The sequence below is a fragment of the Tiliqua scincoides genome, chromosome 2, assembly GCF_035046505.1.
Source record: "Tiliqua scincoides isolate rTilSci1 chromosome 2, rTilSci1.hap2, whole genome shotgun sequence".
NCBI lineage: Eukaryota > Metazoa > Chordata > Lepidosauria > Squamata > Scincidae > Tiliqua > Tiliqua scincoides.
Window position 1 is genome coordinate 250,624,311 of NC_089822.1, and position 71,146 is coordinate 250,695,456.

At 46.3% G+C, this 71,146-nt stretch overlaps 2 protein-coding genes and 1 pseudogene across 3 annotated transcripts; all 3 read right to left on the reverse strand.

Annotated features, from left to right (window-relative positions):
* Positions 1–1,861: 1,861 nt before the first annotated feature.
* On the reverse strand, positions 1,862–14,210 carry LOC136639035 (zinc finger protein ZFP2-like). The gene is made up of 4 exons (XM_066613063.1): positions 14,052–14,210; positions 13,558–13,743; positions 4,182–4,308; positions 1,862–3,033 (listed from the first exon to the last, which is right to left on the reverse strand). Exons 1-4 carry the CDS (start codon positions 14,208–14,210, stop codon positions 1,862–1,864), a joined length of 1,644 nt encoding a protein of 547 aa, XP_066469160.1.
* Positions 14,211–15,421: 1,211 nt separating this feature from the next.
* Positions 15,422–35,860, reverse strand: TRIM39 (tripartite motif containing 39). 2 transcript variants are annotated; one of them, XM_066617040.1, is made up of 9 exons: positions 35,671–35,860; positions 34,021–34,202; positions 32,584–32,668; positions 28,324–28,745; positions 27,326–27,421; positions 25,857–26,087; positions 22,322–22,344; positions 20,539–20,654; positions 15,422–18,477 (listed from the first exon to the last, which is right to left on the reverse strand). In XM_066617040.1, the coding sequence occupies exons 4-9, from the start codon at positions 28,738–28,740 to the stop codon at positions 17,930–17,932; spliced, it is 1,431 nt and encodes a 476-aa protein (XP_066473137.1). In that variant the 5' UTR covers positions 28,741–28,745; positions 32,584–32,668; positions 34,021–34,202; positions 35,671–35,860; the 3' UTR covers positions 15,422–17,929. The 2 variants fall into 2 exon arrangements, with proteins under 2 accessions (XP_066473137.1, XP_066473135.1); XM_066617038.1 differs by having other exon boundaries at positions 34,006–34,202.
* LOC136642508 (5S ribosomal RNA) lies at positions 25,091–25,211 on the reverse strand (annotated as a pseudogene).
* Positions 35,861–71,146: the final 35,286 nt, after the last annotated feature.

A 71,146-nucleotide genomic window follows, 5' to 3' on the forward strand; every position in this document is an offset into this window, starting at 1 on the left:
AAAAATGCTTTGTAATGCGAATGCAGTCATTCGCCTTTCTTAATTTAGTTATAATTAAATTATATAATTTAGTTATAATTAAATTATTTAATTTAGTTATTTATAATTAAATAATTTCATTTAATTAATTAAGATTAATAAAATAGAATAAATTTAAATTTTTAATTTAATTATATAGCCCCAGAGCTCTGCTACAGAGCTCTCAATACAGCAATTATGTTCCCTGATAAGCAAAGATATTCTCTCTAGGCTTCTGGATAGCTTAATAGCTAAACACAGCACTCAATGACCACTAAGAGCATGAAAAGAAGCGGATGGGTATTGCATAGCCTCACCCCTCCAGCTGCATAACACCATACTGCAGAACATAGCTTGATCACTCCAGAGTTTGGTTTTGATTTCAAGGTGTTGCCCCCACTGCCCTGTTTCTGTTTTAAGGTTATGAAATTAATCCCTTGGTCAGATTCGAGACCCCTCTCTCCCCCTCTCTTAAACCCCTAGTCCCCCCTTCCATTTCCTTTTTGTGTTGGTTTTTTAGCTTCTAGTTGTGAGCTGATGTGGAAGGCTGATGTGTAGGAACGCTTGCCTTGGGCATCTGATGATCTCTTGGCCCTGACCAGTCTCCTCCATGAGCAGAAGTAAATGTGCACAGGAACATCCTGGCAAGTACTAAAAATGGCAGTGTTCTGTGCTAAACAATAAAATACCTAGCAGAGGTGGGAGTTTTAGTTATTTTTTTTAATCCACTCCTGGAGGCTCAAGACAATTCCATACTTAATTCTGATGGGATGAAGAGCTATTTCAAGCACAGGGCTAGTTGTGAGCTATTCACCAGAACAGAATGTTCTCCTTCCTTTCAAAGAAGCCAAAAACATTAGCAGTACCAGGATTGTGCTGCTGTCAGGAATGCAAGGGCTGTCTTGTTCTTAGGGGAAGGAACAGCAGCCTCCTTGGGGGGGGGGGAGAAAGGGAGCCTCTGCAGGGCTCCCCAAGCTGTGGAGAACATCAAAATAACAATCATGACCCATTTCCTGTTTCGTTCTACTGGTTTCTCACAACCCGCAATCTGGAGGTGAGGGGAACTCAGCTCCCGTCGCCTCCGGAGGGTCTTCTGAGTTGCGCTTGGCCTTTGCCAGGCTCAGAATGACAATTACATGCCAAAAAATGCTACTTCTGGTTTTTGGCTGTAAACCAGAAGTGACGTTTTTATGCCTTTAAAAGGCATTAGAAGGGCCGGGGAAAAGACATAAAAATGTCATTTCCCGTTTTCGGCCGGAAATACGGTTTTTCAGCCTGTAATCATCGTTCTGAGCCTAGGAGAGGCCATAGGTGGATACGTGCGGCCTCTGGTTTTTTAGCGTCTAGCACACTAGGGCTCAGCACACTCTCCAGAGGTGAGGGAAGCGGAGTTCCCCTCTGGTGGGGGCATGTATGAGGGGCACCACGGACCCTATTTGCAGATACGTGAAACCACTGATACGGAATCCATGGATACTGGGATTATAGTAATCCCAGTAGTATAGCCCACTCTATTATAGTAATGGGTGCTGAACCCCAACTTGGACCATGACTGAGCAAAGCCTACTCAACAGACTCTAGAAAATAATAACAGGGCTATTTGACACATTTTATTTTTTGAAAAACAAGGACAAGCAAGATACTTCATCTACATTTCAAACAAACACTGCAGAAAAAATGCAGGACGTTTTCAAACATCAATGATTAGATGCAAACAAGAGACTCAACTTTTGTTGACTGACTGAGCAGAAATCCAATTTTAACACGTATAAGGTTTCTCTCCTGAGTGGGTTCTCTGGTGGCTAAGAAGACTACCGCTATGAATGAAGGTCATTCCACACTCCTAGCACTCCCCTGTGTGGGTTCTCAGATGGATCTTAAGTACACTACTCTGACTGAAGTTCATTCCACACTCCTGGCAATTAAAGGGTTTCTCCACTGTGTGGGTTCTGTGATGTCTTATAAGACTTCCACTCTGAATGAAGGTCATTCTACACTCCTGGCACTTAAAGGGTTTCTCCCCTGTGTGGGTTCTCTGGTGGCGCTTAAGTACATGACTCCATCTGAAGGTCATTCCACACACCTGGCACATATAGGGTTTCTCCCCTGTGTGGGTTCTCTGGTGGCTAATAAGATTACCACTCTGAATGAAGGTCATTCCACACTCCTGGCACATATAGGGTTTCTCCCCTGTGTGGGTTCTCTGGTGGCTAATAAGATTACCACTCTGACTGAAGGTCATTCCACATTTCTGGCACATATAGGGTTTCTCCCCTGTGTGGGTTCTCTGGTGGCGCTTAAGTACGTGACTCTGATTGAAGGTCATTCCACACTCCAGGCACTTATAGGGTTTTGCCCCTGTGTGGGTTCTCTGGTGGCTAATAAGATTACCACTCTGACTGAAGGTCATTCCACACTCCTGGCACATATAGGGTTTCTCCCCTGTGTGGGTTCTCTGGTGGCTAATAAGATTACCACTCTGACTGAAGGTCATTCCACATTCCTGGCACATATAGGGTTTCTCCCCTGTGTGGGTTCTCTGGTGGCGCTTAAGTATGTGACTCTGATTGAAGGTCATTCCACACTCCAGGCACTTATAGGGTTTTGCCCCTGTGTGGATTCTCTGGTGGCTAATAAGATTATCTCTCCGAATGAAGGTCATTCCACACTCCTGGCACATATAGGGTTTCTCCCCTGTGTGGGTTCTCTGGTGGCTAATAAGATTATCTCTCCGACTGAAGGTCATTCCACACTCCTGGCACGTATAGGGTTTCTCCCCTGTGTGGGTTTGCTGGTGGCTAGTAAGATTACTACTCTGAATGAAGGTCATTCCACACTCCTGGCACTTACAAGGTTTCTCCCTTGTGTGGATTCTCTGATGGATCTTAAGAACACGACTCTGACTGAAGGGCCCTCTGCACTCTTGGCACTTGTAAGACTTCTCTGCTATGTGGGCTCTTTGCTGTGAAGACAGATTCTGCTCCTTCTTTTTTCCAATCTGTTCCCAAACTGATGCTGTTGAAATAAGAAAGGAAAAGCAGTAAGAGACCAAAGGAAGAAACTGCAGCTAGTTGGGGAAGTGTGATGTCCAGGACCTCAGAGCCCTGGAGTCAGGGCAGAGCGGAGTGTCTAAGGGGATCTATAATGCTTGGCCACACGCTTACTAGTTCCCCCTCCTAGCTGGGATTAGGATCCAGACCAGGCAGCAGATGGCTATGAAAACAGAGCCCTCAGCCTTGCATCCTGCCACTACCACCTCATTACTGGTATTAACTGAACCCCTTATCCTGGGGTCTCCCATACAGGCATGTGCCCTGCCCCTTTCCATCCCAAAACCCACCCCCTTCATGCTCCTGTCACCCAGGAAACCAGGAATCCTGCCTTGAGTGAAGCATAACTAATCTCATGACCCACTTGTGGTTCATCTACTGAAAACAGAGTTTGTTCTAAATGTCAGTACTGGTTGATGGGCTGAGGGCATGGGAGGGGTGTAATTGCTCTGACAATTAAAAGTGTGGCCTTCCTCTAGGCCTCTGGGTCCTGAGGCCCAAAGTCATGCTCCTGGCCTGGGTTTTATCAGACAACATTTGACCTGAAGAATCAGTCACCATCTCCTGCAAATACTTCTCAGAGCCTTCCCCAAACTACAATTCCAGGATCCTATAAAGAGAGCTCTCCCAGCAGTACACTGATATAAGACTGCAGTGACATTATTTTCCTCTTTCTGTGGTCTGTACTCCAACCTCTCCCTCAAGGAAAGACATTTTTCATCCCTACATGAGGAAGTTCCAAATTACCCAGATAAATCTGTCCCCCGCTGCTCTCCCATCTGAGCTCTCAATGCCACTTCACTATTGGCGCAGGAATACTTAGGCGGTTTAGGGCCCAGACACAGGGAAAAGCTCCTTCCAAGATACGCCTACTTCCTCCAAAGGGCAGCCAAGTATTTCCAGCTCATTTATATCACCATGCCTTCAGGTTGGGACTCCCCGCCTCATCAAGAGACCCAGATCTGGGCTGCCCAAAAGGAAAGGATATAGGGCCATCAGTCATAGCAGTAGCTATGCCCAGGTCACGCAGCCTGGCTGCCAACTCCTCTTGGCAACAACCAATGGAGCAGAGGTTCCTACCTGAGGCATCTGTCAATTACAGATCCTCCTTACCTACAAAGATCATATTTTCATACGTTTCCATCATGACAGCTTCATACTCGAGCCTTTGGCGTGGACTCAGCAGAGCCCACTCGTCACTGCTGAAATACACAGCTATCTCTGTGAAGGAAATTGGACCCTGAAAGAAAAAGGAGAAATGGCCTATTAGCAACATTGGACCTGCCTAGGTCATGACTGCCATCCAAAGGGAGAATGTATTCCAGTTTCCAAGAAAGGACAAAACATTTCCAAATTTGAAAACACATTTTCAAACACAGTCCCTTTCAACTCTGAATTCCCATGCCAGGTTCAATGAAGATTCTAATGTTCCTGAAAGAGAGGTTCCTTTCCTTCGACTCCAGCTTTCAAACTGACACCACAATCCTATTCGCACAAGCCCAGAGGTGAGCCCCAGCGCTTCCAACAGAGTGTATTCCCAGAGTATATTCCCAGTGTATTCCCCGAACTAAGAACTTGTGCATTGTATAGCTGCTTTCCAACATTCTAATCCCCATCGCTTTTCCCACTTTCAAAAACTTGATGTCATTTTCTGTTGCTCTGGCTGTGGCAGATACTTTTCCAGGTGGGTATCCACCAACTCAAACCCCTGCACAATGTTGCCAGTAGTGGTTTTAAAAACTCATGTCATATGTGCACACAAGAGGGAAAGCAATAGTGTGCAGGGATCTTGTGCTGAAGATAATGGCAAGTCTATGTACTTTAGCAAGAATTACAGTGTACCCCCAGGTATACTGAGAGTGCTTAAGAATCAAAATGCCTTTCTTGGCTTGATTCTGGGCCGCTCCCTCCTTCTTCAGGAGGAGATTTATTTTTATTTTTTAAAGGAAAAGAAGCTGGTGGAGCTGCTGGCTTCTTGCTCTTAAAAATGATTTTAAAATGATAAAAAGGGGGTGGGAGGAGCACAGCTGGTGCCACCCCTCCAAAGGACATTTGCCCCCCTTGCCCCCATTTGGTACACCACTGACTCAAATCCCGCTTGCCTGGCCTTCAAGTCCCTCTGTAAATCCCCCTTACCTGGCCTGCATCAGCAGCAGCCATTTCTGTCCTCAGACAGGGTTTAGTTGGCTTTGATTCTGCTTCTCTGCTGCCTGTCAGGAAGAGAAAAGAGACCTGTATGAGTTTCCTAACCTTGTGTACCTGCTTCATGTATATGCTTTAATTCCTTTCCACAGTGTGATGACTGCAGAGGGTGGTTGGGCAGATTCACAAGGGAAAGCCATGGCTTTTGGTCCTGATGGCTAGAAGCTAACTATCTTCAGATGTAGGCTGCGTTCGAGATGCATTCATTTTTGTTTTCAATGCTAGAAGTGCTAAAGATTTGGTTTTCCCCTCCTTCAAGCACACCAGGCTTCCCTTGGTTTTTCATCTTCTAGCACGCTTGCCAAGCTGGCTATTTTGCTTTCATGCTTGAGGCTAGAGAGCACAGCAGCCTCCATGCCTTTGAGTTCCATGACGGGAAGCCATTTTCTCATCTGCAAATAGAATGGCGATGGAAGCCTGTTAGTAGCTTCACTTCGGGCTGTTTTCTAACTGGTCAACGAGGGCAGCCGGAGCCTTGGCTGGGAGGAGGAGAGCAGTTTTGCCTCCCTGCACTGACACTGGGGGGTCCAGGAATCCCCTGGTATTTGGCTCAGAAGAACAGATGGTTCAATGGGCAGGCGAGGCGAGGCAGGGGGGCTGCAGTCCGTGGGGAGTCAGAACCCCCAGGGGCTGCAGGAGGTCCTGAGCCAGGCGCTGGGGCGGCCAGTCCAGCCAGGCCCCTTCCCAGCTGCAGGAGAGTCCAGGAGGCCCTTCTTTGCAGGGCTCCCAGTGCAGCCACAGAGCCTCCTCCGCCTCTCCCTCTCTCCCCCAGGCAGGAACTGCCACTTGCAGGCCTCGCGGGGCCTCCACACACCTGCTCCCAGGTGGCCCTCACCGGGCTCAGGCCTCCCACTCCCTCCTTCACCAGCCTGTGCAAGGCCTCCCCCTCCAGGGCCTGAGCCCAGAGCACAGCAGGGCCTGCTGGGAAATGGAGTTCTGGCCCCAACAGACCCACCAACCTCACTCTCTCTCTCTCTCTCTCTCTCTCTCTCTCTCTCTCTCTCCTGCACAGACTATCATTCATTCTCCCTGCTCAGCCCATCTGTTCCAAGCCCTTTTCCTTCTCTGGCAAGGGGATCCCGGAGTTTCCTGCAGGCACCAGATTCCTTTCCAGTTTCATCTCTATTTACAGAGGATTTCCCAGGAGAGGCTGGAGAGGTTCTATTCCAGGAAGCCTTTGCTCAGTCCTGGTCCCTTCAGCCCTGTCCTTCCCCTGAGAAGTCTTGGGAGAGGTTCCCAGGAGTGGCAAAGGAGGGGGGGGGGAACATGACCAAGGCTCCCCCCATCCCATATATGGGCCACCTGAGCACTGGGAGAGCAGCAGCTGTTATTTGTCCTCCCCACCCCTCTGGGGGCCTGATGGGCTTTCCTCCTGGGCGTGGGTGCATCAGCACAGCCCTGCTCCATTGGCGTCTGCTGGCAACAAAGACCTTCACCTGTGACTCACTGCCTGCCTGCCTTCTCTCAGTGCAGAACCCAGTAGGCACATGAAGAAAGGATGATCTTGGCCTTTGTTGCAGTGACCCCAGAGCAGGTGGCTGGCCTCCCTCTTCCCTCCAGGTCTCTTTCCCCACAGACCCTGTAAAAGGCTGTCCTGGCTTGCGGATGCAAATGTCACCCCACGTTGGTGCATCCACATTGCCACCTGGGGAGCTGTGTAGAATTGGGCTGTTGGATACATCTGCTTGAGAGATTTACAGGTGCAGCCTATTTATCCACGGAATTTTTTATCTGAGAATTTGTCTGGATGCAAATGGGATGGGGGTACTGAAAGTCACACACACCTTTGTCCTGCGCTGGCATCTCGATCCCTTTCCAGGCAGCCCAAAACACTGCAAAAAGGCTCCGCCTTGACCAGGTAGGGAAATAGCCTTGGCTGAGGTTCCCCTTGCAAGGAACAGTAACATTCCTGGAGCCCCTGAGCCAGCATAGAGGCTGAAGAGGGGAAGGGGGGGGGGAGAAAACCTCTGTAGCCAGAACACGTGCAGCAAGGTGGAGCTCGCTCTTTCCCTCTTGCTTGCTTGCTTGTGCTCTCTCTCACTCACTCACTCACTCACACACAGGGGCAGGTGTGGTAGCAACAGAGGGGATTGCTTTAAAAAACCCAGGAAGTGTTTGCTGAATTTCCCCCCCCCCCCTGAGATGCTGCAGGCTCTCCTGCTCCAGTAAGCAAAGCATGTGATTTAGCCTACAATCCTCCTCAGACTTTCCTGGGAGTAAGCCCCATTGACTACAATGGGGCTTACTTCTGAGTAGAAACACATAGGGCTGGACTCTTAAAAGCTCAGTGGGACAGCTGGCAATGGGGAGGGCTGAGTACGGAGCAGAGGGGATTGATAACATCTGCCTTAGTTTCCTTCCATCCGGAAGTGTCAGGCTGCAGTGTATTTGCATAACTCTATGGAATGTAGCACAACACTTTTTTTTGTTAATCAATCCATTCACGGAATGGAACTAACGCGGATAAATAGGCTGCACCTGTATAACATTTTATACAGGTTAGCAGTCACTGCTTGTTCCAAAAATCCTAGCAATTGTAATCTTGGGAAGATGATTTGAGAGTTATGTTAGAGATTCTGAGCTTCTCCACCCTTGAAATAGCCCTGGAACCAAAGATTTCCCAAAAAGAGGGAATTATTATTTCACATTTTTGGTGCAGATTGGCCACCTTTTCCATTTCTGGCCCCACAATTTAGGAATGTTTGCTGCAGCCACACATCTGGTGGAAAGGACGTGGGGCACCAGGGGGAAACCTGCTTGATTCTGGCTTTGCAAGATGTTTGGTGACATGGTTGACCCTTACATTCTCCAAGGCCTACTTTCCCCTGTGCTTAATAATATTCTCATCCATAGGAGAAGGGTCCCGCAAGAGCAAACCAAGGACCCATCTACAGTAGTTCAGCATCGTGCTTCCCACTGTGGCCAGCAAGTTGCCTTTGCATTATGCTCCAGTCTCAGAAATGTAGCATAGACAGCTCATGTGGATGACCTACATTGATGCTTTAATGGAGGAGACCAGAAGCTCAGAGCAATGACCAGCTTTTCTTTCCGTGCCGACTAATGAGGCCTCAGCCATGTTGGGAAGTCTTTCCAGAACTTTCACCTACTGTTCAGCATTAATGCAGGGACAGGTGGATCAGGTCTGAATCCTCTGTGTCAGAGACCTTGACAGAGGAAGTGATTTGAGCACCATGATTGAGAGTGTGAGCTGAAGACTGAACTCGCTTAAGATCTGGGAACAAACTATGGCAGGAATAAAGAAGATTTTTTTTGTGTGCAGCTGTTCTTGTTTATTCCCCCCCCCCCCATCGTAATATGGACTTCAGGTTACAAGACTGGAAACTTTACTGTCTATACATGTGTGTAGGCATGTCGCTTGAGAGGGCAGCAAGCAAACAAGACGATTCACAGGCACGGCATTGACTGTTGTGGAAACCAGTCACGAGGAATCCACACGGCTGGCATCACTCTAGGAAACCTTGTTGCACATCTCACTATCTGTGCAGCACTTCAGCTGTGCAGTATAGTCGCCAACATTGTGGCTTGTGCCACAGTTTGTAGTACCAGGTCTGGTGCATCCTTCCATACGGTACATCTGAGTTCCTTCTGCAAGGGGGGGGGGAGACAAGAGATGTAGACATTTACTGTTAACATGGGTTGTTTTTGCAGGTGCAGATGACCTATGCTGGGGCTGTCAGTCATGGAGGCAACTCTAGCAAGACAACACAAACACATTTTGTTTCTAATCTGTGTTTACTGAACCCTCCCTTGTATTTGAAATTCTTGTTTCCTAAAACAGCTGCCCAATAGTAAACACGAAGGAAGGGATGGGGGGGGGGAGAGCATTTGGAGGGGAGCCTCCAAGGGTGGCACAACTCAAAATGCTGCCTGATGCCAGCTTGGGTCCTGCACTGCCACTGTACAAAAGAAAAAAAAAATTCTTACCACTCTCCTGAAACATGGAAGTGTGGGAACAGAAGACCTGCACTTCCGGGTTTCAAGGCAGCATGTGAGGAGTGCAGTAAGTTCCGAAATGATCTGCTTCGCTTTTGAATGAGTGCACGGCAAAATCTGCTTTACACTCACTCTAGTACCAAGCCAATCATTCTTGTATTGAGAGAGGGCGGTGGTGATGGTTGGAGGAAGGTAGCTGCAGACTTGGGGTGAAAAGCCCCCCCAAACCACTGCCCTCTTGAACCCCTCGCAATTTGCCGCCGATGCAGCCACTTCTTGTGGTTGCACAGATTGGCCAGCCCTGGGAGGATGGGTGGGGAGGGGGTGAGGTGTTCTGTTTGTCTTGTGCCCAATTATTCTTCCCCACAAATAGGCTGCCCCAGAATGGCTGCCCAGGTTGTCCAGTCTCTAAGAATCAGCTTCAGGCTCCAGCTGACTACTGAAAGCAATTCTGGAGATTTTTACAGGGTCTCTGTTAACTTCCAGCTTGGGGGCAAAAAAAATCCAGAAGAGATTCAATAGGAGTTGGCATCTGTACCCCCCAGACTTGTCCCCCCCTCCCCACATCAAGGCTGCCACCAGTTTCAGAACACATAAGAGAGAAAAGCAAAACCCAACCTGGAGTCATTTGCAACAGTACAATAAAGACAGGATTGCCTCTTGAGTGCTTTCACAATGCTTTTTTCTCACTGCAGGACTAGAGGGAAAAAGGCTTCAGGGCAGGATAGATGTGTGAGTGCCATTCAAGCAGCACTGAATCCACACATCTTCTTTGTGGATTCCACAAAGAAGATGTGTGGATTCACAAATCCACACATCTTCTTCCTTTCAGGTGGCCTTCGGGATTGCTTGATTTTATCATCTGATGCTCTCATTTGGCTTTTCACCTGCTGTAATTTACAAACTGGATCTGCATAAGCAGAAGATTGAAGAAGAGCTGTCAGATGGTGGTAGACTGGGATGTGCCACCACACTGCAAGTGGGAAATGATGCTTTTGAATATTCTGCTATTTAAAAATTTGTTTAAATCTCCCTGTAAGTAGAAAACTAGCACAGCAGGAAGATAGGTTTACTACAACCCTTCTCACTGGTGTACTAGTTTTCTACTTTCAGGGACATTCATATAGTAGAACAGGGGTCTCCAAACCCTGGCCCGGGGGCCAGATGCAGCCCACAGCAAGCCTCTATCCGGCCCGCGGCCAACCTCTTGTCCCCTGAAAGCCTCTGGCCCACTCAACTGAACACAACCATAACTGTGCTCTGATTGTGTTTGGAGGGTGTTCTGAGGGTCAGAAAGGTTACATGAATGAGCCCATTCATTCATTTAGTCACTCATCTAGGTTCTATCTCTAATTTATTTATTTAAATTTTATATTTAAATTTTTTTCTGGTCCTCAACACCATGCCAGATGTTTGATGCGGCCCCGTGGCCAAAATGTTTGGACCCCTGTAGTAGAAGAACATTATGGTAGCTCCTCTCTACGATCTGAAATAGTGCAGTCCATTCTACTACCCTTGCTTTCTATCTTATCATTCTCCCACAATGCCAGCTCCCAACCAATGGGAACTGAGCAAGAAGGATGTCAGCACAACAGCAAAAAACTGGCTGCCTCATCATCACTTACGATAGGAGAAAAGGATGGTGAGGCACGACTGTCCTCTGTCAAGATCAGCGGTACACGTCTGTTCTCCCGTGATGCATCCAGAGTTAGAGAAGTTCATAAGGCAGGAATTGCAGCGGACAGTCTCTGAAGCAGGACAAAATATGAGTGAGGCTGATTCAGAACACCTCCCACCTGGATTTAATTTGGGACTTGGGTTCACCTGCTGAAATTGATGGACAGGAGTTTTAGGGTAGGCTATAAAGAACTTCTGCCCACAGTCTATAAAAAACTTAAAAAGAAATCACCACCACAAGATGTGGTGATGACCTTTTGCTCAGATGGCTTAAAAAAGAATTGGAGAAATTATTCTAAGCCAGTGTTTCCCAGGCTGTGGGTAGGGACCCTCCAGAGGGTGATGACCTGATTGTTGGTGGGTCATGAAACTGAAACCAACAAGCTGATAGCTGAGGAAGAAAGGAAATATATTGAGCCCTATGGAAAGTGAAACTGAGCTGCACGTACGTGTTTACTCATGAGTAGGCAAACATGCCTCTGCAACCATACAGGCCGAGAGGAACCCAACACCAGCTGAATGGTCCCAATCCAATGAATGTCGGTCCCAAAAAACACTTGAGAAGAAAGTCCTCCCCCTCCAAGCTGACAAGGAAAATGCATTGAACTCTGTGGAAAGTGAAACTGAGCCAGAGGTGCACATTGACATGTGAGTAGGCAACAGTGCCTCAGCCCTTATCGAAGGCCAGGCAAAGGGGAACACAAGGCCACCAGAATGGTCCAATCCAATGAATGTGGAGTTCAACAAATGCACCAGAAGGGGGCCTCCCCCCACCCCTCTTAGTAAAAAATATAAAAAACAGAAGCTTGAGTGGCTGGTAAAGTGAAACTTTTTTTTGTTTAGTCTCATAAAGCTAGGTGGATCCCAACTGCTGTTTTAAAAAGTGGGTCCTGGTACTTAAACATTTGGGCACCACTGATCTAAGCTACTCAACACACAGAGAACCTCCTTGTTAGATAGCTATAATTTTGAATATGGAGGTTCTCCCAGTGCAAGGTACTGGGGATAAGCACTGAGAAAGGGGCTGTAGCTTGATTTGGAATTCTGTACCAGATGGTCATATCAATTTCCATACTGCTGAGTGAGACCATCTAGTTTAGGATTGTCTACACAGGTTGGCAGCTGCTCTCTAGCACGTCAGCCGGGAGATCTTACCAGCCTTATCCAGAGAGGTGAGGAACTGAACTGAAAAGTTTCCTGCATGGAAAATGTCTGTCCTGTGAATGAGTGAGTCTTGAAACTTGTGCTCAGATCTGACATGGCAGTATCTGGAAAGCAATTTTCTAAACTGAAATTGTGGCCCCCAAATTGACAGTGAAATGTTTGGAAGCCCCAGCAGGCAGGTCACAGGACTCAAAAGCCTTGGGCATTTGCTTTGGCACGGGAGAGACGCGATATAATCAATTTTTTTCAAATAAATAAAATAAATTGAAGGGCTTCATGTTGGGCATCAATGCCTTGTAGGCACACAGTCTATAAAATTGTGAGGATACACAATCGTGAGGATGAATGGCAAAAACAGATATGACAAAGCCCCATAAAATGGGCCGTTTGGATTTGTTTTGAAAGGACTTACCAGCCAGAGTGCAAGGAGAGCAGATCAAGCAGAACAGAGCGCAAAAGGCAAAAAGCAGAGCCTGAGCCATATCCCCAGTTGCCAATTCCTGCTCTGCTGAAATGTGCCCACAAATGCAACTGGACAAAGTCAGCAGTGGAAGACAGACTTTTGCAAAAGCACAGCCTGTAGGTGTGGGTGGATCAAAGGAGAGACTGATCAAATGAGAGGCCGATCATTGGCAAAGTTGGGAAGTACATAAGAACATAAGAACAGCCCCACTGGATCAGGCCATAGGCCCATCTAGTCCAGCTTCCTGTATCTCACAGCGGCCCACCAAAAGTAGACGCATTCTTCTAGAAACGGATACCTTGCTTGCATCCTCTGGGCACAGCAGTAGCCAGATCATCCTGGTTCCCATGATAGCCATGTTTTTCTGCATCAGGCAAACCAACTTCTGCAGTCAGTGTACATGTCATGCAGCCTTATGCATACATAAGAGCTCTGCTGGATCAGGCCAAAGGCCCATCTAGTCCAGCTTCTTGTATCTCATGGTGGCCCTGCATGTGCTTCAGGGAGCACAAAAGGCAGCAAGACACACATGCGCTGGGTTTGTTGGAAGAGTGTTGTGTAGTTTTATAAGGGAGCAGATGCAGGAATGACTGCAGTGAGTGGGCAGAGAGGTGGGTGGCAGGCACTCCCTGCTAATCTGTTCCATTAAGTGGCGGCCTCAGGTGGTCTCACAGAGGGGCCTGCCTGTAACTGGGGCAGGTTAAAAAGAAATATCTTGCTGGTTCTGAAATAACTGCCTGGCCTAACAGTATATTTCTGAGCACAATCCAGCATGCTGCTGGAAGACCTGAGAAGGCTTTGACTTGTGATGTCCATCCCTGGGGCGGGGCCCGGGGGCGGAGCCTCAGATGTGATGTCAGCAGCGATGGAGACCCTGCTGGGAGGGCGATGCACACCAGGAACAGTCAAGAATGGTCTGCAAGCCCCATTTAATGGCGTTAGCGCCTTTGCAGTCATTGAGGCGCCTGTTTGCAGCACGGGACCCCTGGCCTGTTAGCAGCCACGAAGTCCAAGCTGCCAGGCACCCACTTGCTTCCCGAGTTCCTGTGACTTCACAAGTCTCTGCCGATTAAGTTCAACACCACCGGTGCCGGGTGGTCCCTGCTCCTCGTGGGTCTGGTGCGGGGAATGGAGGTAACCGGGCCCGCTGCGATGCTGGCCCCAGGTCTGTGCCCCTGTGCGCAAGGCACTCTGGAAGCCCTTCTCCTGGGGTTGCTGTAGGTTCCCCCAGCTATTGGGAGTCAGTTTGGATGCCCTTCTGGTGTCCCCGGGAGATGGTAGGGTGAAGGCTCTTTCCCCTCTCCTGTTGGCTTCAGAAGGGGTGGAGGCCCCCCTCTCTGTCCCCGCAATGCTGGGGCTGGCGAGATGCCAAGCCCGCCCAGAGGGTTCCCCCGCTATTAGCCAGGGGCTGGGCTGCTCCCTGGCTCGTCCTTGGGTCCCCTCCTGCCTGGCCAGGGAGCTTCGGGAGGCGCCACCTCCCTCCTTGCCAGCGGGGCTCCTTATGAGCCCGGCATCTGTCCCGCCACGACGCGCCTCTGCCCGCTGTCCCGGGCCTCCCCGCCCTGCCGGTTGCTCCAGCTGCAGCCTGCCCCCGTGGGCTCCGGGTCCCTCCTCCTCCCAGCCATGTCATCCCTGGCCGTTCTCGCGGCGGGAGGGGTCCCGGGGCGACAGTACTGAATCATCTTCCCACTTTGAACGGGGGTGCACAGCTTGGCAGTTCCCCTGGACTCCCAGGTCTCTCTGGAGAACCAGGTGGCAGCAGTGGCGAGAAGCGCGTTCACCCAGCTTAGGCTGGGGCGCTCACTGCGACCATACTTGAGCTGCCTGGGCCGGGTTATGGTGAACCATATGGGGCTCCCTGGGGCATTTGGTGGGCCACTGTGATACACAGGAAGCTGGACTAGATGGGCCTATGGCCTGATCCAGTGGGGCCGTTCTTATGTTCTTAACCATGCTTTATTTCAAGGCCGAACTCCTGCAATGCACTGTGTGGGGCTACCCTCAAACAGTTTGGAAACTTTATCAGTGCAGAATGCGGCAGCTCAGGTCATTACAGGGGGCGTGGCAATATGACTCAACTGGACTACTGCTTCAGCAGCTACGCTAGCTACCCCTTCACTTCCGCCCCCAAATCAAGGTGCTATTTCTAAGCTTTAAGGCCCTCCATGATGTGGGTCCAAGCTATCACATACAGGTTCTTGAAGGGAGTCCAAGTGAATGGCGGATGGTGCCCACGGCACTGCTTTTTTTCAGTTATCCTTTGCCCTTTCCATGGGATACCGTTCTTCAGATGCACTACTAGAAGAACAGAACATTGTGTCATGATCTTCAGAAGTAGACTAATCCCCAGCAGCAGAAAATTTCATTCCATTTCTCTCCATTTTCCCTGCCCTACTTCAATGTTTCTTACACCATTGTCAAAGAGTTCTACTACTTTCTCTGTGGCTGGTTTCTTACTTCTGATGCAATAAGAAATTCACTTTTTTGCATAAATGAATCTCATTTACTGTTCTATCTTTCACACCATGCTTTTCAGATTCCTTCTTGACCTGCTTTATTGTAGGTTTATATTTGGTTTATCTGTGCTCTTGTTTTTTTCATGTAGGTAAGATCTTCTTAGCTTCCTGAACTGCAATGGCTTCCTTTTGGGGCCTTAACACACTTCATTTGGACCCTCCTTATCCATCATCGGCTTATTTTTAACTAATTCCCTCTCACTTGAGAAATTGGCCTTCCCAGAATCAAATATGGCAGTTGACCTGGGCAATATTTAACCTCACCTGTGCCCACCCAATTTTGACAAAACTACTTAGCACTCACCTTTCTCTTTGCCAAAAACACAGTAAGAAAGCCACACATAACTCGTTGTCAAATAAAACAGGATGCTTTATTAACATCTTTAGAAGTCAAGTCTTATATTAAGCTCTGGGTTGCTGATACACCACCTAGGCTCAAGAATTCATTGTATCCTAAACAGAGCTTTCTCAACTGTACACAAAAATGAAGTTAAAAGAACAACTGCAAACATTAGAGGGCAAAAACAAGCTAAACCAGAGTGGCCCGTTTAATTGTCATTTCTCTGGTAGCTGGTTCCCCCCAGGACAACTCAATTCTGATGAGAGGCAGCAAGATATCACTGAGAGGGTCTTGTTTAAGTCAACCACCAAACTGGGGCTGAACTGGAAATTGTTCTCCCTGGAGTGATTAAAAAGACCTGACAGTTTTTTTCCTGCCATGCCTACAGGGAATTAACATTCTAGTTCTCCAATTTTTAATCTATTTTGCATTAAAGTGAATTCTATTCACATTATCTACAGTAACAATTTCTGAAGACCAAACTTGCCTTCAGTGACTGAAAGAGTTTCAACCAAAGAGTGGGCATGTGTATGTGCTTCTACCCTCTCAAAAGGGTAAGTTAAGTTAAGTGGCAAAATCTCTGTTCCGTATTTCCCAAAAAACTGACCATAACTATTAGGATCTAACCCATATGTGCACAAAACCTCTCAAATGTAACAGTTTCCCTCAGCCTCTAGAAAGAAGATGCATAGTATAGATCCACTCTGAGGCATTGCTAATTGGAAGCAGTGGCAATTCAGCTAAAGGAAGAGCCTGTCTAACTACCATTTGTGGATTTTAAAACCCTGAAATAAAACTTAAGTAGTGAGCATTCTGACCATCTGAAATGGTTCTGTACTCATGCAGTAATCAGTTTCAATTTTATGATCATTTCTGCATCGATAACCACAGCCTAATTCATGTAACTTTTGAAAAACTAGCTTAGTCTACCTGTAAACAAGAGGAGTTTTTCTGCGGTCAGTTTATCTCACTGTTAAGACCCTGTCTTTCCCTTCAGTGAGTTTCATTTTGGTTCCATTTTAACTGAAGAGGTGTGCAACTTGCCTCTTAACCAGTACCATCTGGTATCAGTAGGTTGCACCAAACTGCCATAGAAAAATATTTTCAGGAAGAGATGTATGGCAGGAGATTAAATTTCGCAACCTGGCTCATGCCTTTTGCAGGTTTGTCTCATCCATCTACAGTGGCTTCTCTCCCTAGCTGGTAGCTTTAGCACCTTTTCGAAAACAGGAATGCCTTGCTGAAGATAATCCCAGCTAAACAGAGATTGTGTAGAGGCAGTGACAACATAATGACTGTAAGTAACCAATCACACTGGCCCTTATCCAGTGCCCCATTTTGCTGGGTCCCCAAACAACTGCAAAAAGGACAGAACATTTTGCAACGACCAAACTTCATGTGAAATCCTTCCAACTCACAGCCCCACACAAAACCCATATTCTCCTATTTTGGATCAGTTATCCCTGCTCAGTTAACCACTTTCTTTAGACATCCCTTCTATGTCCACAGAAAGAGGTTATGGGTGCCTTTTCCATTCAAATAAGCTTCTGGAAGACATTCATACCCTGCCTTGAGATCAACACACTCAACTGCCCAGCATGAGCTGCCTATTCTCTGCAGTTTTTCCTGATTGGAAGTCGCCCATGGATGTGAGTTAAAGCAAATCGTATCCAACTTTCATCAAAAATGTGATTGGGAAAGGAGAGAAATTATTCTCACTGTCTACACATGCAAGAATAAGTAATTCCTTCTAACCCAACATTTCCTGGCTTGGGGTTATGACCCCCCAGGGCAGCTGTTCCCAACCTTCATTTGGGATGCTACCCCCTTATGGGTGGTAGTGACCTGACTGGGGACCCGTAGGTGCTATTAGTATGGCACCTTCGGGTTCCACTGCTACCCCCACCACCAAATGGACATAAGTAAAAAAGAGGTTTTACATTTACATGCATGTGGCGATGGAAACCCAGAAGTGCCATTTAAGGGGGTAGCATCCCAAATGTGGGTTAGGAACCACTGTTCTAAACCCTTCACACAGAAAGATCACTTTCACTCACTCCCTACGTAGCTGACACCCTTCCACATTCAACAGAGCACAGAACTGCCACACTTAATTCATACACGTCTCTGACCAGTTTCCCCCCCAACAGTGCAGCTTTTTACCTTTCTAACATCAAACTACATTTAGGCATCATTTGACCATCATCAATGGTTTGGGACTGCAGAAAGGAAAAAGTTGTTCATTCAGGCTTCAAAGTTCCTTCTTTGCTTCAACGCAAATCTCTCCTTTCCTTTCTTCCTTCATGCCATTCCTATACTAAAATTCAAGGCTTCAGACAAGATCTTTCATGTTTTGTTGCTGTTAAAAAGAACCTCTGCATGTTTTCTTAAGGGCAAACTTTTTTCTGGTTGGAAACAACTTTGGATTGGAGCCCAGGTGATTATTCTCCCCCCATTCCTTCTCCCTTTGAGAAGCCAAATTATTAGAATACCCCATGTGCCCTGGGGTCTAATCCTATTGAGGGGATGGAATTTATTCATACAGTCACTCCCAGTCCGTGGGAGGTCGAATGATGAGGGGGGCAGCATTCTTGCGCCCGGCACGGATCCCTGGGTAGAAGAAAGGCCAAAGCTTCTCAGTGAAAGTGTCAGTGTAAGTGTAGATGTGGGAGCGGTCTGTGACATTGTAGAAGGACAGCTTGCCAGCATCATAGTCCAGGAAGATACCCACTCGCTTGGGTTTGATGGTGACATTCAGTGGGGTAAAAGGGGTGGTGGTGGCTGCATACTTGTCCCCATTGAACAATCTCACTCGCCAATAGCCAGTCTCAGGCAAGGAAGTAGTCTCTCCATTCCGGCTGACTGAGTCATTGCAGACTCCCAGGGCCCAGTGGGTCTTTTCACCCACTTCCACCTCCCAGTAGTGGCGGCCTGAGGTGAAGCCTTTTGTTGCCAAGACACAAGGGTAAACGGTGAAGCGCTTTGGGGTCTCAGGCAGATCTCGCAGGCGCTGCTCCACAAACTTGACACTCTTGCGGTCCTCGGAGAGCACAAGGTTGGGATGGGCGGTCTCAGGGTCAAGACTCAAATCTCCTGCAGTGCAAATAAGAGAAATTTGTTCAGGCTCTGTATCATGTCTTCCCTTCATACAGCAGCACTTCCTCTAGTCGGTACAGAATCTCTCTCTCCCCCTATACCCCTGTGACTATCCCTCATATTCAGATGCCTGCACTGGCTCACTGATGCTCTGTCTCTCACCATGAAAGTTCTAGCAATTTCTTTTGAAGTCCAGCACGTCTACTGCAGGTGCCAACTTCTTAGCTGTGACTATGCACGTGCAAAAAAAGCCACCACAGCAGAACCATACCAGCTCTAATCAAGGTGGTCTTGGACAAGATATTTTCAGAATCCTCTGCCTCTCTCAGACAGGAGAGATTTCAGGAGTGCAGAGAAAAAAGAGATGGTGGGATAGGACCAGGAACTGAGATTATTCGGCCAACTTACTCTGTAGGCAAGGTGCTGGTTCTAACACATTACCTACAGAGGGCCTCCATCACTACCCTCCTCCTCTCTGTCCTATGGGTCCCTGAACATCACACTTTTTATGCAGGAATGGAGGTTATAACCATTGACTGGTTTTGTACTGTTCAATGATTCCCATATAGACCAGCCAACCCTGGACAAACCCTTACACTAAAAGAGATTTAAGCTCTATTGGTTTCCCATGTCTGCGTACAGTGTGGTTCTAGATTTCCTTCTTCATATCTTAATACCTGTTATTGGCCAATAATTTCAAATTAATGAGCTAGAGTGGTATAGCATTAGCATGCTGGACTTGAACCAGGAAGATTTGGGTTCAAACCTCCGCTTAGCCATGAGTTCACTGGGTGACCTTAAGCCAGCACTTCCCAAATGTACTTGGCCAGCAAAGTCGTTCTCCAGCGCTCAAACCCAGAAGTGAATGGTAATGATGAGTTTCACATCATTTGATGATGTACCCACACACTTACATCCGGGTTTGGCAATCAAAAGCAAGTATAAAAATAGTGGCAAGGAGCGCAGCCAGGTTTTTTTCAAGCATGCAATAGCACTGAGCCTACATTTAGGCTCATGCCATGGTCTTGCTGCTGGGCGGTGAGCCTCCCACAACGTCCCAAGGAGTGCTTTGCGACACCCCAGGGTTTTCCGACGGACAAATTGGGAACCACTGCCTTAAGCAAATCACTACCTCTCAATCCTAACCTACCTTACAAGATTGTTAAGATAAAAGGGGGGGGGGAGCCATGTACATTGGCCTGTTTGGAGGGGGGGTAGCACACAAATGTGACATTAAATGGTCATGGTTAAAGTTCAGTACAAAGCATAAAACTGTCAATCATAGTGCTGCTGTAATTGGAGAAATTGCTGGTGGGATGCTGAAGAACTATCCACAAAGGGCATGAGCTGCACATTATGCGACACATGTGACTAGGCTCTCTGAATTACGCAGAAGGCAAATTCCTATGTTAACTGGCTCAGTAAGTACCCAGAGGAATAGCCATCTCTTATAATATCCTTTGTTACCGTGTTCCTCTCTGACTGACATTAGATACTATTTATAAGGAAGAAGATTCTTCTTGGCTTGAATGGGACGAGGACTGATTAAAACATGGCTTTGGAATCCTTACCCTGTCTTGATGGACCTACACAGATAAAAGAGAAATCAATGTTTTACTACGCTTTATCTATGCAAAATAAGTACTAGTAGGAATGGTGCAGCAATCTTGTTGCAGATACCTGCAATTTCACAGCAGACCATTCAACTTGGAACAGCACAGGTGGTAATTGGGTCACTCCATGTCAAGTAGTTTAGGGCTCCCCGTGCGACCATCACGGATTTTAATAAAATTTTGTGTGTAGAGTCCCACATGTGTCAAACGAACTTTGGTAAAGTTTTAGGTTTGCCGGTAGAATACTTGTGGAGATATAGCCATTTGTTTGACCCCATACTGCGACTATGTTCAGTACAATTGTGAGATTTTGACAACTTTGAGAGATCTCCCTTGCTATTTTTTTAAACAATTTTTTTATCCACATCTTCCACCAGTGAACCTAAAACTTTACCAAAGATCCTCCCTTGCAAAAAATGCTGTCCCACACAGTGCATTTACTCACCAGTCAGTCTCTTGATGATTTTACGCAGGACAAAGTACTGCCTGGGGAAGTTGGAGAAATTCTTTTCCAGTTCAATAGAGATCAGATTTGGCTTTTTGGCCTGTACCTCTTCACATCTGCAAGGACAGGAGCAGAGCAAGTCAAGTCAATCAGTTATCTATGAATGATGAGGATGGACAGAGCAATATCACTCCCGGCTGCATTCTTTAAAACAATCACCTAGGGATAGCTTATATGGCCAATCAGAGTTGTATTTACAGTTCTAAGAGGGGGAGAGCAGAAAACAGGAGTTAAACAAAATTTTAGAGAGAATTTTAGAAAGAATTGATATTTTAGAGAAAATTGATATTTAGCTGGAGTATGTGGAAAGAGGGTTCTTGGAGACTTACAGCTGTCAAAAGACCTTGACAACTGACACTGTGTATAAGTGTAGGCTAGTGTAAGAGCAATTTTTGATGAAAAAAATCACAGGCTGTAAGGAGCATAGTACTGTGAGGGGAGGAATGAAGTCTTCCCAGTGCCCAGTGGAGTTGATAACACTTAACTAGTACTGATAGCTTCATGTGCATGAAGAAGCCCTAGGTAAGAAGTGAAAGGGAAAACTGTGTTAAAAGCTCTTTGGATTGATAGCTGTCTAGCTCACTTCAATTGTCAAGTAGTAAACATCTGCACTGAAGTTATCTAGTCCCAATAGCAGCTGCAATAACATCGTATAAAGTTGAAATAATCAGCAACCATACAAGTCACTGGTCCTCTTTTTTAGGGAGAAACTCTGTGTCTTATACTTACTAAAGCTGACCTTCTGTGGGCTCTTTAGGAAGGGTTATACTCTCAAACACAGCTAATCTCCATGGCAATCATGCTGCGAACTCTCAAAAAGTACCACCAAAGGCACATGCAGTCTCAACAATGTTATGCTACCACAACACTTGTATTTTGGAGTAACACACTCATTTAACTCCCTTAGTAAAGATAAGCTGTCACAGATGAGTCCCCCAACCATCTTTTCACTTCAAGGTTGATATAAGCTCAGATCTCACACATCTGACAGTATATAGGCAATGCCTGATGAAAGCACAGAAGTCTAATGAGGGAAGAAGGTAAAATTTTGAGAGCATCCCAGCTTCAGTGCCCTAGCTCTTTAACCACTACTTGAACCAATGAAGAACCAAATCAATATGGCTAGATTAAAGTGGTTCGCACATAGTACACTTGTCCTTTACCAGCTTCAGGGCTATCACTTTAATTCTGAGCTCAATTCAAGGTGCTCTTTAAAGCCCTAAATGGTCTGGGCCCAGAAAATCTCAAGAGTTGCCTTCCCCAATATTAGATTGCCTGAGAACTCCATTCTAAGTTCTCATTTAGATAACCCTGCTGAAGGCAAGACTGGTTGGTACTTAGAGTCTCTCAGCAGCAGCATCCAAGATTTGAAGCAGCCTCCCAAGAGGGGAATGGCTGGCCTCTTTATAGCTCGACTTAGCACAGGCAGTAAAAGACCACTTTCAAGTAACTTTTTTTGGATTTGTATTTTTAAATCACTGCTGTCTAGATTTTGATAACGGCCTAAAATCTGTTCCAGTTTTATAATGAAGTGATTTTTAGATATATTTATTTGTATGCGGATTATATTGATTTTAACTTTTGTATGGGGTTTATTTTTACTTTTGTAAATTCACCCTTAACATGCTGTAGAGCAGCAGGATATATAATTAAACCTTCAGAAAGTCACAATAAATAGCAGCCTGACTGCTGGTATGAGCACAAAGAGAGATTCAATCCTTACCTTTCAAGTGTGTTCTTCACATCCTGAATAAGAAAGAGAAGAAACAAAACTGATCAAAATCATGCAGGAACCCAACCAGTGACTAAAAACTGCCCCCGCCCCAGATAATGATGCAGGCAAATGTAGGAAGATCCCAGTTGAACAGCACAAAAAAACATCACTCAACTGCTGGACATTTTGTCCAAACCAATTCATCTTTTGACATGTCACTGTACCATGTGGGTATATGAGCTCTAGTCAGCCATACAAATTCTGCATGTGATGGTGATGATGTACCCACACTCTATGTGCCCAATATCAGCACATCAGATTTCATGCTCACATAGGAACCTGAACTGCTATCCAATGCCCCCAAGCCCTAACCATAGGATATGTTCTGATCACATCAGTAGGACCTATGGACATTGGGCTCTAGGTGCATAAGTCCTTATGGAAAAATCAAGCCCAAAGTGCAAACACCAGATGGGTGAACTAGAGGGAGTGGGATGGGCCTGAAACAGAACTGCATGTAGGATCCCCCCCCCTTTATTTGCAAATGATAAAAACAGTACAAGAGTAAAAAAGCAACAAATGTGGAAAAAAAAATGAAATACATGGAAAAAATATAGGGATAAAAGAGGGGAAAAAATGTATATTTGCACTACATATTCAGTTTACATACAATAACCATGCTCAACCATAGAATAGATATGAATAGAATAGTCCCTTTTAGGTCGCTTTAGATCCTTTCAAGGAGAAAGGCAGGATAAAAATACTGTAAAAAAATAAATAAAATATTAATAAAGCTATACATAAACTTCCAAAAAGGGTATCTAAAAATATCCATACACCATTGTTGCCATAGATTCAAATATTAATAAAGTTAAAAGTTTCTCAATCCGCTGAAAAATAGCGGGAGAACATTTTTCTTTCCAAAATTTCAACGTAAGTCTTTTAGCTAGAGTAAAGGCCTCTTCAGCCTAGAAAAAAAGACGCCTGAGGGGGGACATGACTGAGACATACAAAATTATGCATGGGAAGGATAAAATGGATAGAGAAATGCTTTTTACACTCTCACATAACACCAGAAACAGGGGACATCCACTAAAATTGAGTGTTGGGAGGGTTAGGACAGACAAAAGAAAATATTTCTTTACTCAGCGTGTGGTCGGTCTGTGGAACTCCCTGCTGCAGGATGTGGTGACGGCATCTGCCCTGGATGCCTTTAAAAGGGGACTGGACACGTTTCTGGAGAAAAAATCCATTATGGGTTGCAAGTCATGATGTGTATGTGCAACCTCCTGATTTTAGAAATGGGTTATGTCAGAATGCCAGATGCAAGGGAGGGCACCAGGATGAGTCTCTTGTTATCTGGTGTGCTCCCTGGGGCATTTGGTGGGCCGCTGTGAGATACAGGAAGCTGGACTAGATGAGCCTATGGTCTGATCCAGTGGGGCTGTTCTTATGTTCTTATAGAATACATTTCTGTTGTCCTGAAGATAAGTTCCCACAAAGCAGACAAATTCAAAAGAACTGAGATATCCACAAACAATGGTTGCTGTAATACATGCTTAACGCAGCTAGGCTTTGATGGATGAGAAGTAATGGGGTAAAGTTCCATAGTCACTGGAAACCTTCATAATCATGAGAGGCAGAAATTAGTTTTAGTTAAAATACAGGTCCAACCTTGTTATACACTGATTTTTTTATACATGGATTTGACTCAACACAAAAGGTCACTGCAAATGAGAAAGAATGTGCTGATCCCTGGAGAAGGGGAAAAATGCAGCCCTTTAAAATCACAGTTTAAAAAACTGCTTTTTACTTCTGTAGAGAGACAGTCATGCAAGTGATTACAGGTATAACCTAATTATCCACAGTTTTTTCTATCTCAAGACAATGGGAAGCATCCTTTAAATTAAAGGAAAACAGTCCTTTAACAATAGGCTCCTTAATGTGAGAGAGGGTAGCCAGCTGACAATCCATAAATCATTCTCTCTCTACAGACACTCACTCAAAGAAAGGATGACCTCTCCCTTCCCCCTGAGCACATTAAAGAAAGATACCCTTTGCTCTGGGTGAAGGGAGGGGCTCACTCAGATGGCCTTTCTAAGTGCCTGGGAGAGAGACTGAAGGACTGTCTGCTTAATTACTCTGTCTTAACATCACAAAGGTCAGCCCAGAGCAGAGGGACTTTGTTTTTTAAATTGATTTGCTTTAGTGGTTTTGGAAAGGAACCCTGGAATAATGACTCAACCTACAGTGCAATTCTCAAATCACTGCCAGCTTCAGATGTTTATCAAGGACAAAAACCAAATTCCACCATCCATGGTGTAGCTGCCATTACACTGTAAAACAATCTGCCCTGTTGCAAGGTCTCTTGTAAGTCAATATCAAAACTCCCAGAAAGCCTGCTCCCATACAGGTCTGGATTCCAGAGGTCTGATTGTACTTTGAGAAATCTGATGTGCCCTCTAAGAATTCAAAATAATTAAACTGGCTCTGCTGTAAGCCCTTTAAGTTAATAATCAGGGAAGCTTTCTGTGTATTCAATTCCATCACTTCTTTTTAAGATGATAAAAAAGATCTTTTGAGATGATGATCCCCAAAATAGGATTTCCAAGTATCATTTGTTCAGAAGAACAAAGATAGAAAGAGCACCTGCCAAGAGAGTGGGGAGGGGGGAGATGGAATTTGTGAAGGAAAGGAAGGGTTGGGTCGTAGGGGGAGGGGCACTGTGAGGGATTTTAGATTGGTTGGCAACCTTCAGTCTCGAAAGACTATGGCATAAGCCTACAGCACCCGGAATTCCCAGGCGGTCTCCCATCCAAGTACTAACCAGGCCTGACCCTGCTTAGCTTCCAAGATCAGATGAGATCCGGTATGTGCAGGGTAACAGTTTGCTGTACTGTGAGGGATGCCTTACTTTTATTTTGCCTTACTTTTATTCTGACTTCCAGTGATCCAGCTGAACCTATACAACAGGGAAAGGCTCAGGCAAGATCTTGTGGTGGGAGCTTTTCTTTTGGGCTGGAGAAATCTGGTTTGTTCTGCACGGTCCACTATGATGCCAAGGGACAGTGGGGAACAGGATTGATGTTGCACACCCAGGAAGCAGGAAAGGGATTAGAAGAGCAAAGAGACATTCTAGGAAAGGAGAACTTTGTATGGTGGAAAAGCAGTTGGGAAAAAGCAGTTAAAAGGGCAGTTGGAAAAAGAATGTTGGAGAGAGAGACCATTTCTTTAAGGCAAACTGCTGGTCAGATGCTTTGATAGGATCTGAAGTGCATCACAAGCATTCCCTGAAGACTATCTAGAAAGCACCACTGAGGAGCAAACCTCCTGGAGAATACACTTTAATATCTTTAACGCTTTGCAAACTTGGCTCACTGTTATAAAGCTTCTAATAAAATTCTTTAAAAGCAATTCTATTGTGTCATTGTTAATTGATGGGGGCCAAGCGATAACCTGACAAATCCAGTTGTGGCCACAGTCACATTACCAAGCATCCCTTTTGCATTACAGCACCCTAAAGAGAAACTGGTGCAAACCTCACCTTGAGCATCTCTATGCCTGATTGCAGACCCTTCTCCTCAATCTCTGTGATGAGGCTATGGAGGAAAACCCGCTGTTCAGAGAGCTCAGCCACATTATCCTTCAGTTTCTGCAGAATCTCCTTTTCCTCGTTTTCCAACCGATGCAACAGCACTTGTTGTTCCTCCTCCAAGAACTGATGCAACTCCTCAAACTCACTTATGACGAGCTGGCGTCGATTCTCAACTTTCCGCTGCAGTAAGATAGAAGAATAGAGCTGGATGTTACTAGAGGCCAGCCAAATGACATGGATTAGCAAGATGTCCAGGATCAACAGAAAGGAGTAACTTCACACAATGTCTAACTGTGGGGTCACAGTCATGTTACACAAATTTATGGTGGCCTGGTGTGGGACTAGGGGCGCAATCCTAACCCACTTTCCAGCACCAACATAAGGGCAATGAAGCTCTGAGGTAAAGGAAACAAACATCCCCTTACTTTGAGGAGGCCTCCATGAGTGCCAAACAACTGCAGGATGCAGCACATGTCCCATTGGCTCAGCTATGCCGGTGTTGAAAAGTTGATTAGGATTTAGGCCTTAGAGTCACGAAACAACAAAAATGGGAGAAAAGTCAAAGAGAGGCTTTTTATTGTCTCATGAGACGGAACAGGGCATAATCAATGACAAATCGCCCTAATTGAAAAGAACTCTCTCCCTAAAGAGAGAGTTTTGAAGGTCAGGTAGGCTGACCAAGAAAAAACCCAACCTACCGTGCCTAGAGGCAAGGTCAGTCTGGGGAAATCGAGGGAGCCCCTCCCATCAGGAAGACTTTGTAACCTGACCTGCCTGCCTGAGAGGGAGGAGCTTCCCAGATGTCAAGGACTGTCCCTGCCATGGGAGAATGTGCTTAGATAGGAGCGGGAGCAAAAAGATACTGAGGAGCAGGAGCAAAAACAGAAGAAAAGGGGATATTAGTTTAACACAGGCCCAATTCAGACTATACCTTGATTGGGAATGAAGTTCAGTTACTTCCATTGTCTCTTTTTCTGCACCCATAACATGTTCAACTGAACTGAAAACTAGTTTGCCAAGATATCCAAATACGGGAACTGAGGTCTGAGGACTTTCTATAACTTCTGATATTAAACCACAGGTGGATATCCAGATTTATACAGAGTAAGTCACAGTTGCCAGATCTGGTGGTCATGGAAAATTGTGGTTTAACAAATCAGAAAGGTTTCCATTCACCTGCATGTGTGAGGGGAAGAGAAAGTGCTTGAACTTATTGTTCATTCCCAATTGAATAAACTATAGTTTCTTGTAACATCTGAATCCCGTCTGTATCCCTATCTAGTTTTCATTGCATGATTGACTGTCTTGTAACTCAAAATGTCTAGGATTGGATAAGTCCAAATATCAATCAATATATACATCACCAAGACAGCACCACTCCAAGTAAACAGACAAAATAGAATACATGCAACACACACCTTGAGTTCCCCAGGTTTCTTCTCCTCCTGAGATTTGAAGCGGACAATGTCCTGCAGCTTTCGTTCTAGTGGCCCCAGGAACTTCTGCAGTTTATCCTTCATGAAAGAGATGGCAAAATTGAGAGGTGACACAGCTGAGGAGGAGTTAGGAACATGAAGCCTCCTTGGCACATGTTGCTGCAACCCAGAAATCTTGCCCTTTCCACCATGAAGTCTAGCTTCAAAGCATAATTCAAACATCTGAGAACACCAGTCTCGGGGCCATATCCCACCATACATTTTTAACTCACAGGAGAGCACTGTGGCAAGCCTCTCCAGCGTAGAAAAGCTCGGAGAAAATATTAGACGTGCCATAGTCTATTAGTTATTTTGCTATTCAGTGTTCCTCCTTTCCTTAAAAGGCAATTATGTCCCCCTCAAGCCTTTAAACTACATTCCAGTCACATGAAATATCAAACATTATTTTGAAAATTTTCCACACCTTCATCTCTGACTATGCTGACTCTTCCCAGTCATAACAGTGCAAGTTAGAATGCAATCCTAACCAACTTTCTAGCACTGACCTAGCTGCAGTGCAGCCCCAAGGCAAGGTAACAAAACTGCCCTTACCTTGAGGAGGCCTCCTTGACTGCTTCCCCACTGCAGGATGCAGTGCAAGCCACAATGGCACAGCTATGTCAGTGCTGAAAAGTTGGTTAGGATTGCACCCTTAAACTGTTATTGAGGCAACAGATAAGGGCAGGACTTAGGGCCCAATCCTATCCAACTTTCCAGCAACTGCAATGCATTCATAAGGTAAGGGAGCAAAACATCTCCTTATCTTGAGCCCTCCATGACTTCCCCACCACTGCAGAACCCAGCACATGCCCCATTGCCATGGACGCATCAGCGCTGGAAAGCTGGATAGGACAGGGCCCTTAGTGCTTAAAATGGACAGATCTATCATCATGCTTGTTCCCCAATTAAAGTTTTAAAGCTTGATCCCAGCCCCACTCTACCTTATACTCCTGAGAAGCATCATCCAGAGAGACGACTGTGTGAGAGCGATGTTCATGGGAGATCTCACACGCCAAGCAAACTGCTGCTTGGTCCTCCTTGCAGAAAAGACGGAGCACTTCATTGTGCTTTTCACATAAGTTCTCATCCCGCACCTTGCGCTTGTTGGTGACCTGCAGTTGCTTAGCGATCTCAACCATGTTTCCCAGTTGTCGGTTGGGCTTCAAGGAGCGGTGGCGGAAAGTCTTTCGACAGACAGGACAGGGGAAGTCCCGGTTTAGTTCCTCCCACCATCGGGTGATGCAGATACGGCAGAAGTTGTGACCACAATCAATTATCACAGGGTCTTTCAGGTACTCCAGACAAACAGAGCAGCTGGCTTCCACCTGGAGATTCTCCAGAGGATTTGTGGTAGCCATGGTTCCTGAAAAGCAGAGGGAAAACACTATCATCAGAGACAGGTTTTAAAAAAATTATTATTGTACATATCTTACTGGGAAATTGTTTGCTAAACATGACTCTAGCACAAGTTTCCTCAGGGAGTTAGCACAGTAGAGTATCTCATGCTCTCTGGATCTGGAACTCAGAAACAGTTTCTCCCTCCCTCTCAATACCAGATGTGGGTACAAGGGAAAATTCTTGCTTTCATGCCTGTTTGGAAGCACCTGCCTGACTGGGCACTATTAGAAAACAGAAGGCAGTACAAGATGGACCTTTGGCCTGGCCCAGTAGAATTATTACATTCTTAATTCCTTGTTCATATAGCAAGGGATTGTTGAACTATCACATAACTTCTGAATCTGACAGTGTGCTCCAGGCCCATAGCCAGGATTCTAGAGTGGGGGGGCACTACGTTTTCAGGGGGTGCCATTATGTTGGGTATCTATACTGGTGTGCAAAATGAAGGGATAAGTACGGAGAAACATCAAAGACCTGAAACTCGACCAAATTTCATGAAGAGAAAATATTTGGGTGTGTGTGTTTGAAAGACACATTCATTATCTGTAAACCAATGTAACAATCATTTGCATGGAATAAATGCTTCTCTGAATGCAATGTAAAATGTATTTATCTACATAGAAATAACATGCAACATATTCTTTCATTTTCCACACCAACACAATACACAGGCTTGCATCCCTGCAAAAATAAAAAGGGGCAGCAGGGGCAAAAGCCCCAGGCACTGAGGCCAGGCAGCCTGGAGGGGCGCTGGTTGCACTACCGCCCCCCCTCCCCCGTGCGTGTAAAGAGGCATCTGCGAGGTTTTTTTCCAAAGGGCGGAAGGGAAGGGTTGGGAAGGGCGGGCTGCTTGCCTCCGCCCCGAGCTCACTGCCTTCCTCTCCTGCAGCTCCGTTGCCACCCCCACCTGCTCCACGTTTTCTTTTCCTTTTTAATTTTGCCAGCTCTGCTAGGCTGAGGTCCCTGTTTTTTCCTTAACTCCTGACTGAGCTTATAACCTCTGTGGCTATTTTCTGGGTGGGTAAACCTGGGCTCCCGCCTGGACTTCAAATCCAGGTCTACCTGCTGTGTAGACTTGGGGTCCTGTTTGTGCTTATCGCCTCTATGGACATTTGCTAGGTGGGTAGACCTGGGCTCCCACCTGGACTTGGAGCCCAGGTCTACCTGCTGGGTATACTTGGGTTCCCAGTTGAGCTTATAGCCTCTGTGGCTATTTACTGGGCATGTGGAGCTGGGCTCCCACTTGGAGTCCAGGTCTACCTGCTTGTGTAGACCTGGGCTCCCGATTGAGCTTACAGCCTACATAAGAACATACAGAGAGCCCCACTGGATCAGGCCAAAGGCCTATCCAGTCCAGCTTCCTGTATCTCAGTGCCCAATCAAATGCTTCAGGGAGCACAAAAGATAGCAAGACAAAACCTGCATCCTGGTGCCCTCCCCTGCATCTGGCATTCTGAGGTCGTCTACTTCAAAAATCAGGAGCTTGCACATACCTATCATGAGTGATTTGTAACCCATGATGGACTTTTCCTCCAGAAATTTGTCCAATCCCCTTTTAAAGGCATCTAGGTAAGATGCCATCACTATGGCACAGAGTTCACAGGCTAATTACACACCAAGTAAAGAAATATTTTATTTTATCTGTCCTAACTCTCAACACTCAATTGTAGTGGATGTCCCCTGGTTCTGGTGATAGGGAAAAGAATCTCTCTATCCACTCCATCCATCCTCTACATAATTTTGTATGTCTCAATCATGTCCTCCCTCAGGCCTCTGTGACTATTTGCTGGACATGGAGCCCAGGTCTAGACTTCACTCGGCACCAGCTCTGCCCAGTGGGTGTTTCCAGATACCCAATTTTGCTCTCCATTCTGGGGGATGCCCTTCCCTGCTGGCAGGACAGTTGGGGGGGGGTATGCAACCATGGCCTCCCCCAGATCCACCCCTGCTTAGAACCTTTTCCACACTTAAGTTCTTCGTTCTGTTTAGCTCAAATGGTTTCCATACTTTCTCCACCAGAAAAAGGGTCTCCCCAGTCCCCAAGCAGCAGCCATTAATTTTAAAAATATATATGAAAAGGCAAAAACCCTGCACCTCAACAGCAATACCTTGTAGTAATTAGCATGTTCCACAGTAGAAGAAATAGCACCCTCGCCATCCCCCTTGCCAATACAAGTATAAATCTCTCCCTACCTTTCTTATAGCTTCTCTTGACCAGCTCAGCTCACCATGTGCTCTGGATAGGGGCAGGATGACCAGAGGTCATAACTTCTGATATGTGTAGATCTTGGGCTCAGCCAACTGCTATAACTTGGCCTGGTGGGATCCTAGCCTCTGCTTTTCATGAGCCAATAGACAGTTTGTCTGAATTTGTCTGAGCCAATAGTTACAAAGTTTTGTCTGAGCCAATAGGCTTACTGCTACTGAGCAAAGCGGACTATGTATGATCTTATTAACAAGCTCTTAAGGGTTGGGAGGGGCTGAGGCAGAAGATTGTAGTGCCAAGTGCAAAGAACTTGTGTGCAAAAAAGGCTGCAGTACCATTGGAGGAAAGCTAGAAGACTACCTGCAAAGTAGTGCTGTGTGCAGAGTCACTGGGCTGCACAAGCACAGAGAGCTCAGAGACCACCAGGGAAGAATGGCTGTGAGAAGCTTTGGAGAGTGAGCTCTACAGAGAGAGACCTCTAGGGAAGAGAAGCTGCAAGGAGCGAGCTGGGAGAGACCAAGCTACTGAGAGGAGCTGAAGACAGAGCTCTGTGGGAGAGCTAAGGAGAGAGCTGCTGGAAGGAGCCCTGAGAGAGCCTCTTGCTGGAGCTGAGAACCAGAGGGGAACCTCTGTCAAGCCCTTGGTCTTAATAAAGTCTTAAACTTAGCTTGGTGTCAGTGGTCTCTTTCGATCCTGTACAACACTTCCCAGGAGCCCTCCAGGACCCTGTTTTACTCACTCTACACACGTGCACTCTCTCTTTCTCCCTTCCATCCCTGCCAGAAGTACCAAGCCCTCTTTCCTCCTGGCACAAAAAAAGTTACAAAGGGCTTCAAATCATCCCCAGCTGACACCAGACTACACAGAAAGCAGACAGGGTAGGAAAAAATTCCGGGGGGGGGGGGGTAAACTGCTGGCTGGGGGGGGAGAAACCCCTCCTGTCCCCCCAGCTATGGCCCTGGTGTTCTCTGATCCCTGCTCTGATCAGTCATGCCATTGAATCCTATCCAACTTTCCAGCACTTGATGCCATGCCAATGGGGAGTGCACTGCATCCTATGGAGGAGGGGCAGTCACGGAGGTCTCCTCAAGGTAAGGCAACATTTGTAACCTTAGCTCAGGGTTGTATGGCAGTTGTATAGGTGCTGGAAAGCTGGATAGGACTGGGGCCTAATGGCCCCTACAGTTTCACCCCATACTTACCAGGATGAACACCACAACAAGGGGAGGATCACACATGCCCCCACCCTCAGCCAGAGCATGGGGCTGCTGCAGGGAGCTCTCTTCTCCCTGCCTGAAAAGAACTCTGTTCCAACTGTCAGCTGCCTATGAACAGAAAAAGCATGTGGAAGCACTGGCCAGAGGACCCAAAGACTACTGGGTTGTTTTCTAGTGGTAGTGTAAGCCCCTTCCCCCGCTCAATTTGATCATAAGGCTGTGCATAAATCTACACATAAAAAAATATGTTGAGAGCCTCCTTGAAAACCACCCCTTGCAAGAGGAGGAAGGTGGGATACAAACATGAATAAATCATGCTCCAAAGGAATAATGAGGAGTGAATGGGTCAAGGCACCACTTTCTGAAGGAGATGTACTCACTTTTATGGGCTGGTCCTCCAAGAGGTCCTCCACTTTAAAATCACAGGCTTAACAGGGCATCTTGTAGGATTTTGACAGCCAGCAGCTGAGAAGAACAGTAGATGTGAATAAACATTTTTTTCATGGAATAAACATTTATTGTGGAATAAACATTCCAATAAAAATGGAATGACATTTTTATTTTAAACAAGATCTTGAATATCTATTAAAGAGATAATGTATCAACAACTGAGTTTAAGTCCACAGGCATTAAGAGATAACAGATTTTAACAATGGGTCAAGGCAACCTTTAATTAATGCAGGTTTCTCTGACCTTTGCCCCAAGGGAAGGAGGGGTAGGAACAAAAGGGGTGTTAATGGTCTATCAACCAGAATCCCCTCAGCTAGGCTTCACCCCTCCTTCACTGGGCTTGCCACAGTCCCACAGTAGGGAACACAAAGCAGTCTTCAGGTAGCCTACCCCTCTTATCACAGCTCCTGAGTGCCTTATGAAGCACTGGGCTTCAAAGTTCAACAGTAAGATCTGGTTAACATTTCAAGTCCGAGTGAGAGAAGTTTTTCCAGAATTTATTCATAAATTATATTTTTCATCCCATCCTCTCCTTCAAAAAAACATAGGGCAGTGTGCAACAAATATTTTGTCTCTCCCCCTTCAGCATTTTAACTGGGCAAGAGGCACTTTTTCAAGTAGTTCTCTTCTACACAGCAGGGATACAGTAACTATCCCTTTTCGACCTTTTGGAGAGTGCTCCAGGTGGCAGAGAGGTTTCTTGGGGTGGGGGGAGGTGTTCTGGGGCAGAGCAGGGAGTAGAGCGAGAGGGGGTGGGACCAGAGAAGCTCTGCTCCACCCCATGTTGGGTCTTCCCCATGTTGTGTCTTGAACCCCATGTTGGGTCTTCCAGTCCAACATGGGAACTCTCAATAGCCAGTGCACACTTGAGTAGTTCCAATACAGGGACGAATGTCCCCTTCCCCTGAGGAGACACTGACGGCCATTTTGGAGACAAGGAGACGCTGGTGGCCATTTTCCCAGGGGAGATACCAGCAGCCATTTTGGTGCCGCTACTCTGGGCACTGGGCAGCTCAGGATTGACTTTGCCTGTAAACTGCTTTGTGAGCCTTTTGTTGAAAAAACGGTATATAAATACTAATAATAATATTCCCACACGAGTTTCTAAGGTAGGTTAGGTTGAGATAGTGACTGGGCCAAAATGAGCTAAGCGGCAGCATGGTTGCCACATCTCAAAGCAAGGCTATTCCACTAACTGCAAAGGTTAATTCCCACAACCCCAAACACTCCATGAGGATAGGGGATAGCATAGTTCTCTTTGAGATTTACAAGCTCATTCTGTTAAAATGATTTAGAAGCATTCCTACAAGCCTGTCAGAGACCACCATAGTGGGCAAACAGCACCTACATACCCCTTGTAAAGTCACCTGAAGCTGTTAAGTCCGTATGTTTCTTCTTTGGCCATGGTTTCAGTTAGTGAAAACTTTTCTCTATGGGGCTGGTGAGAGTTGGCCCAGTAGGTGATGACTGTTTGGTCCCTTTCAGCTCTCACAACAAGGTGTCTAATGAGACAGTTCCTTTCCTGTGCACTTTGGCATTCAAACTTGCCCTTGTCATGCCAGAAGAAAAAGTATCATTAGAGAATGACAACACTTCAGATTTATACAGCATACAACAAACTTAACATATATTCATCAGTCCTCACAACAGTCCTGTAAGTAAGTTAGTATTATTATCCCCATACTTCAGAAAATGCTGGTTTATCTAAAGTAGTGGTGGGCAACATTTTTACAGCATGTGCCACCTTTAAGCTTTCTGTATTTTGGGTGTGCCATTCAAGTCATCCTTTCTCCTAATTGGCCTACATTAGGCTACAATTTTTGAATGAATTAATGGGGAATGGCTCTCTCCCCCCTCCCCCAAACTGCAGTGATTCAAAGATTCAAAGTGTTGTTGTTGTTTTTTTTGGGGGGGGGGGAGCTCCCAATTTGCAAACTGCAAAACTCTTTAAAGTTAAAGGGGACTTTGTCAGCCCAACCAGTCACTGAGCAGTGAGGTGAGGCAACACACACACCCCTTCCCCCAACTACACAAACAGTAAGAGGTGAAGGGAATAATCTGAACTGCTATTTAAAGTCTGTGCAGCACTTCTAATCAATAAACCAGATTCTAAGGCCTCTCACTAAATTCACAGCTGGAAGGAAATGTGAATACATCCTTGAGGAGGGACTTTGAATAAGAACATAAGAAGAGCCTTGCTGCATCAGGCCAAAGGCCCATCTAGTCCGGCTTCCTATATCTGTAGCCCACCAGATGCCTCAGGAAGCACACAAGACAACAAGAGACCTGCATCCTGGTGCCATCCCCTGCATCTTGCATTCTGAGGTAGCCTACTTCTAAAACCTGGAGGTTGCACATACCCATCATGGCTTGTAACCTGTGATGGGTATTTCCTCCAGAAATTTGTCAGGTTTCCTTTTAAAGGCATCTAGACCAGATGCCATCACCACATCCTGAGGCAAGGAGTTTCACAAACTAATGATATGCTGGGTAAAGAAATTTCCTTTTGTCTACTCTCCCAACATTCAATTTTAGTGGCTGCCCCCTGGTTCTGGTGTTGGGAGGTAGCCACATCCTGTGGCAAGGAGTTCCACAGTCCAATTTCATGCTCGGTAAAAAAATTTCCTTTTCTCTGTCCCAACTCTCCCAACACTCAACTATAGTGGCTGCCCCCTGGCTCTGGTGTTGTGCAAGAGGGAAAAAGGACATCCCTCCATCCATGCAGACTTCCTAATTCGCCCACTTCAGGGGTGCACCACATCAGCTCCAGCAAGTGAGGGGGGACCCAAGACAGACCCGAAAGGCCCACAACCTTAAACCTGGGGGTGGGGGGGGGGCCTGGAGGAGCCCAGAGAGTGACTGCAGCAGGCCTGCACCAGAAGAAGCTGCTCCAGAGCAGAGGCTGCCCAGAGGAACCCCTGCGGGGCTTCACAGCTCGAGCCCCTGAGGAGCTGCTGGGGCCCAGGGAGGCTCTTTTCTGTGTGTGGAGGGGACAGCAAAGCAGGCTGGAGATGTACCTGGAGGCCTCTGCAGGAAGACTGTTGGGAGCAGCCCAGGAGGGGGGTCACAGCAGGACCTTCAGGGCCCCCCTCAACTGCCTCAGACCCAGCCACGCGAGCAGCGCCAGGCTCCACCTCCCCCCTCGCCCGTCCTGACCCTCCCCTGGCTTCTGGGGGGCCCTCCAGGTCCAGTCACCACGGCAACCAAGAACTCCCCTGCTCCTTCCCCAACCACCCTCCTGCTGTCAACGCCGCAACAGGAAGCGGCTGTGGCGTCCCCGGAAACGGTCCGCTTCAAGCACGTCCCCGGCACGCAGCGTTCTACACAGTCCTTTGCCCTCACCGGAAGCGTCCGTGCTTTTCCCCCGACCGTGCTGCACGCGAGACCGAGCCTTTTGATTCCTTAAAGGTGTTTTTGTCAACCTCTGTTCTGCTGGGCTGCAGGCTTGACTGCGCCTATTGGAAGCTTGCTGAGGCCGCAATCCTTTCCACACTTTCCTGGGAGTAAGCCCCATTGGCTGTAATGGGACTTACTTCCAAGTAGGCATGCAGAGAGTTAGCTCTGAGGCTGCAATGCTATCCACACTTTCCTGGGAGTAAGCCCCATTGGCTGTAATGTTACCAAAAGGACTGTTTAGGAGAATTATTCCACTGCCCTTATTGGAACATTAGGATCGTAGGCTGGATAACAAGACGGAGTAATGCACAGAAATTCTCTTTTGCTTAAAGAGGACACTGAAAGATAACTTTCAATAAAAGATTATGGTTCATTACAAAAGAACAAAAATAAACATAATGCACAAGAATAAATATATTTCTTGGTCCTAATGCTTGAATCCAGTGTACCTAGCAACTGCCCAGTGTACCCTGCACATGCCCAATCTCATCTGATCTCTGAAGCTAAGCAGGGTCAGGCCTGGTTAGTACTTGGATGGGAGACTGCCTGGGAATAGCAGGTGTTGTAGGTTGAAGGTTGCCAACCATTATTAGCTTTCATGGTGGCTGCCTGGGTATTTTGTGCATCTGAGGAAATCAGAAAAAGGAAGGGGGTTGTAGGGGAGGATTTTAGGGGTCCCTGCTATGCCAATCCCAGCTGCTTACTAAAGATGGGGATAGAAGGGAAAGAGTTCCAGGCGCAAGATAGTTACCTGTCTTGTCGAGCAGTTGGAGGGGGTAGTCCTGTGGAGAAGACCCTCTGACAGATCAGATGTGTTGGGCCTTGGAGCGAGAGCAAGAGAGTGCAAGAACTCTCTTATAAGGGTTGGGAGCTAGTGCCAAGTGCTGAACTGGAAGGTACTGGTTGCTCAGCTAAATGCTGGGTCCTTGGAGTAATGCTTTCATATTTGAATGGGGATCAGAATTTACATATCACTTATCAGCATAATTCAATCAAGGGTTGATGGCTTCTAGAAAGGGGAAATTAAAGACTGTGTGGAAAACATACAGGTACAATACAATGAATCAGAAACAATTTTAACACAAAAATCATGGAAGGCAGTTCAAGTTTGCATACTGTACTGTAGTGATTGGATTAAAACACAAGACTTCCTCCCATAATGTGTGACTGGAGGGGGAGGAGGGGGAAGGTTGTGTAAGCTAAAAATGAGTTTGTGGCTTGACCACAGTCCTGGAAATGTGGCCTGTATGTTGGGAGAACAGTTTAGCTTGCATATTATAGTCCATAATAGCATAACTAGAGAGAGAGAGAGAGAGAGAGAGAGAGAAAATCACAGCTAAAAGGCAAAAAGGGGGCTCTTCACATAACAGTAATGGGTCTTACCTCTGAGTAGACATGCAGAGAATTGGGCTCTGAGGCTGCAATCCTGTCCACACTGTCCTGGGAGTAAGCCCCATTGACTGTAATGGGTCTTACTTCTGAGTATACATGCAGAGGATTGGGCTCATATTGTATGTCTCATAAATTGGTTGAATTAAACAGTATAAGTTTCACGTGTTTTTTTAATGCATGTGGATTCAATCTGGTGAAACCTTACATGGTGTGCATTCAATTTTAGATCTGGGTTTTGGTCCTAATGCATGGGCATTGGTCACCCTGGGGGATGACCCTAGGGAAGAGCCCACTCCTATGTATGTATGTATACTCAGAAGTAAACCCTATTATAGTCAATGGGGCTTACTCTCCAGTAAATGTGGATAGGATTGCAGGCTTGGAGGTGTAACTAGAATCCACATGATAGCACAATTCAGCATGAAATTGGTAGCATGAAAGTTCCAACCAGACAAGGGAAAGGTGAAGGGGCACAGCCCCCTTGTAAGGAATACTGCAAAAGGACCTTTGGGAGCCCTCTCCCAGACAATTTGAACTGCGAGGGATTACACAGCACAGGAGTTATCAAACTTGGCCAGAAATGTAAGGCAACGCCCTAAGTGCTTGGATGCTCTTTATGAGCAAGGGTGTGATAACATTTACCTTAGCATAAATGTATTAAGAGCTCAGGGAGCTTTATCTAGGGATGTGTTAATTAACACATGACCAAGGGTGTGATAACATTTACCTTAATGTAACTGAATTAAGAGCCACTAAGTGCTTGGATGTGAGGCAATGCCCTAAGTGCTTGGATGCTCCTTATGAGCAAGGGTGTGATAACATTTACCTTAATGTAAATGAATTAAGAGCAATGGGAGCTTTATCTAGGGATGTGTTAATTAACACATTGGCCTAATCAATACTGCCCATCTGACCTATGCTATTCTGCAGGGCAAGCTTGATCAAGCATCTGAATTGATGCAAGTTACTGGAACAGGGTGTGCAACAAACAAAAGGAGATCCTGGAGGAACCAATCCAGGCAGTAACCTTCTCTAATTATGGCCCTCACTTCCGAATTGGAAGTACTAGAAACAATAGACAAAACTGGGAGAGAAATGGGAACCAGCATGTATGCACTGCTGAAACAGAGACGCCTGCGTTGGCTTGGTCATGTCCTGAGAATGGATGATGGCCGGATCCCAAAGGATCTCCTCTATGGAGAACTCGTGCAAGGAAAGCACCCTGCAGGTGGACCACAGCTGCGATACAAGTACATCTGCAAGAGGGATCTGAAGGCCTTAACATAAGAACATAAGAACAGCCCCACTGGATCAGGCCATAGGCCCATCTAGTCCAGCTTCCTGTATCTCACAGCTGCCCACCAAATGCCCCAGGGAGCACACCAGATAACAAGAGACCTCATCCTGGTGCCTTCCCTTGCATCTGGCATTCTGACATAACCCATTTCTAAAATCAGGAGGTTGCACATACACATCATGGCTTGTACCCCATAATGGATTTTTCCTCCAGAAACTTGTCCAATCCCCTTTTAAAGGCATCTAGGCTAGCTGCCAGCATCACATCCTGTGGCAAGGAGTTCCACAGACCAACCACATGCTGAGTAAAGAAATATTTTCTTTTGTCTGTCCTGACCTGCCCAACACTCAATTTTAGTGGATGTCCCCTGGTTCTGGTATTATGTGAGAGTGTAAAGAGCATCTCCCTATCCACTCTGCCCATCCCCTGCATAATTTTGTATGTCTCAATCATGTCCCCCCTCAGGCGTCTCTTTTTTAGGCTGAAGAGGCCCAAACGCCGTAGCCTTTCCTCATAAGGAAGATGCCCCAGCCCCGTAATCATCTTAGTAGCTCTCTTTTGCACCTTTTCCATTTCCACTATGTCTTTTTTGAGATGCGGCGACCAGAACTGGACACAATACTCCAGGTGTGGCCTTACCATAGATTTGTACAACGGCATTATAATACTAGCCGTTTTGTTCTCAATACCCTTCCTAATGATCCCAAGCATAGAATTGGCCTTCTTCACTGCCGCCGCACATTGGGTCGATACTTTCATCGACCTGTCCACCACCACCCCAAGATCTCTCTCCTGATCTGTCACAGGCAGCTCAGAACCCATCAGCCTATAGGAGTGGACCTCAACAAGTGGGAAACCCTGGCCTCTGAGCGGCCTGCTTGGAGGCAGGCTGTGCAGCATGGCCTTTCCCAGTTTGAAGAGACACTTGGCCAACAGTCTGAGGCTAAGGCAAAGAAGGAAGGCCCTTAGCCAGGGAGACAGACCAGGGACAGACTGCACTTGCTCCCAGTGTGGAAGGGATTGTCACTCCTGAATTGGCCACACTAGACGCTGTTCCAGAACCACCTTTCAGAGCGCGATACCATAGTCTTTCGAGACTGAAGGTTGCCAACTAACTAACTATTTGGTGATGCACTGATGTTTTTAGTATCTTTAGTATCTGGTAAATATCATTTACCTTAGTGTAAATGAATTGAGAGCACTGGGAGCTTTATCTAGGGATGTGTTACTTCATGGGTACCTACAGGAAGCTAATGGCCAGCCAGGTTCATTGTTTATGTGGGTCTGCATGGCTGTGCGAGCTAGATACCCCAAGCCCCTAGTTTGGGAGGAAGATTTGCCAGGGTGGCAAACAATTAGGGAAGCCATGGAGCACTTGCCCATGTTGGCCACCCAGACTGGTATCTATGTGCCTGGGTTTCAGGGGCCAGATGATAGGCTTTTCACAGCAGGAATGAGATCTAGGCTGGTAAAAAAAGCCCCAGCACACATGAAGGGTGCTGTGGTGGCTATCTTGGGGCCTGATCAGGGGCAGCCTGTGGGGGCTGTGGCCCTCCTGCTTGGGCAACTGGAGGATATGCCCAGAAGCCTAAAACTTCTGGATAAACCCAGAAGCCTAAAACACAGAATGTTAAGGAAGGGTACCCCCAGGACAAAAGACAGAGTGCCTGCAGGAAAGACCCTGGATAAGAACTCCCTGCATGCATCTGGACAGAGGGTTCCCAAGTGGAAGTTCTGGGCAGACCTGATAGATAGAGGTGTGCCCAGGGAAAAAATAGATGGTATCCCTACTCCAGTGTTGTATAAACTCTGGGAAGAGGGGAAAGGGAAGAGGAATGTCCAATTCCTAGGGGTGGTATGGCCTGGGCCTGTGAGGCTTATTCTGGAAAGGGTGTTAAATCTTCTTTGAAGCAGAAGGCTCAGAGGATAATTGGGTTGATGGGATTCTGGAGATTCTATAATATAACTAGGAAAAAGGCAAAGTTTGAATGGGGAGAACAGCAGCAAGCTGCTTTGACTGCTCCTAAGGCTGCAGTGCCACTGGGCCCATGTGCAAAAGGACTTCCCTTTGAGCTGCAAGTGTCTGCTAATCAGGAAGTGGCCATGTGGAGCTTGTGGCAGAAGGGACAAATGGGGAAGAAGGTGCAATTGGATTTATGAAACTACCCATGGCAGCAAAGGGATACAGGTGCTGGGAGGTATTACAGGCCCAGATTACCAAGGAGAACTGAAGGTTATTCTCTACACTGGGAGCAAGGACAATTTCACATGTCAGGCTGGGCAGCGGATTGTGAAAAATACAGTATGGCAGCTGTCCAGGGAGTGGATGGCTCAGGGAAGCCCACTGTTAGAGGAGATCAGGGGTTTGGCTCTACAGATCAGGAGATGTGTAGTGGCCAGAAGGTTTGGGTTGTGTATCCCCATCAGCCAGATTGAGCTGGGGAGATCATCAGTTGGGGACCAGGAGCCACATACTGGGTAGCAGTAACAGGGAGGGACTCTCCTGTGTGCCTTGACAAAGGGAAACTAAAGTGAAGGGAATGAAATTACACAGGTGATGCTCCACTTGTGAGTTTTTTGCACGTCTGAAGGGAAACCATCTTCTGGAAGGAAAAGAATGGTGTTGGACCAAAACAAGAGGAATCTCTGGAACACCAAGGGTTGGATTGTAATGGAAAATCAGAAGATCATCAGGTGGATGATGTGGTGTTGACAGCAATTCCCATGTTTTGACAGCTGGTTGACAGCTCTAGAAAGGGCAGGGATGGCTCCACAGCTGTAATCAATCAAGGCCAATGGAGACCCTGATGGACACCTGAGTTTCATTTGACCTTGATGGGACTTTGAATGGTCATGGGCTAATGAGGTAGCTCACAGCTGAGCTGCATCTTGGACTTAACAGGACATACAGGAATAAAAGGCAGCTTCAGAAGACCAATGGTACCCCTGACCCAGACCCACATGAGAAGGGGACTTCCTGGACTATGCTGGAGGACACAGAAGAGAGGACTGCCAGGACCCTGCTGAAGGAGACACTCTGCTGGAGAGGACACAGAGGATGGATGGACTCTGGTGCTTTGGGAGATTGAGCTGGAGTGGACTTGGACTGGAGGCTTTGAACCTTTACCCACTAAGTTAAGTGGAGTTTTGAGGAGGGAAAGCCTCTGGACAAGAGGACTTGCAGGGAATAAGTGTTTGTAGCAATAAAGCTGGTTAATTACTATAGATAAGGAGTTTTGTGTTCTTTCCTTTGTATACCACAGCTGTTGTTTCTAGAGATAAGGCTGTGTTAATTAGCCAAAAAAGTGGGCATTAGAAGGGAGTTGGAATAAGTGGATGGGACAAATTGTTGTAGTGGGCAAGACAATAGCAACTGAATTATACAAAACTACTTCTTTTCAAGAACAGTGTGGGTGAGGAGAGAATACTGTATCTGTTTAAAAGGTGGGGAGGTTCAGAGGGAGCAGAACATTTGGGTACATGAGATAAGAAAATGGAATGTTGCAACATCAACAACCAGCTGGCCATAGAAGGGGAGGGGGTATATTGTGTTTCTACCACTAGAGAACTGGAAGTGGTTTGGTAGAGCATTTTTGTCCATGAGATGCACACTCATCCTATTCTACATGAGGGGGTTTCTCTTGGGATGCAGTGTCCCAGAGCAAAGACTGAAATGGAAGCAAGGGCCCTTGGGCAGTCCTAGAAATGCCAGGGAAACATCAGGCGTTAATATTCCACCTAGGGTTCCAATATCTAAAGGTCAGCTTTTATCTCATCATGTATCAACCATGTTCTTGATCCTTCTCCAAAAGGGTAGGTTGATCTCTGGAGAGCAGGTGTGTTTATGGGCATAAAAACTTATAATTAATAAGTAAACCAGCTGTTCTTTTAATGTGGAAGATGGGTTAGAAAGCAATTAGAGGAAGTATCTGTCATGGTGGCCACTGTCAGGATATATTCCAGTGGTTCTCACACTTTTGGCACTGGGACCTTCTTTTTAGAATGAGAATCTGTTGGGACTCACCAGAAGTGATGTCATGACCAGAAGTGACATCATCAAGCAGGGAAAAATTTTTAACAATCCTAGGCTGTAATCCTACCCACACTTACCCAGGAGTAAAAAGCATAAACATAGTAGCCTATTCAAAGTACAGATCTGTCACATTTCCCCAAATGCAGTCACATACCATGGGAGCATCAAGTCTAATGTATTAAAAATAAAATATTGAAATGAATGGGGACCCACCTGAAATTGGCTTGTGACCCACCTAGTGGGTCCTGACCCACAGTTTGAGAAACACTGGTCTATTCATTAACTAGCATTATGCTATATTATGATGTGTGATAGAGAAGAATTTCTGGGAATCCAAGAGGATGAAATTGAGCTCAGAAAGACATGCAAATTCACTATGTAAAAGCTAATCTCCAGCTTTCCACCATACCCTAGTAAATAAGGAACAGCATCAGTGATGGAGCAGTGTAGATAAGAGCAGGTTTGGTTAGGGTCAAGAGGAAGGTAGGTACAAAAGTTTTACAGCCAATCCTATGCATGTCTACTTGGAACTACATCCCATTGTATTCAATGGGGCTTACTCCCAGGAAAGTGTGGCTAGGACTGGAACCTTGGAGTCCAAGCCTATGCATGTCTACTCAGAAGTAAATCCCATTAGAGTCAGTGGAGCTTACTTCCAGGTAAGTGTGGATAGGAGTGCAGCTGCTGCAGTTTCCACTTTCTCCCTTATAAATGAATGGCTGCAAAATTTATGGTGGAGGCAAAACTTACCTTCCACTCCCAGCACGGGCCTCATTGAGAGGGATCCCACAGAAATAGGTGCACTGGGAAGGCAGATGCATGACACACATGTGCAGAGAGATCCAGCACAGACCAGAGGCCAGTTGAACAATTCACTTCAGGCCATGGTGCTCTGCCAGGAAGTAAGATGGTGAGGAGTGCCCTGTACCCCTCACTCACCTGCCGCTCACCTGGTCTCCACACTATACTCTTCTCATGCCCTTGGTACAGGTGCAACAGAAAGGTGGGAAGGGCTTATCTCCCTAACATCTAGATCCGATGCTGCCTCTTCTAACTTGATCAGCAGAGAGAATGCTCTACGCACCCACTCCCAACATTTTCTCCATCAGCCATTTAGAAGATGCAGTGATGGAGCTGCTGGACATCAGAGGACGCATGCCTTCTTCACCATCCATTTGAAGAAGATGGGGCCATCAGGTCGGTGGTGAGTTGACACACACCCCAGCCCAGTGTGCCCCATGGGTGTTGTGTGCCTCAAGGGGATGCATACTGGTGGTGGTAGGAGGAGGTAGAGAGCACAGTTTTGGGAATGAGTGGCAGAGTTGGGTGGTGGGTTCAGGTGGCAGCTTGCCTAGCGCTGCCCCTGCACACAAAAGATTTTTGCAATGCATGAGACCTTCGCACAAAAAGTCAACCTTATTGTTAATCCATAGCATTTAAAATCCCCAACACCTTAGTGTTTTAAAATCCCTTAAGGTGTTTTAAAACAACTTTAAAACAATTTAAAATCCCCAACACCTTAGCTATGAGGCCTAGGAAAAAGATACAGATCCTAATCTTTTTTTAGGAATAGATTGGCTAGGAATAGATTGGCAAATTGTGTAGGTGGTTAAACAAGAACTCTTTAAATGCCTCTAACTTGTAGGTACCCATCATGGCTGCTAAAAAAGCAAGTTTAAAAAAAAGACAGATCTGATCATAGATTTCCTGTTTTGTTGCTAAGTATACAATAAGATCCCCAATACCCCAGCACAGTGTCTTTTCTAGTTTGCTGGTGTTTCTCTGCCTGGTGGTAATGATTGTCAATTCTTTAGCACTGCTTTGTTACAACTGTCTTTGTCCTGGGTTGATTGACAGCTACAGCAGCCAATGACAGCAGCGTATTCTGACCAAGCAGCACCAGTTTCTTGCCTTGTCCTCTATGACAGTTCCTCTAGTGGTGTTCCACACAGTGATAGGCTTTTGAGTATCCCTGACCTTTTGGAGGTATTAATGTACCTTAATTTTTGCCATTTGTGAAGAGGGAACAAAAAAGTTGAGAATAGAAACTGTCAATGTTGTAAACAAAAAAGGTTTTATCTCAGCCCCCAAATAGTCACATCATCATGGAGAAACAGAAGTGTATTTCTTAGATATTTAAAGAGAGGTCTGGGGGGAAAAATAGTAAGGCACTGGTGGACCTAGGGCGGGGCAAAAGGGCAGATGCCCGAGTGCTGACCCTCCACCAGCCTCACCCATTTGCCTTTTCTTAAAGGAGAATTGGTGTTCATTATCTCTGCTGGAAAAGCAGCAAAATGCAGTAAGTCCTGTTGTGTTCAATGGGTCTTACTCCCAGGTAACTACATAGAGCTGAGGTATTCAATCTGTGCATGGGACCTCCCTAGGGAGGTGTGGCTAGCCTCCAGGGACCTTGTGAGGCATCTGGGGGAGAGAAGTGGCCTTAGATGCTCTGCTCAGCTCAGCTGCACAGGCTGCCTGCTGATTTGCTGCTTTACTGCAGCTGTGAACAAGGTGGGTGGGGTAGGGTGGGGTGGGGAGGGCTGTGAAACATGGTGGGGGGAGGTGGGAGAGAAGACTGACTGGGCAGCTGCAGAGGTGCTGCATCTCATCAGCACAGGGCAAACTCCTGGCAGGCTTAAAACTGGGAGGAAAGAGTACATACAGGCAGCACAGCGCTTTCCTCCACTTGGGAAGGAGGGGGCCCAGCCTGCTCTTGGTGGTGGTGGTGGTGGTGGTGGGGTGTCCAAATGCCCCAGCCTGCATTCCTCCATCTTGCCTGGGGGGAATAGGGGTGGCATCTGCATCTGCTGGGGTGTTTGTGTGTGTGTGTGAGCAGGCCCCCATCTACTTTGGGGTGAGTTGTAATCTTGCTGCAATGTGGCTGCAATCCTGTCCATACTTTCCTGGGTGTAAGCCCCATTGACTCAAATGGGACTTACTTCTGAGTAGACCTCCATAGGCTTGGGGTCTGTGTCAGCTTAACCCAGGATCCTCACCTTTCTCTTTTTCCTCCCCCTTCAAAAAAGAGAAAAAAAGCCACTCTTGATGGTTTTGTCTCCAAAAATTGATTGAAAAATAAAAATACCCATTCCTTTTCAACCACCCCCCTTTTTCCTCCTGCCTCCTGGGGGGGGGGGTACTTCCCATGTTGGCTGCTATTGTGAGGCAAAAGGCACAATCCTAGCTAGGTCTACTCAGAAGTAAGTCCTATTGTGTTCAATGGGGCTTACTCTCAGGTAAGTGTGGTTAGGATTGCAGCCTCAGAGTGCTGGCAGCTGTTTTTTGTTTCTAGTTTATAATTATAACACCTTCATCCCCATTTTGGGGGTAACTGAAGTGAGGTGTTGTAATGGGGAGCAATGGCCACAAGGATCAGGGGAGCTGCGGGCCAGAAAGGTTCGAGAACCACTGACATAGAGGATTGCAGCTTGAAAATCAGCTCCTTCCATTAAGAACTTTTTCTTCCCGCTAGAAGTGTGTATCCTCTGGAAGGGGGGGTTTGGGGGTCTTAGCTGTCTGGAAAGGAGTTCACCCCAGGCAAAGCCTGGGTGATGAGAGAGGGATAGTCTGGGGTGACTTTTTGAGAAGTCCCTGGCATAGTGGAAAGCTGTTAGGCACCCTCCCCCAACACACACACATACACAACTGATACACATTAGAACCAAAGCATGAACAAACATTCCTTATCAGTTCATTATCGTGTTTAATGTTAAGCACCAAAAAAGGGGTGGTGGGTGGGGAAAATTAAAGGATGCTTCATGGTGAAACTGCTGGGGGGGAGAGAACAGAGGCAGCTCTTAAATTTATCTTCTGTTGCTTTTGACATGAGAGAATCTCCAACCTTGTCCTTAATTAAATTCCTATAGCTTCTCCCTGGTGCAAAAAGAACAACTGAATTCTTGCCTGTTGTACAATGTCACTGATAAAGGCATAGGAGACATGTGGGGATGGGACCCAAAGCAAGCTCCCACAGTAAGTGTGGCATGGCCTTGCTGGAGAAGCAGAAATCTGGCTAAATGATCCAGTTTGGGCACAATTCTAACCAGGTCTACTCAAAAGTAAGTCCTATTTTGTTCAATGGCGCTTACTCTCAGGAAAGTGTGGTTAGGATTGCAGCCTTTGCCTCCTAGCCTGGGCTAGCCCTGGAGTTTCCTGCCAATTACAAGAGCGCTGTGTACATTTTAGGAAGCATGGCCACTCTGCCAATCAAAGCTGTCTGAGTGTGCTTGTAACTGATTAGCTGCACCTTTGTTTTGTGTCTGACTTAAATATCATATGAGGTCATTTTCTGGGCATATTTGCTTTGGAGAGATCTGTGTTTATGTCAAATGCAAAACTAGAAACATAGGGAACTATGCCCCAGAAAAGAAGGTTGTGTTTTATGTCAGGCTTGCAGGATTAGATGCACTGATTTTAGTCCCTGAAAAATATCCTGTGCAAATGCATCATTCTGAGCATTATGGATTTCATATTATAATGATAACAAATGGTATACCAAACTCTATGGACCCAAACACCTTTACCTTGTAAGTAAATTTAATTTATTTCAGTGTTTCCAAATAAATGTGCTCAGGATTATGATTTATGGGCAACTTCTTACATCACATTTTAAAGAGACAGAACACTTTGTCTCTGAGAGAATGCTTTTGATCAGATATTTTCAGAGTTCATAATGCTACTTAAGAGAGAACTATATGTGTGTGAGATGTGCGAAGATAGTAAAATATTCACGACCCTGTGACAACTTAGGGCCCAAACCTATCCAGTTTTCCAGTGCCAGTGCAGCTATGCCAGCAGGGCATGCACTTCATCCTGTGGTGGGGAGGCAGACACAGAGGCCTCCTCAAGATATGGGAACATTTGTTCCGTTACTTTGGGACTGCACTGTAGCTGCACTGATGCTGGAAAGTTGGATAGGATTGGGCCCTAAGGCTGCAATCCTAACCTCACTTTCCTGGGAGTAGGACCAATTGAATACAATAGGACTTACTTCTGAGTAGACTTGCTTAGGATTGTGCCCTAACTAACCAGTGTGGCAGAAGTTTTTGTAAGCTAAAGTTATTTCATCTACCATTTTTACATTGTTATCTTCTATAATACAGTAATAATAATAAATTTAATTAATTTAAATCATGGGGGGTGCCAAAATATTAATTTGCCCCAGGTGACAGATGGGCTAGGTATGCCACTGTACTAGGGTTGCAACCTAAAACAGTCAGGACCAAGTCCAATTGAATTTAATAGGACTTAAGTTAGTCATGATTCACTTTCACAGTTGTGATTCTCATTGATGTGGGGCTTAAGTCAGGATCCACTTTCTTAGGAAACATTCCTTGATGTGATTAAGTCGTAGCAGTACATGTGAATAATTAGTTGAAATGTATACACATTCTTCAGTTGTGTGTCACTGCCAAAAACAATGACTGCAGTTGTATGTAAGCTTGAAGTGCTTGAAGTGAACAAGCTTGAAGTGCTGGTGTCAGGTGCTCATGTCAAGGTATCTATCCTTATCTCCCACCAGTCTGCTGAGAAAACCCAGTGGCAGGCAAGCAGGGAAGACAGTGATGGTACCAGTCAATCAGTTGATTGCGCCATTGTTGTCTGGGGGGGAGGGGGCTCCTGAGGGTCTTTGTTTGGTGTCCCACTTGTCTGGTCTCTGCTGGCCCTGCTCACAGGTGTGATATGTTTATTCTTTAATGGTGTGCATTTTCCAATTTTCTTAGGCTTCAACTTTATGCACTTTTTACCCCATTGAACATAGTAGAGCTTACTTACACAGTAGAGAATATGCCCCATTGAACATAGTAGAGCTTACTTCTGAGTAACTGTGCATAGGATTGTGATATTTATTTCATTTGATGTGGAAGATCTAGAACTCCTAGGCTTGTTTCCTATCCCGTTCAAGCAGCAGTGCCATCATCGCCAACATCAGCGCTTGGGAATCTTTCAGCAATTTGCAGCAGAAAGAATTGGCTGTCACAATAATACTTTGTAACAAAAAAAGATGTATTTGAAGTTGTATTTCATTCATTGTGCTGAAAGAGAAATTATTTCATAAGGACTCCTCCCCCCCCCCCCCAACCTTAGACCAGTGGTTCTCAGCCTTTAAGCACCGGGACACACTTTTTAGAATCAGAATCTGTCAACCCACCAGAAGTGATGTCATGACCATAAAGTGACACCATCAAGCAGGAAAATTTTAACGATCCTAGGCTGCAATCCTACCCACACTTACCCAGGAGTAAGCCCCATTTATGCTCTTTGTTAAAAGCATATACATAGTAGCCTGTTAAAAGTACAGAGGTGTAACATTTCCCCAAATGCAGTCACATATCATAGTAGCATCAAGTCTATTAAAATAAAACAATGAAATGATGGGGACCCACCTGAAATTGGCTCACAACCCTCCTAGGGGGTCCTGACCCCACGGTTTGAGCAACACTGTCTTTGACAATAATTGAAATATATGCAATACTTAGGAAACTAGAAGGGATGGTATTATTAAAAAAATTGTATAGCAGCTAGAGGGGGGATTTGGGACAGGAGCTGGGGAGGGATTTTTTTCTTAAAACATGCATGAATAACATAGGACTTTGATAATACGCCATGTGATGCTGGCACCTGGAGAGTAAATCAGTTGCAGCTGAGATGCATGTCAGATCAATTTGCTCCCACGGAGCTCTCCATGGTCCTGGAGCTCTGGCTTGCCTTGCCACAGCGCCCATTGTGGATCCCTGGGTGAGGCTGACAGTTCAGTCTCACGGTGCCTATTAGCTATGGAATCTCCAGTATGCCCCTAAAAGCCAGTTCTCAGAGGGAGGGCTCGCAAGGGGAGCATATTGTCTTCACACCCTGCAAGTGGGCTTTCTAGACCCATGTTAGCTGCCTGGCAATACAGCTAACAGGATGCCGACTTAAAGCCTGATCTAATAGTCCCGTTTTGCCTGCCGTGCAATCGCAGTGCTGGTGGTGGGTGTTGCAAACAAGCCATAAAGCATATTTGTGCCACCCAGTGAGTAAGTGGCACCAGCTGGGAGGCTTGTGCTGCCCCATTGACACTACCACAGGATTCCTGGCTGCTGGTGGAGAGAAGGTAAGTACCTAGTGGAACTTGGAGTGGGGAGGATGGAAACTGAGCATGGGGACAGGTGGAGGGAAGGAAGGAGGGTGGGCGGGCAGGGCCAGGAAGGGCAGAGTGGAGGAGGGACCATCCCAGTTGTGGGACCAGTGGAGGCCTTCTCTATCAGATCCTATCCCCTGTCTTGAGCTCAGAAGGCTGACACTGGGTTTTTTGAGTGCGCCAGTGATATATGATGGCACGGAAGTTTGAATTTGATCCCTATTCCCACTGTAGATTAACATTATGGATGAATCCAACTTTAGAGATTAAGAGGGAATCTTTTTTATGAAGGAGCTGGGTGGATAGGGCAATTTTTACATTAGAACAACTTATTGATCAGGAATTTTTCTCATTTGATACACTTAGTGAACAGTATCACCTTCCAAAGTCCACTAGATGGCAGTATTTACAGTTGCAACATTTATTAGTTTCTAAATTTGGTCCCTCTGCATTATCTGCTTCACAAACTCCCCCACTCCTAGAAGTACTTATGCAGTCTGTTGATATGAAGAAACCAGTAATATTTGTTTATAAATATCTAATGTCATGTACTACGTTTGATACATATTTACTCCGAACTAAATGGAACTCTGAATTGGAATGTCCTATCCTGGGTGAGTGAAGAGTCCATGACTCGCTGCAGTACAGAAGTGTACTCAGGACAAAAGCTCTGTAGACCTGGATCTTGGTATGTTCTGTCAGCTTCTTGTTGGACCAGACTCTCTTTGGAAAACGTGGTAGCTGCTTTACCGATGTGTTTGTTTAGCTCGGTATCAAGAGAAAGAGTGTCGGAGATCGTTGAGCCAAGGTACACAAAGTCATGGACAACCTCCAGTTCATGTGCAGAGATTGTAATGCAGGGAGGTGAGTCCACATCCTGAACCATGACCTGTGTTTTCTTCAGGCTGATGGTCAGTCCAAAATCTTGGCTAAAACGATCCATGAGCTGCTGGAGATCTTGGGCAGAGTGGGTAGTGATAGCTGCATCGTCGGCAAAGAGGAAGTCATGCAGACATTTCAGCTGGACTTTGGACTTTGCTCTCAGTCTGGAGAGGTTGAAGAGTTTTCCGTCTGATCTGGTCCGGAGATAGATGCCTTCTGTTACAGTTCCAAAGGCCTGCTTCAGCAGGACAACGTCATGGACTCTTGACAGCGTCATGGACTCTTCACTCACAACAGGAGAGGAAACTGAACGCTTTCCACATGCGCTGCCTCCGACGCATTCTCGGCATCACCTGGCAGGACAAAGTTCCAAACAACACAGTCCTGGAACGTGCTGGAATCCCTAGCATGTACGCACTACTGAAACAGAGATGCCTGCGTTGGCTCGGTCATGTTGTGAGAATGGATGATGGGCGAATCCCAAAGGATCTCCTCTATGGAGAACTCGTGCAAGGAAAGTGCCCTACAGGTAGACCACAGCTGCGATACAAGGACATCTGCAAGAGGGATCTGAAGGCCTTAGGAGTGGACCTCAACAAGTGGGAAACCCTGGCCTCTGAGCGGCCCGCTTGGAGGCAGGCTGTGCAGCATGGCCTTTCCCAGTTTGAAGAGACACTGGGCCAACAGTCTGAGGCTAAGAGGCAAAGAAGGAAGGCCCATAGCCAGGGAGACAGACCAGGGACAGACTGCACTTGCTCCCAGTGTGGAAGGGATTGTCACTCCCGATTTGGCCTTTTCAGCCACACTAGACGCTGTTCCAGAACCACCTTTCAGAGCGCGATACCAGAGTCTTTCGAGACTGAAGGTTGCCAACTAAGGATCTTGGGTGAGCAATGTGGCACTTAAGAATATACACATAATATCTAGAGACCTTAAATTACACCTAATACAGCAAAAAATACTCTTTAGAATATATTGGACACCACAGAGGCTATTCCTTAAAGGACTTAGTAAGGAATTTAAATGTTAGAGATGCTCGAGTTTGAATGCTACACTTACATATATGATGTGGTCTTGTCCTGTTATTGTAAGCTTTTGGGATGAAATAATATAAAGACAGTGCTACAGCAATCTTTAATTTTTACAGATGTGTATGTAATTCTTAATTATCTACCTGTTATCTAGAGACTCACACCTGGACAATTGAAATGGACTCTCTGTGCCCTCACGGTAGCAAAAAGACTCATTGGAAGGAGATGCCCACCTACATATGCCCAATGGATGAACGATATTTTGCATTTATCAGTATTCGAGCGAATGGCTCGAATACTGATCAACATCAACTGCATATGGATATATTTGAGGATATCTGGAGGCCTTTCCTTGATGTGGTGGCATGGGCCGCATGAGGTGTTGATATGCAGATACTCTGGTTGTGGATATGTATAAATATTCCCCCCTTTTTTAAGTAACTCATAAGCCTGTATCAATATAATACTCTTTTTTTGTTTTTTTCTGTTTATGTAATAGAATAAAATAAAAAAAAAAGAGTTGGCACAAGCCGGAGTCCATAAAGATTATAATTGTCCAGGAAATGACCTGGGCAGCCTGAAGGTCTTTGTAGTCCTTCCTGATAGGGAGAGCCAATGGATAGCCATGGTAGGTGAGGGCACTTCAGTACCAGGGTAAGCAAGACCAGTTCACTACATGGGAGAGCTGTGTTCAGAGCCATGAGTTCCCAGTCTAAGAAGCTTCTGACATAATCCTCCAGGGTTGCAGATGCTAACAAGGTATGAACCTGATTATTTTGTAGATAAGTGACCAGTGAGAGCTCCCACATAAACTGGGAGAAAAAGACAGAAGTATAATAAAGTTATATTTGCAAGAAGTGTGGATGGAAGGAGAAAAGGACACCGCATTTCTTTTAAAGGGTGATGAGATTCAAAAGGAACAGAAGAGACAGTAAAACCAGACAGCAGGAAGTTTCAATGCTCTGTGCACATGTGTGTAAGATTATTTCCAGAGATTTGAAAGTGTTATGATGGTGTGGACCATGATATGCACATTTGTCCTACACAGGCATTCTACTGAGCTCTTGAGACTTGGAGGGGTCTCTAAACTTTTTGGCTGAAGTGCCGCATCAAATAGCAGGTACAGTGTTGAGGGCCGGAAAAATATTAAATAATAAAATTTAAATAAATATGTTAGAGATGGAACTTAGATGAATTAATGGAATGGGCTCAAATGCCCAGGATTTCTCCAAGCACCAACATAGCCCAAGAAATAAAGCACACACTTAAATGGCCCCCATTCCCCAACCACAGAAGTACAACTCCAATTGTGTTTGGTCAACTGGGTCAGAGGTTCTCAGGGGATCAGAGGCTGGCCGTAGGGTGCATCTGGCCCCTGGGCCGGGATTTGGAAGCCTCTGCTTTAGAGCAATAAGTGAATTGCAAACAGAGGCTGCTGGTCTTAGAAACTTCAGGATCCAGAGGGGTGGTGGTGTTTTAATACTTCATCTGGAGTTCTTACATACAAAAAGCCCACAGTGATCTCACGGTCCATCAATTACATTCTTGATCCATGCCCAAGGACAAGTTGATCTCAGGGGCGTAAGTGTATTTTTTTCAAAGGGATAAAATCCAGGGTGACTACCAAGAAGGAGTCAGTTAATCGCAGTTCCTGCCCAAAGGCCGTCCGATGGGGGGCAGCTGGTTCCATGGCAATAGGGGCGTATGCATGGTTCAGACGTGCCTACTTGCAGCCTGTGTTGTCTTTTGCCTGGGAATAAATGGTAAGTTCTAGCTACATGCAACAATGAGAAATATGATATGCCAGTAGCAAACATATGCTGCTGAAAGACCTTAATTCTTTTGATCCTGGATATCTCAGGGTGAAACCCTACATTACAGAAAATATCTTAGTTGGCATGGTTGTTGCTGGGGGTTTTCTAAGTAGAAGGGGGGCACTGGAAATGGATCAAAACTATGGTGGGGGTTATAACTTTGCCCCCTCTGTGGTTCTGACCTGCACGTGCGCACCCCTCTTACATGTTATTTTCAAGCGGTTTTCAATAAAACCTCCATTGTCTATGAAGGGGTTCGATGGGGTGCAATCGGATATTTGTTGGGTGGTGAAATAGCTGGTTTGCAGTGCACTCAAAGAAAGTGTACTCCCCAGAAGGTTCCAGATCATGAAAGCCACAGTGCAGTGAATAAGAGTAGGGGGTTTTCTTGCACTTCCTGAGATAATTTGCTCTCTCAGATGTAACTGGATGGCTGCTTTTGAAATAAACTGGGAATTAAATGCTTATTTGTAAAAATCAAAACCTTTGCTCCGGGAGGGATTGTGGGTAAGGAAAGCCTTTTCTGTCAGCTGGGATCGCGGATGTCCGTGACGGCTAAGATTGCCAACTCTTGCAATAAATAAGAAACATATATCCTAGCATGTGAGGCGAGGTGTTTCCTCACCACAGGGAGTGCCCAAGAGCACTCACGCACTGTTAGTTTAAGGAGATTGTGACGGGTATGGCAACTGGCATGGAGCCAACCTGAATGAAAAGAGCCTGTCTTGTTCACAGGAAAAACCTTGAAGTGCCGACACTGCGCTTCCGTGAGGCAATTGGCGCCGTGTCTTCCGGCAGAGAGTATCTGCACAACCAACTGGGGTGTTTGCTACACTCTGAAAGTCTATGAGGGTGAGTGGTCTTTCCTGAACACAGGCGTTCTCTTAGCACTGCCCTTTCATGGAGCTGGCCATTCTGTAAGTAGTCCAGGAACCACAGTGGCAAGCTGGTCAGGGCATGGCAGGTATCCATCCCTGGAATCATACAACCTCAGGAAGCTGGTTCTGAAAATTCCCAGCACATATTATCTTGATCTGCTTTGCATCAGTTGTGGAAGGTAGCCAGTTCTCATTGTTATCCCCATACTGCTCCTGTTTTTCTTTTTGCCTTCACACTTTGTTCAGTAGTTCAAAAAACACAGCAGACACACAGTAGAGCCAGCAGTGGCCCAACCTGGAATGTTGCCTGAGGCCACCTAGGGTCTGCCACCTCTAAACAATTAAAAAAAAATTAGCAGCCACTTATCACCCTCCTCATGTGGTTGCTTTTACTGCCGAAGTGCAGAATTTCCACATTCAATTTAAAGGGACCCTTTGAATGCAGAAGCTTCTTCATTTGTGCAGTGCCTGTAAATCTAACCAGAATCCTGCATTTCTTGTTTGAAGGAACCACATGAGGAGGACAGTAAGGAGGTAGGTGATCCACTTCTGATGGGTGGAAAGTGAATCAGTGTGGGTTGCATCTGTGGTGGGCTGGAGGGAGGAGGTGGTAGCAGACTCAGGGTGAGGGGCATCATGGATCTGCCACTTTCTTGCCCCTTGCAACCTGCCTCTGATGCAGCCTCGCCAAATGGATGAACTTCTCCCAAGCATAGTTCAGAGAATGGCTTAAACCAGGGGCATCAAACGTAAGGACCGAGGGGCCAGATGCGGCCCATGGAAGCTCTTTTCCTGCCTTCAGGCTCTTAGCTGCTGAGTAGTGCTGAGATGTTACTGCTGAAAAGGCAGCCCACATAAAAATTGGGCTCTCCCTTATCTTGAAATATGATCATGATTGGCATATTTTCTCTTCTGTCGTTTGCAGCTGAGTTCCTAAGTGAGAAAAAGTGCTTGTTTTTGGTTATGTCCCGTTTAATGACATTCGGCCTAATGTCATCACTTCCAACCTTCAGCAGGAATGATGAATGCTATTTGGCCCGCTATATGAAACACATTTGACACCCCTGGCTTAAACTGAGAGTCTGACATGACAATTTGAAATTGTAGCCAGTTGCTGTTATCACACATTGGAACAGGACAGTGACAGGGGCAGGAGGAAGGTGGATCAGGCCTGGGTGGCATGCAGGATCAGTGGTGGTACATATTGAATCCCAAGGCCCTTGCCAGGCCTGATCTGCATTGACAGAGCAATGCAGACTTGCACCAGTGGTTGAGCTGCTGAGGCTTACCCCTGGATAAGGGGATAAATGTCCCCTTTCCCCAAGGAGACCTCCAGAAGCCTAAAATCCCTTGTGGGATGCAATAGAAGCCATGCCAATGCATCGCTGCATGAGAATTTAGGTAGGATTGGGCTGCCTGTCATTCTTCAAAGAAGTTTCTGAAATTTGGTAAGAGCAAATTTGTTAAGAGCAGGTATGTTCCATACCAACATGGAATCTCCCTGCCCTGTAGTCTAATGATAGGACAAATTGCCCTGATTTTAAGAGAATTATCACTGCAGTGACTCTCTTAAAAAAAAACCTGAAATTCTGTCACACTCTAGCATGACCAGGAAACAGAATGCAAGAAGCCTCTCTGCAGATAAGGGGAGGGGCATAAGCTTATGTCTCATGTTAGAGTCACCAGGCAAGAAGGGCATTTAGCTCCCATGATCTCTCATACAAGTGAATGATTACCACACTGTGGTGGAAAAGCGCTCCTCCATCCCCCTGGTGTAATGAGGAAGAATCTGCACACCATGTACATAGAGGGTCTTTGCAATGTAGAATTCACACATGCGGCCCAACCACTATAGTGATGGGCAGTTTGCTGATTGGTCATAGCAGAATTCTTCTTTCTCATCTCAGAGGATCACATAGATAAATTTGTACAAGGCTGTATGGAGACAAGAGACAGGAGGTGTGACACCACCTGGGGGGATCCAGCAAAACAACGTCGCTATGAAATCAGCTGCTGTTCCGATCGAGACCAATGCAACTTCACCCGATTGCTGCCCCGGAAGCCTTTGCCGTGATGTGTTCGCTCACCCAGTATGAAGAAGACGGACATTCTCATCAAACGGTTGAATTCTGTATTTTCTGTCTTTTTCTCCATGTTTTCCCACCCCCCAAGACCTGATTTGGGGAGGGGAAGAGAGAAGAGTTGCAGCAAAAACCAACCTGTTTAGCATGGAAAGAGAAAGCACTACTTTATTTTTATTCCAAGGGTGCATTTTTATAAATTACAGTTATAAATTAGAATCGCTTCAAACGTGTACTGGGTATGTGACGTAGGTGGTATAGTCTCAGCAGATGCAGCCACGTGCATGTAGAGGTGTTACAGAATATGCAGAGGTGTTAGAGAATGATTTTATTTTTTCACAGATTTTGTAAATTTTGGGGTTTTTGTTTTTTACATAAACGAGAAGTGCAGAAAGCAGTGTTCTGTGTTTTTATTTTGTTATCACTGAAAAAAACCATCTCTACTTATCTCCCTTATTGCTGGTCTTTTTTCAGTGAGAGAACAGTAAGCAATAAATGTCTACAGCCTGCAAACAGAAAACTTCCTCTTCATATGAACATAAGAACAGCCCCACTGGATCAGGCCATAGGCCCATCTAGTCCAGCTTCCTGTTTCTCACAGCGGCCTCACCAAATGCCCCAGGGAGCACACCTGATAACAAGAGACCTCATCCTGGTGCCCTCCCTTGCATCTGACATAGCCCATTTTGAAAATCAGGAGGTTGCACATAAACATCATGGCTTGTAACCCATAATGGATTTTTCCTCCAGAAACTTGTCCAATCCCCTTTTAAAGGCATCCAGGCCAGATACCATCAACACATCCTGTGGCAAGGAGTTCCAAAGACCAACCACACGCTGAGTAAAGAAATATTTTCTTTTGTCTGTCCTAACTCTCCCAACACTCAATTTTAGCGGATGTCCCCTGGTTCTGGTGTTATGTGAGAGTGTAAAGAGCATCTCTCTATCCACTTTATCCTTCCCATGCATAATTTTGTCTCAATCATGTCCCCCCTCAGGCTTCTCTTTTCTAGGCTGAAGAGGCCCAAACGCCATAGCCTTTCCTCATAAGGAAGGTGCCCCAGCACCTTTTGCATTTCCACTATATCCTTTTTGAGATGTGGCGACCAGAACTGGACACAGTTCTCCAGGTGTGACCTTACCATAGATTTGTATAACGGCATTATAATATTAGCCATTTTGTTCTCAATACCTTTTCTAATGATCCCAAACATAGAATTGGCCTCCTTTACTGCCTCCACGTATTGGGTTGACACTTTCATCGAGCTGTCCACCACCACCCCAAGATCTCTCACAGACAGCTCAGAACCCATCAGCCTATATATGAAGTTTTGATTTTTTGCCCCAATGTGCATGACTTTACACTTACTGACATTGAAACGCACCTGCCATTTTGCTGCCCATTCTGCCAGTTTGGAGAGATCCTTCTGGAGCTCCTCACAATCACGTCTGGTCTTCACCACTCGGAAAAGTCTGGTGTCATCTGCAAACTTAGCCACCTCACTGCTCAACCCTGTCTCCAGGTCATTTATGAAGAGGTTGAAGAGCACCAGTTCCAGGACAGATCCTTGGGGCACACTGCTTTTCACCTCTCTCCATTGTGAAAATTGCCCATTGACAACCAGGTCTCAATTCAGGAGAGGCCCTAATTCCTGATTTCTTCATATCAGAAAGGAACATTGAACCCAATCCAATCCAACTTTCCAGCACAGGAGCAGCCGCAACACAGCCCTGAGGAAAGGGAACAATGTTCCCTTACTTTGACGTCTCTGATTGCCACCCCACCACAGTATGCAGCACAAACCCCATTGGCATGGCTGCACTGGCACTGGAAAATTGGATAGGATTAGGCCCATAGACTTGTGAGAAAACATTATAAATGGGTCTTGGCAATGGAAAAGGATATTACTGGATAATACGGCAGTATATCAAGTGCTGTGTAGCACTTCTGTTTTAATGCCACTTCTTATGAATGGTAGAAAAGCAATGTCCCAGCATTGCTCACTGTTATGCAGGATCGAAAGAGACCACTGACACCAAGCTAAGTTTACGGCTTTTTATTAGGAGGAATGGTACCTGAACCAAATTATTATTATTATTATTATTATTATTATTATTATTATTAACAGTATTTATATACTGCTTTTCAACTAAAAGTTCACAAAGCGGTTTACAGAGAAAGATCAAATAACTAAATGGCTCCCTGTGCCAAAAGGGCTCACAATCTAAAAGATGCAAATGAATACCAGCAGACAGTCACTAGAACAGACAGTGCTGGGGTGAGGTGGGCCAGTTACTCTCCCCCTGCTAAAAAAAGGAGCACCCACTTGAAAAAGTGCCTCTTACCCAATTAGCAGAGTAATTGGAAAGACCTTGTTTCAAATTCCTCCAGTTGAGCCAAGACCTCAGGCAGGCAGGCAGGGAGGCACTAGGCAGGTAGGAGACAGCAGGACTTGAAGCAGGCCAAGGGCTTGATGGAAGTTCCCCTCTGGTTCTCAACTCCAGCAAGAGGCTCTCTCTTCCAGAGCTCCTTCCAGCAGCTTTCTCAGCTCTCCTGCAGAGCTCATGGTTCAGATCCCCTCTGCAGTTCTTCCCTGGTGGTCTCTCATTCTGCAGCACAAAGATCTTCTCTGCAGCTCTTCCCTGGTGGTCTCAGAGCTCTCTGTGCTGGTGCAGTCCCTTTTATAGCCTCAGTGGCTCTGCACACAGCAGCCTCTACCTTTCCTCCAGTGGTACTGCAGCCTTCTCTCCTGCAGCAGTTTTCCATTTGGTCCTCCAACCTCAAGGGCTTGTTACAAGGTACTCAGTTCCCTTTCCTCAACAGTGAGCCCATTGGCTCAAACAAAACTTTATAATGATTGGCTCAGACAAACTCAGACTGACTGACTATTGGCCCATGAAAGGCACAGGCTACAATCCCCTCAGGCCAATTTATAGCAGTCAACTGAGCCCAAGTTCTGTGATTTAATGGGCACAGAGCTGCGAAGACCTGTGTCAGGCAGCTCAGCTTGGGAGGGGGCATAGGATTCTGCAGCTGCTTCTGCCACCATCCCTGCCTCCCTCTCAGGCCCTATCTACCCTACAACCTCCCTCTCCAATTGGCGCATGCCTTTCTGCTGGTGCTGGGGTGACACCTGCTGGCGTTGGAGTGCCTCACGGAACACTTACGACACCCAGCGCCAGTGGTGGGGCTGGAGTGTCAACCTTGGATAACTCAGGATCAGACTCATAGATTCCTTTAGGGGGCTCCCATTTGGAGCTGTATTGGTATTTTACCAATTTCTTGGTTGGAGCTGGTGCTGGGTTTTGGAAATAAAGCAAATAATCACCTATGAATGAGTGATGCTCTGTCTCTGTTTGGAAACTGAAAGCATAAAACAGATGTTTGATGATAAGCATCTTTACAAATTGTTACACAAGCACTTTTGTGCTAGACTTGTACAGCATGGCAGGTGAAATTGCCAATGTTACCAAGGGGGCTGGTGTGGGGAATGATTAAAAAATGGTTCCATCAAGAAGGATACAGGGTATTCTGTCTTCATCCAAAGGGAAACACAACTGCAGTGAAACGAAACAGCACAGTTGATAAGGAATCTAGTCAGGGAGCAAATCAGCATGGAGCAGAATACAACCCTCTTCAACAGAAGAGGCTGAGAGAGCTTCCTAATATAAGAAGAGCTCCACTGGAGCAGGCTGGGTTTTGGTGATCCCCATTTTGGTGCGTTAAGATGTGACTTGGTGAGTGGGTATAATTCCTTTTCCTAGGAAACCACTCTGCACCTCAAGGTGCTCCAGCAAGTAGCCCAGTCCCTCTTAGCTTCCATTGGTAGCTCATTCTCGTGAGAATGGATGATGGGCAGATCCCAAAGGATCTCCTCTATGGAGAACTCATGCAAGGAAAGCGCCCTACAGGTAGACCACAGCTGCGATACAAGGACATCTGCAAGAGGGATCTGAAGGCCTTAGGAATGGACCCCAACAAGTGGGAAACCCTGGCCCCTGAGCGGCCCGCTTGGAGGCAGGCTGTGCAACATGGCCTTTCCCAGTTTGAAGAGGCACTTGGCCAACAGTCTGAGGCTAAGAGGCAAAGAAGGAAGGCCCATAGCCAGGGAGACAGACAGGGACAGACTGCACTTGCTCCCAGTGTGGAAGGGATTGTCACTCCTGAATTGGCCTTTTCAGCCACACTAGAGGCTGTTCCAGAACCACCTTTCAGAGCGCGATACCATAGTCTTTCGAGACTGAAGGTTGCCAATACTTTAATACTCTTTCAGTGTCGCATCAAATCAACAACTGCTCTGCCCCTCAACTCAGGAAGTGCTAGAGAAGTTCCCTCCATCTTGCAGGATAATCTGCAACTAAGCAGGCATCCTGAATTTGCCAACACCTCTCTCAGGAGCATCTGTGATTTCCAAGAGCTGTCAGCCAGTACTCTGCATGTAAGATAGCAGTTGACCAGCTAAGATTCATTATCAGAACTCCAAACATATTATGTACAGCCCAATCCTATGTCTGTCTACTCAGAAGCAAGTTCCATTGAGTTCAAGAGGCTCAGGTAAGTGTAACTGTATAGGGTGGTAGCCCTAATCTCAATATGACCCAGTGCAGTGGTCTGTGCAACGCTGAATCTGCCATGTTCTCCAATGTCTTCCTTGTGATGAAACTACAAGAGGGAGAAGAGGGCCTTGCATCTCTTTTTAAAAGGGGGAAGGTACGGAGGGAGCAGGACACTTGGGCACACTGGGATAAGAAGCTGGAATCTTGAAGTGCATGATAGGGAAGAGGGGGCACTGTTTCTCAGTGAGAGAAACAAAGTGGCTTGGTAGAGCAAGCATTGTCTATGTTGTGCACATTCATCCCACTTTTTGAGCTGAAAGGTGAAAGGTACAAATGGGCTCTTCAAACCACAAAGCAATGCATGAAATGCTGCCAATCCTAGAAGCCCCAGTATTGAGGGAGTGGGAGGTGTTCCAAAATTATCCAATAGTTCCAGCTTTGAAAAGGCCGACACTGATCTCTTGGCCCATTAACCACTTGTTTGATCCACCTCCAAAAGGGCAGAATGATCTCTGGTGTTTTATGTTTTATGATGGGCTTTAAAAATGAGCTGGTCTACTGAGAGAGGAGGTTAGTTTCTCTCTCCATGCCTGAAGGCCATCCAGTGGGGGGCAGCTTCTTCATGGAGACTCATTCATGCCTGGCTCGAGTTTGGGTTCTTGCAGTCTGTGTTTTCTTCCTCCTCAGATTGGGAGGTAAGTCCCACTGGACAGCGATAAGGAGTAATATGCCACTGGTGCAAGATTTGTTATTCCCTCCATCCTTATGGAGAAGTGAGAAATGCCCAAAATGCTTTCTGAATTTGGAAGAGCAGTTGATGTGGATTGTAGTTGGGCATCTTCTGAAGGACTGAGAAGAAACTGGGTTCATACATGGAGGGTGACTCTGGAAGATAAATGTTGTAATAAGAGCCCCACAGGATCAGGCCCATCTAGTCCAGCTTCCTGTATCTCACAGTGGCTCTCCAGATGCCCCAGGGAGCACCCAGGACAAAAAGAGACCTGCATCCTGGTGCCCTCCCTTGCATCTGGCATTCTGAGGTAGTCTACTACTAAACTCAGGAGGTTGCACAGGCTTGTAATCTGTGATGGACTTTTTCTCCAGAAATCTGTCCAATCCCCTTTTAAAGGCATCCAGGCCAGATGCTATCACCACATCCTGTGGCAAGGAGTTCCACAGACTCATGACATGTTGGTTAAAGAAATACTTTCTTTTGTCTGTTCTAACTCTCCTAATACTCAGTTTTAGTGGATGTCCCCTGGTTCTGGTACTGTGCTGTGTGGAAAAGAACATCCCTCTATCCACTCTATCGATCCCCTGCATAATTTTGTATGTCTCGACAATGTCCCCCCTCAGGCGCCTTTTTTCTAGACCAAAGAGCCCCAAACACTGTAACCTTTCCTCATTTCCTTCTGCACCTTTTCTATTTCCACTGTATCTTTTTTTGAGATGTGGCAATCAGAACTGGACACAATATTCCAGGTGTGGCCTTACCTGGAATAAGGTACATCGACTTGCACATCATACATTGACTTGTACAGTGGCATTATAATATTGGTCATTTTATTCTCAGTACCTTTTCTAATGATCCCAAGCATGGAATTAGCCTTCTTCACAGCTGCTGCACATTGGTTTGAGCCAGGGGTGTCCAAACTCTTCGGCAGAAGGGCCACATCATCTCTCTGTGCCAGGGGCTGGGAAAAAAAGAATTAATTTACATTTAAAATTTGAATAAATATATTTAAATGACTATATTAGAAATAGAACTTACATGAATGAATGATGGAACTTATATGATCATATATGAATAACTTGAGGCCTTTAAAAGGCCTAGCACAGGGCTTTTCAAACTGGGGCGTCGTTCCCCGATGCCTCAAATGTGAAAGTGGAGCTATCGTGCCCCGCCTCCACTAAACCGGAGGATCTGCCCTCGAATTCCCTGGCTTTGGAGTTTTCTCAGCAGCCTTCGGTTAGGGATGGTGTCAAACCTGAAAATCCAGATATATATATTATATCCAGATATATAATATCCACAGGTTCTCCCGCATCCACATGCCTGCTGACCTTTTCAAAGAATTCTAAAAGGTTTGTGAGGCAAGACTTACCCTTACAGAGGCCATGCTGATTCTGGTAAAGATAATGGGCAAAACACAGAGATTGCAGAAATGCAAACCGGCAGCTGCAGCATGTGGTGCTCAGAGCACAGGGAAGAACACCAAAAAAAGGAGGCAAGACCCAGGGAAGTCCCAGCACCAGAGTCTATTTACAGGCGGTATTTACAAGTAGAAGGCAGTTCCAGAAATCAGCAAGCAGAGGCAGTCCAACAAGCAGTCCAAATAGTCAGCAAATCAGGTATCAGTTCAGCAGAGATTCGTAGAGCAATTCACTCCTACAACCCACACAGTGGAGTGTGTTTGTGGGACATTTATACTCCTGTCAGCCAATGGGAAAGGCTATGACCTCATCGCTGAGGAATGTCATTGCATCATCCTGGGCAGGGATTGCATCAGCTTTTCCCATCTCTCCTTGTCCTGTGCAATGACTCAGCACTTTGCCCTGATTGGTCCTTGCCCCATTGTCTGACAGGTATGCTTACATTTGCTAACACACAGCAGCAGTCTGGTAGGCCTGCCTTATCCAGCCACCAAATTGCCTTACAGATTCTCCCTCAGCAAGACTTGTTCTTCAATGTATTTTAAGACTTTTTCTTTGATGAAGCACTCCACCATCTTACCTGGAACATATATTAGCCTCACAGGCCTGTGGTTTCTTGGGTCTTGGAATTAAATATAATTTTTAAAAATGCAATAGCCCACGTATTGTTGCATGAATGATCGATTGGTGCAGTGACTATTTCCATCAGGGTGATGACAGGGAGCCATTTGAGTAAAAAAATACATGTCTCTTTGCCAGCAGATTCCTTGACCTGCCGACACTGCACCTCAGTGAGGGGGGACTCATGCTATCCACCGAATAGGGTCTGCAACACCAATGACAACGCCTGCTACGTCTACAAGGCCTTTCGGTGTAAGGCGCCTTCTCTTAAGAGTGTTGCTTAATAGTACCGATCCTTCTGGAAGAACAGGACATCCAGGAGAACAGACCTGCACACTGCTTCTGGCGCAGCAGGCCAACATTTGAGTGAGACAAGATAGCAGAAAACCCTGCCTTGGTGGCACCTTCATGCGAATGAGGCTGCTGCATCCTTGCTGGTTCAATTCATGAACACCTAAAGAGTGGCCGGAAGTCATGTTGGGGGGGGGGGAAGTCATGGGGAAGGGGAGTGCATGCAACACTGGGACTGTCCCCTTATTTCCAAACAAGACAGGTGCTGGAATTATAAAAAAGTTTGAGGTCAAATGACCCCCTTTAGTGTGCAAAATTAACTGTGTAAAAGCCAATCTCTAGCATTTTGTAATACTCTAGAATGGCTGTCTCCAAACTGCAGCCTATTGCGTTACAAGTTACCTGTCCAGGTGTGGTGGTGGGGGAGGTTTTCCGTTCTGCACCTCGGCACCCCTCTTTTATAGCTGATCTTCTCATAAACTCACACCAGGCAGCCGCTTCCACTGTCCATTGCCCCAGCTGTTACCAAAAAGGGCTGTTATGTTTTAAGGGGAATTATTCTATTACCCTTTTGGAAACTTCAGGATCGCAGGCTAGATAACAAAATAGCGTAATGCAGAGATAATCCCTTGTAGCTTAAAGAGGAAACTGGGAGAAAGATAACTTTCAATCAACGATTATATTTTTATTACAAAAAACACACAGGTAAACATAATGCACATGGAAAATGGTAAGTATATGTTTCTTGGTTCCTAGTACTTGGATCCTGTGTACCTAGCTTTATGGTGGTTGCATGTGCTGTGTATTTGGTGCATCTGAGAAGGAATCAGAAAAGGATAGGTTGTAGGGAAGGATTTTAGGGGTCCCTGGCCTGCATAACCCAGTTGCTAACTAAGATGGGGAGAGAAGGGAGAAATAGGTAGGATAGAAGGGAGAGAGTTCCAGACGCAAGATATAGTTACCTGTCCTGAGAAGCAGTTGGGGGGGAGGGGGGAAGAGTCCTATGGAGGACCTGTGCCTTGGAGGGCAGCCAGACAGAGAGACCCTTTCTCTTTTAAGGGTTTTTGCTGACCTGAAATGACCCGGATGTGGCCTCCTGGATGCGCATGCTCACTACACACAGTGGAACACGTGGAGCATGCAAGAAAGACATGATGAACAGGAAGTCAGCTTATCAGCCAAGGCTGACCTCCTGGGGGAGGGGGGGTAGCTTGCTTCCTGTTGCCACTGGACTTTGGAGTCAGGATGTAGCTTAATGGTTTGCTAGCTAGGAGAACTTACACAGTAGACAACAATAAGCAAAGATTTAGGTGGAGGTTAGGTAATACAATGATTTAGTCTTTGCTGCTAGAGTCTTTGTTGCTAGAGTGTTCCTCCCCTAAGGTGTTGCATATTCAGTGATTGACTTAAACAATAAAGACATTTAAACAATGGATTTACTCTTCCAGTGTCCCTAGAGAAATGAGTGAGCTCGTGACTTGACTCCTTTGTGGCCTGTAAGAGAAGTTTTAGGCCTGCATGATATTTTAAAATCACAGCTTGGAAGGGAAAAGAGGATTTTCACGTAACACAGCAGGCTCTGTGCCCGAATTTCCTGAGGAAGGGGCTGCCCGGCACAAGTTTCTGTGAAGATTGGCTGTGAGAAGGGGGGCTACGGCGCAGAATAGAAAGACTTTCCCACCGCCGGAACAGGAATCTTGTGGCTCCAGATCTGGCCCAAGGGCTGTGGTTTGGAGGCCCTGCTGCAGAATAAGTAAGAGATACAATTCATGGTATGTCAGGGACAGTGCAACCTAAAATGCATTCTATTAATGCCAGCTTGAGTCCGCTGTTCCTGCCCTTAAAAAACAACCACAAACCCTTACCACCTTCCTCATACAATGCCTGAAACTCAGAAGTGCAGGACTTCCCATTTCACCAGAAGCTCCACACTTCCGGGTTTCAGGCGGCACAGTAAGTAGGGAAAAATCTGCTTCATATTAGGGTGCGTGCCACGCAGAATCTGTGCAAAGCCAATCCTTCTTGAGCGAGGTGACAGCAGCAGACACGGGACAAAAGGTGCCCCATCGCTCCCTCAGACCCCTCAGAATATCCTGCTGTATGCATGGGGGGGGGCAGCCCTTCAGGATGCAGTTTTGTGACAGGGTGGGGCTAGGCAGAGGGCAGAGGGCAGAGGCAGAGGCAAGCTTGATTCCCAGCTAGGATCAAAGGGAGGGCAAAAAGAGGTTTAGTACCACTTTGTCCTACGTAAGTGAATGCGACAGCATCATGGCAGAGGCAAAAGCCACACTATGTTCCTGACAGGTAGAAGATCTTTACAATATACAGTACATGGCCCCCGGTGCCCATCCACACTCAAGGGCAATTTACTCACTAAAGATAGTAGTTGAATAAAGACTCTGCTTTATCTTCCCCACCCTAGATAACGACACCATAGTATCACGAGGCTGTTGGATACATACAAAGAACGCCTGCGGAATGAAATGGGTGAACAAAGATACTGCAAGCCGATACGAAGTCACCTGCTGCTATAAAGACGAATGCAACAACGGCTTCTAGTTGCCACACTGGTGCACCTCCACTTTGAGTGGCTACCTTCTGATTCTGTGCTCATTGGTGGGAGGAGGAAAGAGACCATGTCAACTGTCCTGATGCAGGAAGGGTGGAATAATAAAAACAATTCTGAATTCTTCCATTGCAGACCATCATTGGAAACCAGTGGTTCCCAACCTTTTGGAGCTTTCGGACCACTGAGGCAAAAATTGGAATTATCGTGGACCACACTACCCCCCTGCACACAAAAATGCAATTAAATTTATAATAATTAGAGAATATTTATTACTTACAGAGAAGATTTCTGGGTTATTGCTTTTGTTGCCAGCTGTGGCTGCAGGTAGTCCATTCTCTGCTCTCTTTGTTGGTCTGTTGGGAAGTATATCCCACGCGAGTGCTCCCCTCCGGACTACCAGAGATGGTGGAGAATGGACAGCCCACAGTTGCAGCTGACACTTCATTGACAGCTACAAACACTCTGTTCTCCACCCTCTCCTGTGGTCTGTGGGGGAGCGCTCGCTTGGCAAGATGTTTGAAGTGATCAAAGGTGATCTTTTTTTCTGAGATCTTGCAAACCACTTCTCAGGGTCTCATGAACCACCTGTGGTTCCCGGACCACAGGTTGGGAACCAGTCTTGAAAACGGTAAGGTAGTGGCCTTGTGTGTATTTATCACAAAGGAAGCTCCACTGAAAATAGTGGCTTCTATGATAGCCAACTCTGGGGGGGGGGGGGGGGGAACCAGATTCTAGTAGCTGGGTGAAGCTCAGGGGCTGAGCCTGGAAGGGTCCAAGGGCTTAGCGGGATTAAGGGGCAGAGCCCAGCACTAAATGGATGGAGACTGTGTGCAGAAGCAGAAAGGAGAAGCAGATAGCAAAATGGTAGAGACCAGTGTTTGGGAAGTGCAGTCATAATGGGATAGTACAGTCTAGTGGTCAGGGCTGGCCTACCCTTTAAGTAGGGTGAAGTGGCTGTTTTGAGCAATTGGTTGGGGGAAACAGAAAGCCTGCAGGGGGCACTTGCGCAGCTGCTCCATCCAGCCACTGCCTCATCCTCTTCTTGCTTGTCATCTTTGGCTGGAGAGCAGAGTGTTAGTGGAAGTACAGAATTAAAGGAAGGCAGAAGAATTAAAAATAGTGTTAGTGGAAGGCAGAAGAATTAAAAATACATAAATAATGACCTTAGCCTATAACCACATGTGCTCAGGGGCACATGTATACGCTCATACACATGCACCCCAATCTGCATGTGACTCAACTGTGTGTTGTTATCACATGTCACACCCGTTGATATTGGTGTTGCGACACATAGATATCAGCTCAAAGACAACACTTTATTTGGGGGGGGGGGAGGTGGAAATGAACAATAATGTGGAGGGAGAAACAGGTTTTCAACTGCCATAAAAGAAAGCTGTGCTTTGAGGGGTTAGGTTGCTATTGCTGTTGATGCTCAGCAATAGTGTTTCTCAAACTGTGGGTCGGGACCCACCAGGTGGGTCACGAGCCATTCAGGTGGGTCCCCATTCATTTCAATATTTTATTTTTAATATATTAGACTTGATGTTCCTGTGGTATGTGACTGCATTTGGGGAAATGTTACAGACCTTTACTACTAACAGACTACTATGTGTAGGTTTTTAACAATGACAGTAGATGGAACTTACTCCTGGGTAAGTATGGGTAGGATTGCAGCATAGGATTCCTAAAAATTTTCCTGCTTGATGATGTCACTTCTGGTCATGACATCAGTTCTGGTGGGTCCTGTCAGATTCTCATTCTAAAAAAAGTGGGTCCCGGTGCTAAATGTGTGAGAACCACTGCTGTAGAATATTAAGGGAAGGAAGGTGGAGCAAGGCTAAGTGGAAGGTGGAGGGGTCTGAGAGATGCGCATGGAAGGGAGCAGAGAACCAAGGAACACAAAGCAAGGGGAGTTAAGAAAAGCAGGAATCTTGTGCAGAATAGTTCCCACCCAAAGGGAAAGGCAATGCAGGTTGCCTTCATGCATAATCGGAATGAAAAGGGGAAGTAGAAACCCTGACATTTAGTGAAAAAGCAGGGATCAAAACCAAGATGCCCAGAGCGGAATCCACTATTTCCCAGAACAGTTGCTAGAGGCAAGGAGTTTGCTCTTCGATTGGCTCTAATGCACTGCACTCACTTGAGGTGGGTGAGCTACCTCCCCACCATATGATTGCTCCTGACCGATGCTACAGGTGCCCAAAGAAAAAGATGTTACTTGCAATTCACAAGCCCAAAGTCTTTGTTGGCTGTACAGGTCCCAAACTTTGGAACAGGGAACGCTTTTCATGTACGAAACCCCATGGCATGGTGGACTCCATGAGACTGGCCAGAGCTCATGGAGAGAGCTGCTTGCACACTGGAAGACCAGGAGGAGGGAGGGGGGAAGAGAGAGAGAGAGGATTGGAGGAAGGGAGCCAACTAGGGATACACCCCACAGGTCAAAAGAGGACAAGCAGGGTCTCTGAGAGGAATTTTATTAAGGGGTGCAAAGTTTATTAGGGGGAAAGTGGCAAAAGCCAGAATAGTCTTTGAAGCCAAGGTCTACCAATCTTCCAATACATAGCTCAGGTCTACCTGCTTTCCTGGTGTTGTCAGCATCCCAGAGATGCTGACAACACCAGAGGCAGAGTCTGAGTGAGATGGGAAAATGGAAGATCCCAGGAAATTTCTGGGTCTCCTCCTTTGGTTCCTGGGCCCCCCTTTCTGACTCTGGGCTCAGGTACAAATTACCCCCTTTACCCCCCCCCCCAGGCCCTGAGGACAAGAGTAAAGTTCTGAGACAGGTAGCTTCTGGGGCATCTTCCTTCTGGACAATATACTGCCCCCTACTGACCTGCAGGTGGTGTTGTACCTACTTCCTATCAGAGAAGAGACTCAATGGGCACTAGGCTGAGACTGGTCCAGGGAAAAGATTAATGGGGGCACAGAGAAAGCACGTGCAATGAAGAAAGAGTAATGAGGCAAGTTACCTGCCTAGATGCTAATGGAGAATGCTTGTGGAGAGGATGGGGTGGGAAATATATGATGCAGCATAGTGGGTTAATACCAAAATTCATGACCTGTTGATAGATAGATTCCATGTTGGGAACTGAAACGGCCCCACCTTTTATGGCATCTTTGGCCACGGACTAAATTGGGGTGTTTTGTAGGATCAGGTCATCCTGGACCAATCAATCTTTTCTGAATAGTGCAGGTTTGGCTCATTTCCTGGGTTGATTTTTTTCTGAATGGGAAGCAACCAAAGGCTAGGACCAGTCTGTTTGGCAGCTCCAAAGACTGTGTTTTCCAAACACAGGAGGTTCCAAGTGGAAGGTGCGGAGTATGGTCTTGGAGTAACAATGCCACTTTATCTTCACTGTCTTGTATGTTGGGCCTTGTAGTCAATCAGGAAGTTTTATCCTCCTCCAGGATAGGACAATGTTTGGAATTAAGGTGTTTTTTTATAGCATGGATGTAAGGCACCAGAGGCACCTAACTAGGGATGCCGGGAGAGGTAGGATAAGCCATGCTTCACCACTCTAATGACTTGTGTGCTCACACCATACCCCGAAGTACTTCTTCCTTCTCTCCCACAATGAACTAGCTAGACACAAGATAGTTATAATGCTGTAACACAACCCTAAATGGATCAAACCAATATCTAACCTTCTCTATCATTTTCCAGTAGGCAAAAAATCATACAAGCTAAAGCCCCCATGGTTAGCCCAATCCTGAGCTGCCCGGCATCCAGTGGTGCCAAAATGGTGACTGCTGCATCCTGAGTGCACCAGGCAGCTGCCACTGGCTCCTCGGGGGAAGGAGATATTTGTCCCCTTCCCTGAGGAAAGGGAGCAGGCCCCGCAATGGGTAACTCAAGTTTGCGCTGGCTATTCAGCCGGCACAGAGTTAAGAGGCCTCGTGTTGGGCCAGGAGGCCCAACATGGGGTTCTGGATTCAGTGGAGCAGAGCTCTATTAATCCCACCCCCCCTCCTGCCTCAGTTCCTCCCCCTCCCCACCCTCCCCCCACACTGGAATGCCTCCCCCGCCCCACTATACCTCTCCGCCACCCAGGCTCTAGGCAGCATGTGGCAGGCCTCCAGCTGGTGCTGGCTCAGCGCGGACCTGGCGCTGAGTGTCACGGGCATGCCTTATGGCACATCTGTGACACTCAGCACAGGTGAAGGGCTGACACTGAGACCTCCGGATCGGGCCCTCATTCCATTTCAGTGGTACCACCAGAAAGCAGACACACCCAAATACAGGCTGGAGGCTCATGGCCACATGGATGCAATGAGATTTGCAGCACTTGTGTAAAAGTCCACTTAAAACACTGAGAGTCAGGTAGTGACTTTAAATGTTCTTCACTCTGTATGAATGTGACTCTAGATGTATAA

Excerpts from the sequence above, each read along its gene's own strand:
- LOC136639035 (XM_066613063.1), bottom strand. The coding sequence starts at position 14,210 with ATGATTCAGTACTGTCGCCCCGGGACCCCTCCCGCCGCGAGAACGGCC. Across the intron at positions 4,309-13,557 it reads CACAGGAACTCGGGAAGCAA|GGTCCAATTTCCTTCACAGA; the intron begins GTGGGTGCCTGG and ends TTTTTCTTTCAG. Across the intron at positions 3,034-4,181 it reads TGAAAATATGATCTTTGTAG|CATCAGTTTGGGAACAGATT; the intron begins GTAAGGAGGATC and ends TTATTTCAACAG.
- TRIM39 (XM_066617040.1), bottom strand. The coding sequence starts at position 28,740 with ATGGCTACCACAAATCCTCTGGAGAATCTCCAGGTGGAAGCCAGCTGC. Across the intron at positions 20,655-22,321 it reads GTGAAGAACACACTTGAAAG|ATGTGAAGAGGTACAGGCCA; the intron begins GTAAGGATTGAA and ends CTGTCCTTGCAG. Across the intron at positions 18,478-20,538 it reads AATCATCAAGAGACTGACTG|GAGATTTGAGTCTTGACCCT; the intron begins GTGAGTAAATGC and ends TTTGCACTGCAG.